Source organism: Pteropus medius, unplaced genomic scaffold (assembly GCF_902729225.1).
Source record: "Pteropus medius unplaced genomic scaffold, Ma_sr-lr_union100, whole genome shotgun sequence".
In the NCBI taxonomy this organism is placed as follows: domain Eukaryota; kingdom Metazoa; phylum Chordata; class Mammalia; order Chiroptera; family Pteropodidae; genus Pteropus; species Pteropus medius.
In genome coordinates, this window is record NW_024349802.1 from 16680465 (window position 1) to 16752553 (window position 72089).

Consider the following 72089-nt stretch of genomic DNA (forward strand, 5'->3'; position numbering starts at 1 on the left):
TCTCAGATTATCCAGGCGCTCCAAATGCAGGCCAGCGCATGCACATTATAAGATGAGGGGCCAAGCACGCCTTTACACTAACCGCACACCATACTTCGGGTTCCAGTTCAGGTTCTACCTGGTACTTTCTTTCTACATCCTGCAGCTTGAACGCGCCAAAAACCTCTGGCTGAACGTTTTGCTTAAAGGCTTATCCTTTTTATATGATATGATTTTTTTTTAGTCCATAATGTCGTTATTTTTCACAATGTTAAGTTAAAAAATGGAAAATATAAGGATATAAAATGACGTATAACAGTATGATCAAACTTTTGAAAAATATAGTTATTACATGTATATACACAAACAAAATATTAAAGAGAATACATAATGGGGATCTTTTAAAAACCTGTGAATACTCCTGATTTTAATTTAATGCTTATTACATGCCTGTGAATACTCCTGATTTTAATTTAATGCTTATTACTGTTCTTGGTGCTATATAGGAATGATCTCATTTAATATTCAAAACAATTATATAAAACAGGTATTGATATTAACCCCCATTTTGTAGGTGATGAAACTGAGGCTTAGAGAAATTTAGGAACTTATCCAAGATACCCTAGTTCACAAAGGGAGAAACTAAAAAACAAATCCCGGAATCTGTCATCCAGAGCCCTCAAGCTTAACTTCCCATTATCTTATCTCATGATTAGAATCTTATATTTGTCCAGAGTTTTGGGATTTTTCAAAACGATTTCTCATATTTACCCATTTGTCCCATGAACATTCAATGAAAGCCTAGAATGTTCTAGACACTGTGCGATATGCAGGTTAAGAAATAAAAGAATAAGATACTATTACTCTCAGGCTATTACTATAAATAATATATAATTATAAACCTGCTATAACTTAGAAAGTACTTTCCCTACAGGGTACCTATGAGACCTGTACCATTACTGCATGGTAGGCAGGACAAGATTATTCACTGTTTACACATAGAAAGAAAAGACTCCTAAGTTAATTGTTTTGTCCAATGTCAAATAGAAAGTATTTACAGAAAATGAACAACGTTTTCATCATTTCACAGTAGCTCTTAATTTTTTTAACGGGCCACATTTTTGTGTGTAAAAAATGCAATGGCAAAAGTCCATTGACTACAATTTAGCCCAAAATGTAGTAATTGGCTTGCTGTTGTTATTACATTTCTGCTTAAGAAGACAAATATTTTCACTGAAGTTTTCCACACTGCTATATTTATCTTGTTCTTGATCATTATGCTCTTTGCATCCAACAATGAGTCCTTACTGTTACTAGTTCATAGCGCACTTTCATAGTGAGCCTCAGTAGGTACCCATCATTATGATCATTTTACAAATAAGGTAATTCTGGTTCAGAAAAGCGAAAAGATTTTTCTAGGGTTCCTAAGCAGTCGTTATTTCCCCCTCCCTTTACTTATTAACATACAGGTTAACATATTTGCTAAAAGCTCTAATAACGTTTCATGATTACCAAGTGGAGGGGTCTCCGGGGTGGAAGTCAGGGGAAAGGCAAATCTCTGTAGCTATGGGCTATTTATAAGTCAGGAGTCTTCAAATCAAGGCCTCTCATGCCTTAAAGTACTTATTGAACCACAACTAGGATAGGAAGAAGAAAGGTTATATTTCATACCAATAGCCTCTAAAAATTTATGTTGATTTCCCTTAGAGCTTTGCAATGGACTCTTCAAATTCAACACTTTGGAAAATGTGCAAAAATCTCAAAAGTGACATGATTTTTCTTCATTTGTCCTGAGTGAACTCATTTGAATCAAGCATCGTCTTTCCTTCAAAAAGTGAAACTCATATTGCCTTATTTAAGAAAAGTCAATAAATCTTATTTTATGGAAATCTCCTCTTTGACTCAAGTATATTTAATGAGATGCGCCACAACTGTTTGTTTCTAAAAAGTACAGAGCTGAATAGAAAGTGACCCCTGACTTTGACCAACTCACTAGATGGTAGACTAATTGGAGAATTCATTCACTTAATTCAGTAAATAGTCTTTAAGTGCTATGACACTGAGAGACTTGCCTAGACGGTGGATGCTCAGTGGTAATTAAAACAGATCTGAGTCTTTATAGTTTATAATTCAGAGGAGCAAAAAAAAAAAAAAAAAAAAAAAGAATGATTAATTAAACAAAATGATAAAATGTGAGAAAGAAAAAAATCCATGAGATGCAGGAACTGACCTTGATATTGTTATAGATTGGCCTCCTGCTCACAGATAGACCTTGATGTTCTCCTGTTTAGCATAATTTCACAGAACATGTTAATGTGAAACCCACTCTGTCACCAAAGACGATACCACTCCAAAAGCATGTCTGAACACAGGCAAACCATGAACATTATTTTAACGACAAAATGCCAGACATCCTCTATCTAGACTGAAATGACTGACTGCTTGCTACTTCTTTACCAATTATGACTCTAGCCTTTGGTTATTCTTCCCTCCTTCAAAATAAGACTTTCTAAGATCAAATCACAGAATTGCTCCCACTTCCTGAGGGAATCCAATCCAAAGCAAAGCCAGTCTTTCCTAAAATTTTCCCAAATTAACCTAACAATCCCCAATCCTATATCCTTTCTGATATCCTTTTACTGAGACACACTATGGCTTCTCATGTGCCTGTAGCCATGCCTGGTTATCTGACTGCTCTCCCAGTTCTCCTAAGACAAAGGCCCTATCCGGAATGTGAACTTTGTGGCTGGGACTCTGAACCATTCCAACAGGTCTCTCTGACAGTAAACATCTGCCTGAACAAGCTTAGTAAGTAAGCTACACCCTCTAGTGGAGAAACCACATGTAATATATCAAACTTCCTTTGAAGAATAGAACCTGAGAGAAAGTCTGGTTCAAAAGGAATGAAATAAAAAGAAGAGAGGAAAAAAAAAAGTGTGTGTTGGGGCAGGATTTCCATGGCTTCTGTACCTGAAAAATCCAGAGGAATCTCTGTATTCAGGCATGGCTAGCTCCAGAGTCTCAAAATATGTTAGAAATTTTTCTCTCCATTTTTTAGATCCATCTCTGCTTTCTTGATGTTGTCTTCATTCTCAGATAGGCTTTGATCACCTCACCCCACCCCATCCTCATCGGGCTGGTAAACCCTGGCAGTTGTAGAGTTATATAATTTCAGTAGAGGAGAGCTTTCCTTTGGCAAAACGTCGAACAAAAGATTTGACGCTTATTAGACTGGCTGGGATAAGACTCCTGAATCAGTTGTTATGGCTACAAGCATGCTTAGCTCTCATTGAAATGGCCTGAATTACAGGGCACTGGCAGGAGGCAGGGATAAGGCAGTCCCACTATATGAACTAAAAGAGGATAAATAATTGTCCTTCAAATGAATATTGAGGCACTATTGTCAGGAGAAATGAATGCAAGGCAAGCATAAACAACAGATGCTTTGGCACTATCTTTTCTGGATGTTATATCTCCCTCCCCTGAGTCTGAGGTGGTCCTCGATCTCAATCTCCAAAGCTCAATCTCCTGCTATTTTTCTGCCTTTACTACAGTTAACTATTTAGCCTATTTGTATCATAATAAATTATGATATACCTGGGAACTGAAACACTTTACTATATCCGTAGAAAGCAAGGCGATTTCACCCAGAGATCTAAGCTTCTTGGAAAACACATTTTCATAACAATACAAAATTATTTGACTTTCCATTCCACAAACTGTGGAAAGTATGGTGTCCTCCCAATTTCAGAGGACCCCAGAGCATTTATGTTCTCGTGGTTACTACTTGCTCCGAATCCCTCATTTTGCAGAGTTCTCCATCAGCCCCTCATTTCACCTTCTGATTCTGATGCCTCACTCACCATCACTCTGATGTATGTTAGACCCTCCTCATATTCCTTCATTCCTCAAGCACTCACAAGGTTATTTGGGCGTAACAAATGTTTTCTGAAGGTTTGTAATAATAGAGGAGAATAATGGCTAATACAGTATAAGAAATATATCAGGATTATTTCGGTTAAGAATGATGAAAATTTAACTGAAACTTAGCTTAGGCCAAACAAGAAATATGTGAATTCATGCAATTAGGAAGAGCCAGGGTGGGTCTTAATTCAGGCACAGCAGAATCCATAGACTTAAGCAACAGGAGTCTTATCTCCATCTCTGCCCTCGTTAGTCTATGAATTTCATTAAATGCTGGTTTTCTCATCTCCCACAAAGATTCCGTTTACATAATAATGGCTGCTACCACCTAAGCCCTATGTCCTTATAGCTCAGGAGCCAAAAGGAAAAGATTAGAGGTGGGAAGGGAAACCCAGGGCCCAGCCAAACACCTCTCTAATCAGTGCGCAACTGCAATCCCCAGATATGGGAAATAGAATGACTTTTTAAGTGATTAAGTGTCTTATAACCCCTCAAAATTAAATTTAAGCATAGAAATGAGGATTAAATCACAACTATATTATTTTGTGTTAAGAAAGTCTATGTCATTTAAAATGTCGTATTTTTTAAAAATATAGCATGATAAGGAATGTGATCAATCTTATAGTTCTGATTTGAAATTTTTAATTGATTTAAACATAGAATTTTAAGTTGAAAGAATAAGAATTTTATTAAGACTAAATATTGGCATTTTGAGAAGTTGTCGTTTGCCATATTTAAATGATTAATTGAATAAAATTATAACACTTATTTGGAAAGGTTTTGTTTGTTAAAAAACAGTTTTTGTTTGTTAAATTTAAGTGCTTAAAAGAAAAAAATTGAGTAAATAAGATTTATCCATTCATTCATTAATTCCTTCTTTCAACAAAATTTAACTGCGTGCCTCTCCCCAATCTGTTTATTTTTGAGGAATTGATTCACCATATGGTTATTTGATTGTCTGCCTCCCCTTACCAAACTGAACATAGAAACCTATTATCGACTTCTGCTCACAATTATTTCCTTGCGCCTAGTTGAATGCCAGGCCCTAGAGCAGATGTTCTCCTGTTTAGCATTCTCTATTCTCTACAAAGCACTCAGGAAATATTAAATGAATGAATAAACCATGCGAGGCTCAAAAAACAACCAGCTTTTGAAAACTGTTTTCTCCCTGTTACTTTTGGAATTTAAGGACCATTCATTTTTGTACCAGTGTTGGGTACATCTAGGGTACACCTAGATGGACCCAGTTCACCAGCATCTTCCATTTCTTTCCTTGCAACGGCTAAATGAGGTTGATTCACTTTTTGCCTACAAGAGGGGCAATTTGTTCACTCAGCCAAATGCAGTAGAGTTACAGGGTATGAGGGAAAAGGTGAGTCCTGCGTGCAGTTGGAACATGCTGTTCGTGAAGGGAAATAAGACTGAAATGGTAGGCTGCAACCAATGCATACTGGGCCTTGGACATCTGGTTAACAAGTTACAAGCATATGCCTTAGGTTTCAAAGTCTAAGGAAAAAGGAGCTATTGACACAATTCTCATGATGCTTTAAGAAGATTAATCAAACTGTCATTTGGAGAAAAATAATTATGAGTGCATAATTTAATAATTAAGAATATAAGTTTTGAAGCCAGATTGCTCAAATTTCACAATGATTCTTTGCAATTTACTAGCTGCATGATGTTTAGCAAAAGACTTAACCTCTTTGAACCTAAGTTGTATTACTTATAAAACGGGGCAAGTGATATTTACCTCACCAAGTTCTTAGGGATTAAATGTAAAGATTTAAAATAATTGGTGAGTGACACTGTAATTAGTTAAAAGAATGAAAACAAAAATGAAAACAAAGCAAACACAATAAAAATAAGAATCGTTGAGGAAGGTAGAAGCTAAAGGCAGGATGATGAGACAGAGAGACAGTTAATAAGTAGTGACACAGAAGCCCATAAGGGAAAGAAAAGTGAGTTGAGAGGGTGTTTGCAATTATTTCAAGTGTAGCTGCAAGCAGTCTGGACTGATTTTGGCACCTTCTGGATGCTTGGGCATCCTGACATTCCACTGTACCAGGATTTCCCAAATTTCACTGAAATGTTCTTTGTAGATATCTCCCAGCATGCCTAGGAGTGGAGACTATTTCCTAATCACCTCTATAGCCTTGGTGTCTAACATATTCCTGGGTTTCATATAGCCTTTTAGGAAATGTTGGCTGATGGTAAATATTTCTTGGCCTTTCTAATGATCATTTTTCCTAAAAAGTAACTTTACTCTCATACTTCTAGAGATCAGGATAAAAGATCTGCATTTGATGTGGTGACAGGGAAAACACATTGTTAATTGTTAAAGACAGCTTGTTGAGTTTCCTAAGTTTCATCCTTAATCTTTTCACTTTTCTTGTAACATAACCTTGATCTTTTGAAGTATGGTCCAAATTAAAAATGAAAAGCGAGGCTTTGTTGCCTAATGCTCACTCAGAGCTCATGTTTATAAAAGCCTCCTATGCAGGTTTTTCTCCTCCTTCTCTTCCTTCTCTTTCTCCTACTCCTCCTCCATTTTTGTTGTTGTTGTTTTGTTTGTTTATTTGTTTCGCCTAATCTACTACCTTGTGCTTGGCTATGAAACTGCAATTCTCTATGCGTATACATATATACGACACCCTTTCACAAAACTTCCTTATTTAACTTGGAAAAAATTAAGATGCTTTGAAAGTGAACTTCAGAAATATCACATGCTGAGATTTCAGCTCTTAAAATTGCAACTATAGTTGAGAAGGAAGATAGGAAAAGAGGCCTCTGAACAATTAAATAATAACAGCTAACCTTTTGTGGAGTTTTTGCTGTGTGCCGGGCACTGGTCTAAGTGGATAACAAACACTACTCACAAAAAACAAATGAGAGCAAGGAAGTGAAAAAAGATGGAAACCCTTGTGTGCTCTTGGTGAGAATGTAAAATGGTACAGCTCCTGTGGAAAAATTAAAGATGTTAGAATTAATCCAGTAATCCCACTTTGGGGTATATATCCAAAAGAATGTAAAGCTAGATCTAGAAGAGATATTTTTACATTCACGTTCAATCAAGCATTACTAGCAATAGTCAAGAGGTGGAAAACATCCCAAATATCCACTGATGGATTAGTGGGATGGATTATTATTCAATCTTAAAAAGGAAGGAAATTCTGACACATGCTACAGCATGAGTGGAACTTGAAGACATTATGCTAAGTGAAAGAAGCCAAAAACAAAAGGACAAATATTGCATGATTCCACTTATGTGGGATACCTAGAGACAGAAAGTAGAATGGGGCTGGACTGGGGAGGGTAAAGATGGGGTTAGAATGGGAATTGTTTAGTGGGCACAGAATTTCAGTTTGGGAAGATGAAAAAGTTCTGGAGGTAGATGATGGTTTAATTGCACAACAGTGTAAATATACTTAATACCAATGAATTGTACATCTAAAAATGGTTAAAATTATAAATTTTATTATGTATACTTTACCATAATTTTAAAAAATCATGTAAAGAATCATTCATGTGCAGACTCAAGACTTTTTACTGGTAGGGCTACCAGCCTTCCTTTTCGATACCTGTACTAATAAAATTTACATACGTCCAAAAATTATAAACAAACGATGTAGTGCGGTAAAGACGGCCAGAAATTTTTTGCTACTCCTACCATTAAGAGTTGGAGTCTTATTCTTTTCCTCTTGACTCTGGGCTGGTTTAGTGGGTTCCTTGATCAACAGAATGTGACAGAAGTTAAGTTCTGGGACTTGCAAGGCTAGATTACAAGTCCTGATCCATAGCTTTCTCCTATATGCTTGGGACAGCTAGCTGCACTCCATACCCAAGTGCTTCCTTCCAGAATCCAGCGTTTTGCTGTGAGAAACGCAAACCAGAGGGAACGGTCACCTGTAGGTACTCTGATGGATAGCTCCAGGGGAGCTCCTAGGACGCTTCCAGCCTGAATTGCCAACCATGTAACATCCATTTGAGCCTGAAGTTAGCTATAGTCTCAGCTGATATCTGACTACAAATGTATAGGAGACCTCAAACTAGAACTGCCCAGCTGAGCCTAGGCAACCCACAGAATCATGACAGATCGTGACAAATTGTGTTAAGCCACTAAATTCTATAGTGGTTCGTTATGTAGGCACCATAACGATGTCCGTTTTCACTGGACAAACCTGAGGTTTAGCGCTGAAGTGTTTGTCGTGGTCTGTCAGTTAAGCGGAGGAACATACACTTGAAGCAGCCCTCCGGTCCTGAAGCCTGAATAGCTGACCGCTAAATATAAAGTTTTTCAGGCAAAACAGCTGTAAATCGCAGAGTCGCAACTAATTCCCCGGTGTTAGACTCCTAGCGCTTCCGGCGCGGCGACGCCGTCACGGAAAGGAAGGACTGTTTCCCCGCCCATTCCGAGATGCCACTCTTAACATGGTCGCAGCGCATCAACGTCTGTGTAACACACCCAACATGGACATGGGGTGCGGGCTCAGCCCCGGATGACAACACTCCGGAAGTGCCCGAACAGCGGCGGAAGCGGAAGCGTCGCGGCGGTGGGGGCCGCGGGAAGCGTCGGTCGCGGTTCTCCCCTCCCTCTCAGCCACAATAACAAACGAAGGGCCGGCGTAGGTAAGGCGGCGGCCGGGTGGCCCGGGGGCGTGAGGCGGGCCGCAGAGCCCGGGTTGTGTGCGGCGGTTTGGAGCGATCGGAACGGGGGCTCCGGGACTCCCGACCTCCTGGGCTTTCGGTCTCGGGCCGCCTTCGGGCCTAGAGCACCCGGAAAGCAGGGATTAGGTTTGTGGTTGGTTCTTGGCCTTCTAGGCCTTGGTTGCAAGGTTTGCCACCTTGTCTGAATCTGGCCCAAGATTCCAACATCCAAAACCCTTTCTGGGTCTCCATTTCTTCAACAAAATGAGGAGATTTGGCTTTAGCAACTTCTGAGAGCCCATCCCACTCCGGGCATCACGAGTTCCACGATTTTAGTGTTAAGTTAGTGTTTAAGCCAGTAAATTGGAGGAGGCCTGTAGTCAGCGTACTGAGAGGATGTCCCTGAGCAGGACCCAACGACTACATCTTTGAGAGGCGGCCAGCCCTGGGATCGGGGGCCCCGAGTTCTAGTCTTGTCCACCCACTCACTCTGACTTCGCCCAGGTCCATTATCCTTTATGTGGCAAGGTTGCTTAGCTGTAAAATAAATGTGGCGGATGCCTCTGATGTCCCTTCTAGCTCTGAAAATCAGATTCACAGCTCCCCTTTCATGGAGCCTTTCCTTAGAGACAGTCCTGAAAAGCATGCCTTTCCTGCATCCTGCATAGCCAGGAGTTGACTGATAAGAGACGTCTACCGTGTTTCTTTCCAGACAGCAAGCCGGCCAAGGGCAACTGAGCACATAGAAGGTTCCTGTGCTTCCTGTGCAGTGGGAAGCTCAATCCTGAAGACTTTGTTTTAGAAACGCGTAGAAAACACCAATATGAAAAATAGGAGACCTTGTTTTTCTTTTGTCTTAAAACTTACTATTAATTTGCTGGTTCACTTTGGGCAAATCTCTTCCTTTCTCTGGACTTGAGATTTTTCATCTGGCAAATGAAGGTTAGGTCACTGGTTCTTAGTCCTCTTTCACATACTCTCAGCACAACTGTAGAATAAAACAATGGCTCTATAAGGCCATGATGTTCTGGGAGAAGAGTGTGGTGTGGAACGTACATATGTAGTCATATAGATTGAAAAATCTGTGCTTATAATTTTTAACTTTCATTTTTGACAATTTCTGGTTTAGGTGATCCCTAAGGCTCCTTCCTTTTCTTTAATATTTGTGATATTGTGATCCTTATGTCCTCTTTAGATAAAGAATATAGACTTTTGTGCATATGTTTGTTAAATGACTGTGTATCTGGAGATATACACTTTATCTTTGGTAAAAGAGATACTAGGGTATAGAATAGGAGAAAAAGGAAATTTGTTTCAGTAAGGTAAAGTGGCATAGTGAAATAAAATTGGACTTGAACTGGAATTGAAGACCAGGATTCTTGCTTCATTTAGCATTGCATTTTCTGACTTTGTGATTCAGGGCAACCCATCTTACCTCTCTGGGCCTCAGTTTCCTTATCTGGAAAATGAAGGGTAGGATTAGATTCTTTGACCTTTTTGGTACTATAATTCTGAGTTTTGTTTTTGTTTTTGTTTTTGTTTTTTTTAATCTAAGCAGCTTGTGGTATGTTATTTCTTTAGGCAAGAGAGGCTGCCTAAGTAGGAGACATAAATGGTCTATGAAGTGAGAAATGGGGTCATATTAAGTGACATGAAAGATTACTTTGAGATGAGCAAGCTGAAGCCACTTGAAACTAAAGAAAGGCATTACAAACCTGAAAGGCAGGGAAGCCCTTGACTAGATAGCATGATGGGGACACTGGGAAGTTCTAAATGGGAGATAAGTGTTTTTGGTGAGGGCATTGAAAAGTAATTTAAGTTGTAATAATTGTAAAGACTGAGTTGTAAGAAACTGGTGGTAGAATCTTTCTCCACTTTGAGACTGTGAGCTTCATGGGAAGAGAGACTTTGTCTCCCCCTAGTCCTTAGAAGTAAGTAAATAAATAATAGAGTGAAGGGATGATTACTTAAAGGATGGATGGGTGTGTGGGTGGATGGATGGACGGACGGACAGATGGATGGATGGACGGACAGACAGACAGTAGCAATCAATAAAAGAAAGAGCTTCTCCATAGATTTGCTATTAATTAGATACAGAATGAGAAATTGATACCGAATTGTGAATACTTTATAAAAGAAGAGGTTCCTAAATTTTCCGATTAGTTATAAGGTAAGTTGGTTTATCTCTGCCCTATAAAGTTTGTAATAAGGGAGAAACACATACCCTGGAGGGTCTGGTGTGATCTGGATAAGGGAGTAATTAGTAGAATAAGTCTGGGATGGAGGAGGATGTTGGAACAGGTATAGGAAGATTTTTAGTCATGACATTTAGGGTGGAAGGGAGTGAATTTATATGGGTCTTTTATAGGTATCAGCGATTGTGAGAATGGTGAACAATAATGTTAAAACCTCTATAATGGAAATAGAGGATCAGAAAGAGAATAACTTGATCTTGTAAGTAAGAAAATGTTGGTGCTTCCTTACAATAGCCGGAGATAGCCATGAGGATTAAAGATTAAAAGATTGGGATCAAAAAAAAAAAAAGTTGAGATCAATTTGGGAACAAACAGAATGAATTGAGTTCGTAGAGGATAGTGTAGATTGGTTTGGGATGGAAGAAGATTTGAACTGGCAGATTAGAAGAAGAGCGTTGTGTCACGGAAGGACCCTGGTTCAAATACTCACAAACAACACAGGGTTACTAAGAATGTACTTGGGCTGCCAGGAGAAAAATGATGCTTCCTGTGGCTAAGGTCTGTTAAACAGATAGCCACAGAATGACTGTAGGATACTCAGAGATGCTGTAGGCTACTGTGTGGGAGCCTATATTAGATGGACCACAAACCCTACTTTGTAAAGGAGGATACAGTCAGTCACAGTTTTATCAGAGCTTGCAGAAGGCCATCTCCAAGCACTGGGGTATAGTTCTGGAATGCAGGGAGACAGCCGAGGTGCAGACGATTAACTTGATGATAGGGTGTGTAGTGTGGATTGGGAGTCTGAATCCCATCCTGAGCGCTGACACTTAATATACGCCCTTGGGCAAGTGACATCCTCTCTGGTACTCTTGTCTATCTGAAAATTGAGAAAGCCAGTCTTGGAAAGAGACTTCTAGCTGAGCTTCAATATGTCTGTGAAGCCCCCGAAATTGTATATATGTATTTCAGCATAGGTGAGTCTGGTTATGTTTGTTTTTCTCTTGGGGAGATGATGTGCAGTTTTCATTATAGTCTCAGATGGGTTTGTGGCTCACAGAAAAATTAAGAACAGTGTGACTAGGTAGTCTCTGAGAGCCCCTTTAACTTTTTAACATTCCAGGGTTCTGTAATTCTGTCAGAATGACATTTCTTTGAGGTTTTGAGTCTAAGCCTCCAGAACTTGCTAACCCTAGAATTATACCTAGTCTGCAGATTGTAGTCTGCGCATATTTACACTCACCTGTTATTAATAGTCGCCTTTCCCTTACCCTCCATGACTCCTCTGCTGGGCCAGCTGCCATGTGGCACCCTTATCTACTGTCGATAACTGGAATTTCCCTCCTTTCCTCTCCCCCTTTTAGCCTACTGCTGCTTTGAACCTTCCCTACTTTGTCCAGTTTCCCAAGTGGCACTTGGTGATATTTTTAGGAGATAGGGGTAGGAGGAAACCAAGATATAGGAGGCTGGTCGTGGCCATCTCCTGTTCTCACTTGCTTTTATTCCTCACCCCACTGAGAAGAGCAGTTCAGAGAGGGAGTGCACATACAAGAGAGACACTGTCCCCACTTGGGACTTTGCATGTCTTGCATAGTTTAAACATTCAAATGTAAGTTGTGCACTGGGGCTACTCAGTGGTTCACACGAAACCACAACATTGCAAAATAAAGGGACAGTAAAAAGTGGAATCATGAGATGAGGGTGTAAATTATTAAGTGGTGTGGATTTGGTAAAGAAAAGGGAAAAGGGCTAAGAAAAAGATTTTTACTTAAAGGATGAAAGGTCAAGAACATGGTATCTGTGAATGGTTTGAGTTGTCAAGATTCTTAAAGGCAAAGCATGTGCTAAAATACGATAGCTAGAGAAGAGTCCTTGGTTGGATTGCTCTGTACTGGTTAATAGTCTTGTTGAGTCATTTACATGCTGCAGGGTAGCTGTTTGTTTGGTGTCCTTATTGGAGTAAAATCTGATTATATTTTTGCCAAGGGTACAGGCTTGTTGCTGAGATCATTGAGTGCTGTGATAGCAAATAGGAGCATGAAATGGTTCTTAGCTACCAGTTGCATATGGAGTAATGGGAAGACTGGTGGATATTTATACATCAGACATTTGAGGATTTGTTATGAGCAAGGATTTAGCACCCAGAGGCAGAAGATTGAGATTCTTTTCCTTTCCCTGGCAGAGACTTGACTAATAAAATACTACACAAGTTGCTATAGTAGAAGCACATGGTAAGTCTCCCAGGGAGCTCAAAGAGGGGGTAAGTAAAAGTTTTCACAAAGACTTAACATTTAAACTAGATTTTCAAGGTAAATTAAGGAAAAAAACAAAACAAAACAACAAATTAGTGGTTTTCTAGGCACACAAAAAAAAGGAAGGGCAGGGAAGGACATTCTAGTCAGTTAATAGCCTGTTAGGAATGAAAGATCAGTGTTTGTGAGAACTGAGGATAGTGGTCCTGCTGGAGTGAGTGTCCTGAGAGCAAGTGGTAGGGATTGAAAGATGAGATCGGAGAGTGGGCTTGAGGCCAGATTTGAAAGATTTTATCCTAGAAACTAGGATTTCTTGCAGGCTGATTTGGTCTTTGTGTTTTAAGAAATGAAATAGTAAAGTAGGCCAATCTAAAATATTCAACCAGTGGAAAAGAATATGAAAAGTAAAAGTCTCTTTTCTGCTTTCCTAAACCTCTGTTCTCACTCTCCAGAGGTTAACCACGTTAATATTTTGTCATAGATAGTCCAGAGATGTCCCATGCAAACACAAACATTTTTGTCCTTTCTTTTATGCGAATTCAAAACCTTGCTCTTTTCACTTAATATGCAATCAGAGGAATGTTTTTAAAAGATAACTCTAACTTCAGTGTGGTATTGGAAACATTTATTCAGCAAATTACCTATTGTGGGCCTACTGTGTGATAGGCTTTGTTCCAGGCCTTGGGGATACAGTGGTGGACATTAGGAAGCCATCGCAGTAGCCCAGATGAGAGTTCATAGAAGCCCGGAAGCCAGTGGGATTGGATGCAAGATCAATATTGTGGTGAAATTGATAAGAATAGCCAATCAAATGACTGTAGGAAGTGAGAGATCTTACCTCACATATGAAGAAATTGATGCTTAGAGAAATTGAATGAATTAGGTAGAAAGAATCAGAGTAAAAATTAGATTCCAAGACTCGTGGTTCCTAGGATTTTTGCTCTTCCTGAATAATGCATTTTTATATTCTCTACTGCTCTTCAGAAAACTGTGTTCTCCTTTGGTGTAATGTTTTTATTAATTTGATTCTGGTCTGTAATAATGTAATAACACTACTTTTGTATTTAAAAAAAAAATGTTTTTCCTAGGTTTTATAAGGTTAATCTCTGCATCCACGTTTGGTGCTTTAGTCTGTTCTCTGCTTGCATTCAGGTACTTTGGACTCAAGTAACCAAGAGGGGACATTTGTTCTTTGATACTGGATATAACGCAGCAATGGGCCCACGAAAGAAAAGTGTTAAAACATGTCTCATGAATAATGAGACCCCTGAGGAAGCAATGTCAGATGAGACGAAGGATTACATGAATCAACTTTCACATGAAGTGCTTTGCCATATTTTTAGGTAAGATTTTGTTGATTGACTTTCATCTACCTAGAATGTATAAGAACCAGTCCTAGAGCTGTGCTGTCCAATGTGGTTGTCACTAGCTAAATGTGACATTTAAATTTAAATTAAATAAACTAAAAATCCAGTCCCTCAGTTGCACTAGCCGTATGTGGCTAGTGGCTATTGTATAGGGCAGCATAGATGGTGAAGATAAAGAATATTTCTTTTGTTGCAGAAAGTTCTATTGGACAGCCTTTCTCTAGATTATGTTAATATTTCACGCTACTTGGAATTCATATCGACTAATAGATTTGTTGACTTTTGTTATTACAGTATTGTGTGTACATAGGCAGCGTTTCTGACTTTTTACTACAACCCACAGTGAGAAACACATTTTTCTCAGTATATACGTATATGTAAGTGACTGAAAAAACCTTTTTTGCAGTAATACTCATTATTACCATATGCAGTACACACATTAAAGTTATTTTGTGATAAGCTTTTCTCAAAGATTTTTTAAATTAGATTTTTATCCAAACTACATTATGACAATAGTTAAAGAAACCAAAAAAAAAAAAAACAAACCAAAATCCAAAAAACGAAACCGTCATTCTAGTTTCCCCTGCTCCCTTCAAATAAACAATTCCTAATATGCTTTATGTCTGGAGTTAGAGACCCAAGTTTGAATCCTGAGTCTCTCATTTACTAGCTGTAGACTAATATTAGTTATAAAGGTGTTGTTATAAGGATTCAGTGAGATAATGCTTTTAAAGCACTTAACACACTGCATGGCTTAAATACTTGGTAAGTGTTAATGGATAGGATTGTGTTTGCCTTTTTTCAAATTGCTACATGGTCTTAATTATCATTGTAGTCACTGTGATCTAGTCCTATGACATGATAATTGCCTGGTGTCTGGATTATTTCCAGTGTTTTCTCTTACACAATTATAACTAAGTTTTCTAAGCATCTGAATTTTCGGTTATTTTAGATTATTTACCTAGGGAATATATAAAGTTCTGAGAAATGTTTTGAATTTTTAAAAATTATCAAATATTTGCAGATGAAAAGTTTTAAAATAGTGAGTAGAACTACTTTGGGGAACCATGGGCACTTTATTTTTCTAATATAAATTTGTATTAGTCTTCATCTTCTGCAGTTTGTTATTCTGTGACATAGTATGGTTTTTCTTAGTTAAATTCTGTCTGGGAATAGAAGGTCCAATTAAAATAACATATATTTTTTTAATATAACAAAATTATACTAAAGTGTCTGTCAGAATAGCTAATTTTATTTTGGAAGAACAGTCTAACCTTACCAGATGTTCAAGAATATTCTAAAATATGCAATAATTAAAAATTTGGTATTGGAGAAGATATCCAGACAGTTGAGTAAAACAGACATATTCCATATGTAGGCTCCATATGTGCACTCAAATATATATATATGTGGGGATCAAGTTTATGATAAACTTGGTATTCACATCAGTGAGAAAAAGCTTTGTAGATTATTCAGTGATGATGTCACAACCTCAAAACCATTTGGAGAAATAAAAACATGTTCTTATCTCTCATATCTGACAAATAAGTTCTAAATGCATCAATGAAATAAACTATAAAAGTATTAAAATTCTAGAAGAAATCATAGGTAAAATTATTTCCAGACATATGTGTTAGACGTTTGTTGAATAATGATAGGACATACTATGAACAATTGGGACCATATTTTAAACTGAGAGTGGATCAAATAACATTTCGCAGTTTAAACAGAATGTCAAATGGAAGGGTTGGGATCCAGAAGGATGTTACCTTGGTTAAAATTTAAAAAACATGCAGCAAATTGGCAGAATGTAAGAACTGTGAACTAAGCTGATACTTGAACTTAGTACGAGATGTTTATTCTAAAAAAGATGTAATTTTTGGCTTCTAAAGTTTTGTCTGAGAACCCATGTTGTACTTCTGTAGTAACTACTTAGCATGTTTTCATGAAACAAAAACTATGGCTTCCTTAAAAGAAACCTAATCTTTGCTGTATGTGCTGTGTTAAACACATCTTCTCTAAAATGTATTTGTTCTGCCTTTTGAACTCTAGCTTACTGATTGTATATGAAGAAAAAGTACATTTCTTTTTCTAAGGGTAAATACGATATAAGATAAGCTTTATGTGATTACTAATTCGTTTGTATTTAAAGGAAGTATAATATTAACTCAGGCACATACTTTGGAAAATCACGATTTGAGAGGGAAAACGTATTAATGGCAAAACTTCATTTAAAACAAATTCAGCATTTTTCATTGTTTGTAAAATGTACAGTTTCTGAAAATTAACCTTACTTATATCTAAATTATTGAGACTGTACATTAAGTTAGCAGTGATGCTTTTTTTTTTTTTTTGGCAGAGAATTTGATTTGATTCTCTTTATTTGAATAGTTTTCAAGGAGAAGGGAAAGAAGCCAGAGGTAGAAAAAAATAGAGTAGAGAAATATTCAGAAATATTCAGCAGGTATTCCTGGACTTCTTTTAGAATTAGCCTAATTTTTAGGAATTAGACTCAGACCCAACTTTGTTGACATCCTGCTTTTCCTCCCTCTTACCTAGCTATTGACTTTTTGCAGGTTCCATTACTTGCAAAATGGAATAATTAGAGCACCTACTTTATCAGTGAGGATTCTAGCAGGAAAGAAGATACTCTCGACTGGAATTTGAGGATAATTTAATGAAGGGACTATTTAGAGAGATGTAGGTAGGGTTAAGGGAATCAATGAGGGATATTGACGAATTCAACGAGGGGCCCAGCAACAAGCAGAAAGCCTTTGCCACGCCTGACATTGGCCAAAGTCAAGAGTCAACACAGCAGAGCCAAGAAAGGAAGAAAAAGGATTGGGGGAGGGCTGTGTGATAAACAAAGAACAACCTACTTTGTAAAATTTTGAAACAATGACTTCTGTACAGGGTCTGTGACATAATACCAGTTCAATAAAGGGTAGTTTTTACGATTTAAAAAAATAATTTAAGTGTGCTGGAGGAGTATTAAGAAAGAGAAGAGAATGAGATTTTCTGAGCTTTCACAATATATAGGTATTACTGGAAATGACAAAAGTAGAGGTTAGGTGAAAAGTTTTCTAACAGGAGATTGGAAAAAAGGAAATTGTAATTCAGATGAGGTATTCTCACTTAATGCTTATGCAATACTTTTATCAGAATGTGTGATTTAAAAGGTAAAAGATCTAGGAAAAAAATTATGTAGTATGAACTTAGTATACATATTTGTTGATGGGTGATATTGAGGGAGCAGACAGGAATATTTTAGTCATTACAGGAGTAGATTCTGTAAAAGCTATGAAATAACATTGGCCATGTTCAAATTGATCAGTTCTGATCTTCCTCATATTTTCTTATTATTTGCCTTAAAATGCACTGATTTTTTTCTTCCTACTTTTTTTTTTATTTTGAGATTTTCTTTGTCTTAAAAACTTAAAAGAAAGACAGGTTCTAGCAAATGCACTGTGGAGAGAACTCAGTACTTGAGTATTTGCTGACTTACATGTTTTTAGTAAAAAGCCATATATGCATGTTAATCTTAAAACCTTGTGAATTCCTCAGGTTTTTATTTCATCTGAGGGGTAGGAAAATGGGGGAAGGAAAAAATAACCCATTAGGGAGAGGAAGTACTTACCCACTTGATAAATATGAGTTTCTTTCTCTCACAAAGGTACCTCCCTCTGCAGGATATCATGTGTATGGAATGTCTTTCCCGGAAGCTAAAGGAAGCAGTGACCCTGTATCTGAGAGTTGTGAGGGTTGTGGATCTCTGTGCAGGGCGATGGTGGGAATACATGCCAAGTGGTGAGTGGATTTACCTGTAAGGTATGGTGGAACCCTACTGGAAACTAACAGTAATGCTCTCTTCAAATGTTATTTGCCTGGAGAGAGGCAGTCGGAATCACCTTGTAGGTAGGGAGGCAGGATTTTATCTGAACTATTGAGGTTGGTTTAGGTTGATAAAATACATTTTGCCTGATGCTTTACTGTTTTAGTGGTCTGTTGTTTTCATATCCTGCTCCCTTAAGGCGCTACATCAGCCTGATCCACAATTACAGGTGGTCTCTTTGGATTCTCACTGTATCTCTATAAAGAAGGTTGAATTTTAACCACATTTTAGTGACAGGCACCATATAATGGACAATAAAAGTATGGGTATTGGCAATGATCAGACTTGGTTTTGAATTTAGACTCTGCCACTTGATAGCTTTTAAACTCTTTCAAGCTCATTTTGTACATTTATTAATAGAGTGATAACCTTTTTCAGTGGGTTGTAGGAATAGATGAGAAAACGTAAAATGGTTAACACTGAATGGTTCAGTCAGTGAAGATTATTATACAAGATACTAATATGAAATGTCAGACCAAGTAATTTCTGAGGTCCCTCCTTACTCTTCAGTTTTGTGAATCTAAAGTTAATGTATCACCTGGACTAGCTTTGTACAAATAGAACAACTTTTGAGAACTTCAGTGTGTAAGGCTTTGTGATTGGGGGCTTCATTTTTATTCGTGAGAGTTAATATTTTTATTTGTCATTCATGAGCAGTCAGTTGGCTTTCTGAGAGCCTACATTAAAAACAAAAAGCCCCAGGTAATAAAGTATCATCTGTATGAGACTGGTCTCCCCAACATCTGCTGTGGAAGTCACCTGCTATGGAGCATGGCCGGCCTCCACTGAGTTTTTTCGTCCTACTTTTTTTTTTTTTTATTTTGAGATTTTCTTTGTCTTAAAAGAAAATCTCACAGATAAGCAGCCCTCTGCCAGCTCAGCATCCTCTCAGTTTGGATCACTTATGTTCTCGTAGCAACTTGCCTCCGTCTTTTTCAAAAGAATGAGTTATTTAAAATGTCCAGTGAGTGATAGTTAAACCCAGGGCAGAGGAATTATTAGGAAATGTATAGACTAAGAGAACCTAGTTTGAGATGGGATTTAGGTTAGAACTGTACACTTCCTGAAGATAAGGGACACATCTCATTTTTTAGTTGCATGCTTTGCAGAGCCCTTGAGATTTTATGGACCAGAAAGTACATTTTAGGGAGGAGAGGAGGGTGATGTTGATCAGATAAGTGGTCCTTCCTCACCTACCAATCAAATAGGTCCAATTTATCTGGATTTAAAGTGTGTTATTCCTAGTCGAAGATTTCTGTGCCTTAAAAGCAGCAACAAGAACAAAAAAGGCAATAATAAATTAAAAGCCTCAACTATAAAATATTAACTCAGAGTAAGTAAGAGTTTCTTACACATGTCCTCTGTTACTAAAGGAATATATTTTCTATTTAGCCATTTGTTCAGCAGTGTCAGCCTTACGAAAATTTAAAAAGGACATTTTTTTTTATTGTTTTAACTTTGGATGAAAATTGCAAGTGCCTACTAAATATTGACAGGCAGAAAGATGAACCTGGCTCTAAATACCTTTGAACTTCTCAGGCTTCACAGATTCCAGTTTTCTAACACTATTGAAGAAGATGCCAGACGTTGAACAGCTATATGGCCTTCACCCTAGATACCTGGAGAGGCGAAGGGTACGGGGCCATGAAGCTTTTAGCATTCCAGGGGTTCTGGAAGCTCTGCAGGCCTGCCCAAACTTAGTGGTGAGTGCATCTGGTTGAACATTTGACATCAACTAATTGATGAAATAAATCAAAGGAATATTAGAACATGTTCTCTCACATGTAAATTTCATTCATATCAGACTTTGAAGTTTCATTACATCCTTAATAATCTCAGGATACAGAAATAGAAACTTTGGATGCTAAAATAAAGCCTTTCTCATGCTTGCTTTGGCATTATTTTCTAGGGTGTGGAGACTTCTCATTTGGAATTAGTAGAATCCATTTGGACATACATGCCACATGTTCATATTTTGGGGAAATTTCGTAATCGTAATGGAGCATTTCCAATTCCTCCTGAAAATAAACTGAAAATTCCCATAGGAGCCAAAATTCAAACTTTACATTTAGTTGGTGAGTACATGTTTCTTGGTCACTTGAAATGCCATGTAACTGAATATTCACTGCAAGGGAATAATGAGAATTTTAGAAATGGCTTTGATGAGCGCAAAAGATAGCTTGCGAGACTTACATAAAAATTTCCCTTTAAAGAGCTTTAGGTGGGGGTTAGACAGTGAGAGAAATATTCCTTCACGACTGATTGATTCCCTTTTTGAAGACAGTTTGAGTAGTTTTGAAAATTGTTAGTTTTTTTGTATTGTGGCTTTTTCTTGAGCCTAAATCCTGCCCTTGTTCTCTAATGTCCACCTTCTGGTCCTAGTTCTACCCTCTGGAGGAGAGTTCGCCAATATAACTTTCTATGATGCTGAAAATGTCCTATATTTGTACTGCCCCATATGGTTCCCACTGTGGCCAGTGAAACAGGAACTGAATATTTTATTTTATGTTAATTTATCACATAGCCACATGGAGCTAGTGCCCCCTTTATTATACAGCTGAGCTCTAGAACATTGCAGAGTAAAAATAATCCTTCATAGCTCTTAATTTACTTGTATCTTCTCCAAACAGAAAATTCCCCTGTGTTCTTTCACCCAGAGCCAATGGAAAAGTCTCCCACTTCCCTTTTTCTGGGGGGCGAGGTGGTGGGGCTGGTCTTTTTCTAAGGGCACTGTATTTGCAATGGTCACAGTGTATAGTTCCCATGTAAATATTCTCGATATTATATCTCAATAATTTCAACCTCAGTAAATGATAAGGGTAGATATTTTCTCAAATTTAATTTGTTGACTTTGGCTTAGATTGCTGGAAGGAATTTAGGGGACTCCTATTACAATAGTGTGACTTTTAATATTTATTTATTAAATAATTTATTTAAAACATGTATTGAGTATCTATGTTCCAAGCATTGTTCCAGATACTTGGGGGATGGTTCTGAAGAACTGGAAGTTACTGAAACTGGGTCAGGGTGCAGGGACACCAGCAGGGATGATAAGGAGTAGGTCTTAAGTCTTGTGCGTACAATTATAGAAGAAGAGTAAAGTTTTCCAGCTACCCTTTCATTTACAAGATCAAGTAGTTGTTCTGATTAGGATCTTGGCTATCTAGTTTGAAATTGGATTTTAGATAATAAAGGGATTCTGTAATATCTGAAGTTTATAAATAGAAGCTCTGTAAAGTCAGAGACTGTTTTTATATCCTTATATTTCCCATGACTCCTGTCTCAGTTCATTGCAAATGTAAGTACTTGGTAAATTGTATTGAAATGCATTAATTCATTTGATTCATTCAACACTTTAACACTGTGGTAGTGATACAAATGTATATAATAAATGAATGAGCATGCTGGGGAAGACAGGCAATTGTGTCCTTTATTTATATAGTATAGATTTGGGGCACAATGTGGATTGAGCATAGGATACAACTGTCTGGATCTGTCTCATCCTTCCTGCCTTTGAGTTTCCTAATCAGAACTACCACCAACGTGGTGGATGCTAAACGTACATTGTGGATTCTGCATTTTGAGTTTCGATCTGTGCCTCACTTCCTCTGCTTTTCTTCCTTTAGTCTCATCCCCAGTTTTACTTCCCATCTGTTGCCATACAATATGTGTGCATAGTTCAGAGCTAAAGTTAACTGCTTTTTTGGGAGGACCAGGTTAAGGAGTTATCTGTACAGTACGAGATTTCTGTAGAATTTAGCTTTTAAAAAACCCGTCATTCAAGGACTCTGTTATTGCTTTCCCTAGTTACTGTTGCTAGCAGGGCTTCTACTGACTCAAGTTTAAAAGTTGTATTCAACTGTTTTTGCCTGTTACTGCTTGTTAAATACCATTACCCTGGATCCTTAGATTTCTCTCAGAGACTTGTATCACTTCTCAGCTTTTCTCTAGCCTCTGGTATTTAGACTCTTGGGCAAGTTTCTTGAACTGCTTCCTTCCATTTAGAATTTATAAGTTCTGCCTATCTTCTTTCTTCTACTATATCTCCTGACTTTTCCTCCCACTCTACATCCTCTTTCTTCCAGACATGGTCCTTTTCAGGTATGATTCCCAACTTTAAACCAGTCCTGGATCAGAAAGATAAAATACCTCTATCAATTTGAAGTATTAAAATAAATAACTGATGAATTTCTCACTTTCTCAGGATTATGCTGACTGGCTCCAACCACATATTTACAAATCCTTAAGATTCATACATTTGTAGAAATAGCTTCAATCTCTGTCTCTCATCCAGAAACAATGATATTTAAAGGCAGTTAGCCTGCCTTTGTGCTGAGAAATTTAGTTTTCCCCCTGGTGGGAAATTAGCAGTCAAATAGTAATTTGACTACATCTTTAATTTTGCTTTCAATAACCTATTTTCATTTTGTATCTGCTGGGCAGCTGTATCCTGAAAAGGCTGTAGAGTTATAAGAAAGACTTATGTGTACACAATATACAGTAACAAAGTACTGGTCTGTTTATAATTTATTTAAATTGTTTTTTACAAGACTATTCTAAGTAAGCCAAACTCGATAGATGTTAATTAAGGTAATTAGTTCTGATGAAAACATCCATGAAGGATAAATTGTCAACTTGAAAAGTGGGCTCTTGAACTTATACACAGAGTAGTGTCTTTTAGTAATTTTCTTGTTCATATGTATGTTTTAGGGGTGAATGTTCCCGAAATTCCTTGTATTCCAATGCTGAGGCACCTTTATATGAAGTGGGTAAGACTCACGAAACCACAGCCGTTCAAGGACTTCCTTTGCATCAGCTTACGGACCTTCGTCATGAGGAACTGTGCAGGTAATGGTACCTAGCTATGGTGGAATTCTGAAAATAGCCTAAATCAAACTCTGTTTGTAAATGAAATTATATTTTGCTGTTACTATTTATGTGTTGTAACTTATTCACCTTGTGAAGATAAATGTACTTTTTGTTTTAAAGACTAAGACATGTGATTTGTGTTTGACCCTTAGCAAAGATTTCAAAAAAAAGGCATCACAGTATCTCTACATATTTCTTATAGGCACTTTAACATTTTATAGGATTGTTATAATTGATTTCTGTCTGCTTTCTTTGTCTTTGCTCTCCTAACTATTCTGGATGTAAATAATTGACCTAATCTACCTTAAAGCATAAAACACCGCTTTTATGGTACTACTTTTCTGTTCAGAAACTTGTGTCTCTGTTTTTCAAGAGTGTCAGGTGGGAACTATTCTGCTTCTGAGTTCATAATAATGAGGGCACCTCTTGGTATCTTTATGGCTGACTCCTTTCCAAAATATACCTTCTTTCATAGTCAGGCCTATCTACGCACTGGCCCCTGTACAACTAAACCGCCTTTCACCTCAGTGTCTTTCCTTATACTATATTACCGTGTCCTTGTCCTGAGTTAGACACTTCCTTCTGCCTCTTTACTTATATACAGCCTTCAAGTTCTACCTCTTTCTACTTCTCTTACTCTTCTTTCTTCTTTTTTTATCTAATGTAGAAGATCTTATTTTTGTACTTGATATGTTCTGTCCTTTTATCTTTTTTATAATTTTAAATGTTAGTTTTATCATCATGTCAATCGCAAGCTCTTTGATGGATCAGACCATATATTTTGTGATCTTCCATAACACCTAAGTATCTCATTACATAGAGATACTTAAATGATCGAGCTATTTACTTGAGTGAAGGATCAAATTTTCAACTTGCCTTTTGCCCCCTTAGTTAATTTGAACTAAAAACTATTGAGACTTCTGGGAATTTACAAAAAATACTAAATACCTTTCCAATGTTATTAATTAACAGGCTAATACTGTCATTTTAATAGGTAGAAATTGCAGAGACCCATAACTTGGCTGTCATCTTCTGACATAGAATTTATAAGTTATTTATTTCAGTTGCTGACTTGAAAATTCATCTGTAAGGCAATTTATATTGTTTCATTGATTTGTTTTGAACTTGTTTTGAAGTTAGTTTGTTTGTTTGTTTCCCCCCAGGACCCACAAACTCCTTGAAATATGTCCCTTTAGTAACAGGCTTAGCCTCTGCCCGAAACTTGGAACATCTGGAAATGGTTCGGGTTCCTTTCCTTGGAGGTCTTATCCAGCACGTAGTTGAAGACAGTTGGAGATCAGGTATTCATTTTTCTTTAGTTACTTAATATTTAAAAAATTAATTTAAAAACATTAAGCATTTACTTCTCTTTTGAGTTTTTTAAAAGAAAATGCTTGTTAGTAATTTGTACTTTCTGTCTGGTATTTCATAGAGAATAACCATGAGCTTGGACTAGTATTCATTTCTTTTTTGTGCAGTGTTAAACCTTCTCAAAGTAAAGTGATAAGCATGCTTTTTGGCTTTTTAATACTTAGTTAATAATATGTTATATTTGGAATCTTTCTGAGAAATGTTAACGGATGTCTAGTGCCCTTTGGTGATAAGAGGTATTTTTTTGGCTTGTATACCTTAGGCCTACAAAAGAATTCAGGTATTAGTAATGTCAATATCTCACATTTGTTTAATACTTTTTAGTATATAAAATGCTTTCATGTTTATCACTTCGATATAGATCTGTTGATCAGATGATGACTTTTAAAAGAAAAAAACATGTTTTATTTTCTAGGTCCCTTAGTTATATTTTAAATGATGTTATGTAATAGAATGTTCTTTCTCCATGTTCATCGTCTTCTCATTGCAACAAAAAAAAAAAAACCAAGAAATTTAGCTAGGTAGATAATTAATAGCTGAAAACTAAAAATCTAACTTTGGATATCCAAAGTATAAATGGAAAATCATCAAGTACCATTAGTAACAAAAAACCACTTTAAATCCCAACAGAAATGCATACATGTGTACACCAGGAGACACGTTGAAGATTGCTCATAGGAACATTCATAATAACCCTAAAATGCAAATAGCTCAAATGCCTCTCAGCATGGAAGATGATGTCACATTCATGCAATGGAATCCCAACAGCAATGAGATTGAACAAACTATAGCTGTGTGCAACAATGTGGATGAATCTCATAAACTAAATGTTTAGTAAAAGAAGCCAGACACAAAAGTGTACATACTGTGTGATTTTATTTATGAAAGTTCAAAACAAATCAATCTTTCGTGAAAATTCATTGAACTATGTACACATTAATAGTTTATGTACTTTTTTGGCTCTATACAAGTTTCAAAAACATGAAACAAAACCAATTGAAGTTAAAGTAGTGCTGGTTGTATTCCTTACAATGGAGGTTCAAACTTTGGCCAGAAAATGCCAGGTTTCCTTCTTTACAAGTCCCTCATGAGCTTCTTTGTGGCTTACTGAAAATTCTTACTTAAATGTCTAAATAATTTGGACTCATTTTGAGATGCCACCAGAATGGCTTTTCAGAATGACAATATTCATTTTCATCTAATTTTTAGGAAACGAATAGTAGTCATAATTCATCTTGAGATATTAACGTGAATGCAAAAACAAACTTACATTTACTTTTAAACATAGTTATCATCTAAAGTGTGTATAAATGTTTAATAAAAATGCTATGGTCAAACAAAATGTTTATTGTTTTGTTCCTTTTCTCCTTTTACTAGGTGGTTTTAGAAATTTGCACACTATTGTTTTGGGAGCTTGCAAAAATGCTCTGGAAGTGGATCTTGGCTACCTCATTATCACTGCTGCTCGTAGGTATGTTTCCTCTTCACTTTTTGTTTTAGAATTGTTTTTTTCCTGTTTTAGAATTGTTTTTTCCTCTTTTACAAAACATTGAGGGAATGTGTGTATAAAATTGGATCATGCCTTATTCAGATTTAAAATTTAAAGGAGCTTTTAAATAGTAGTAGGGTTATTACTTATGTCATAACTAATGACTAACTGAGCTGCACTCCAGACCTTGCAAGCTCTCACAGGGCATGGTCTCAGCAGAGAAAACCAGTCATTTACCTGGAAATGCCTGAGTCCAACAGAAGTCAGCATTGACACTCTGGTGCCTGCATCCCTCTCAGGAAGCATTGTCTCAACCTCTACGATTTTATGACTTGTTTTAATTAGTTGTAAATAATATTTGCTATTCAGAAATCAGTGTCTTAAATCATCTTTTTCAGAGTCCTGACCTTATAGCACCTTTATATTCTTAACACATTTTTATATCACTTTATGTCACATTTACTATTTCCTATGTTACCAAGTCTACCTCTACTTTCACTTTTACAATTTATTTAAATTGAATTAACCATTTTTTCAATTTATTCAAAAACAAAACTCTTTCCATCAGTAGAACATTAAGAATATAAATTAAACCATTTCTAAGTTTAAGTTAGTAGATATTGTTACCTACTGTGGAACTATACTCTTTGTTAAAATGGAACTTAACAGCTAGCATAAAAAAATGTTACAGAAATATCAGACACCAGACACAGATTCCCACTTTGACTTAATCAGATTTAAGGAAGCACTGTGTAATTAATTCAATGTTATTTAATATATCTTTAGTGTACCACCCAAGATGTGCCCATACTTGGCAAAATGCTGCTTTAAAGGAAACATGTCTTTAACGGAGGAGGGAAACTTGTTTACATTTGACACTTCAGAAGATAAAGTTCTTTCAGAGCTTTACATTAAGAAGAACCTTTGATTCTGATGGCTTTCATTTTACTCTGATGTGTATCTCTTTGTTCATAGGTTACATGAAGTTCGGATCCAGCCTTCTCTAACCAAAGATGGTGTCTTCTCTGCCTTAAAGATGGCAGAATTGGAGTTCCCCCAATTTGAAACCCTTCATCTGGGATATGTAGATGAGTTTTTGCTGCAGAGTAAGACTTATTTATTCAGTTTTATTTTCTTGAATTGCTGTAGGGAACTTACTTGACAAACTGAAACCTGAATTGGGATGTGTCATATTTTCCTGAATATAAGACAACTTAAAAATCTTAGTTGCTCTTACTTCTTTAAAAAAAAGAAAATTTTAATTTAAACTTGAAATATCACTGATTTTTTTTTAGTGTTGCCTCTGATTTTAGCATATTATAGAAGATGCGGTGACTAACAGTATACCAAAAAAAGACCCTCATCTACATTTGATATTGCCTCCACTTTGCTGCCCAAGTTTCTCTCCCATTCTGCTTCATTTCTTACACAGAATGTCATCCTTGGTTCCATTTGTTGAATTTGATCTCCCACACTTACTGAAGCTTTTGATGGTCCTCTCAGATGAAGTCCCATTCCCTGCCCATGCTCTTCATTTCCATAATAAGCCCACTGGGGTTCTGGATTTTCCAGATAGTGTGAGCATATAATGGTCCACATTCATTTAATGATGATTGCTGTCGAAAGGCTTGTTCATAGCATTTTCTAGAATGTATTTACAATGGGGAACTCGTTCCTTTGGGTTGAATACATGTCAATTCATTATTCAAACTCTTTTTCCCAAGAACACCAGCATGTTTGTTTTTGGAAGAATGTTTCTTTGCCGTGTAATTTGCAACAAGTCTTTCTTAAACTCTCACCATTGTACCAGAGGGCATTTTTCCTTGGATCTAATTGGCATTGTGGAAGATAATAAGAAGGCTTAATTCTTCTGGTCAGGACAGTCCAGGCCAAACAGCATGACTCTTGTCCTTTTTCATTTCTAATATATGACACAATAACAGTTTTGTTTCCACTTTGTTGCAGTTCACGTTCATAGAGTTGAAGGATGAAAAAAATCAAATCATCTAACCAATTTAACACAGAAATCACTTTTAATCTATATAGCTTTGAAGAAGATAAGTTTTTCACCAACATAACTTTAAAGTGCTAAACTAGTAATTTCATATCAAATCAACGTACAGTAAATCCTCCCATAACGGCCTTGATAAGTTCTTGAAACTGAGGCGAAACAGCATTCATATAACGAAACCAACTTTACCTTAGGCTAATTGATATAAGCAAGATTTTAGTTCCTACAACATCTCATCAGTGTTATAACAAAATGATGTTATTTGAGGACCTTCTGTATTTGATATCAAGCCTTTCTGATTTTGAATGAGGTTGCTAACATTCTCTATAGTTCTACAATGTCTTTGTAATAACAAAATTATTCTCTTGGTAATTGGTGTTCTTTCTATAATCTTGTTTTTTGTTCTTCCCAAAAGCTCAAAACTCGACAAATTTTGTATCTTCAAGATAGCCATGTTTAGGCTCAGGAGAAGATTGTCTTCAACAGTTATCTTTATAACCAGATATTCACCTGTGATGTTTCTTTCCCTTCAACACATGTTTTCAGTAGGAAAATACTTTATCATTTGATTACTATTAGCTTGTACTTCTCAATATAATTTCACTATTAAATTCATATTTAATAGTGTCTTAGTTTTGACCTTTTTATAACCTGTTCTTTTCTTTCCATTTGCTGTTCATTTATCTTTTCCATGTGTGTATTCTTCTGTCTCTTCAAAGACAGCCTGGGATTCTGGATATCAGAATAGGTGCCAGGTGCCTCTAACAGACTAGAGCGGAATGAGAAGTCACTGTTCACACTCTAACTTAATATCATCCTTTTCTGTAATTTAGATTTTGAAGCATCTCTCCAGGAGGTGGGGGTGGCCTTGGTAAAACTTGCATTTTTAGAAAACTTGCATCACCTTTTCATTACAGAGAGTCTAGCAAAACATAAATAGAAAAGTCATCTTTGTTCTCCATACATTTATGGTAAAAGTGACAATGCCAGACTGGGGAAATGAATGTGAAAAGCAGTTACCGTATATTAGGACTATAAGAAAAGTGACCCAGGGTTGAATATTTAGAGAAGAGTTCTTTGTTCACACAGATTTGTTTTTACGAGGAGGCTGAAGAAAATTGCTCAGCTAAATTGTAAAGGTGGGATTAAGGTGAAATCTGCAAGAAATGCCAGTAAATACTAAAAAAGAGGACTGTAGAGGAGAGACCAAGGGCTTTATAGAAAGTGAAATTGGAAGAGTTTGGAATAGGTTGATTGTTTTAAACATGTTCTGAGCTAAAGGTCTAAATCTTTGTAATATGCAGTGCAGCTTTACCAGAGCAACTGTGTTTTCTCTGCACTTCGTGTCAGTGGATTACAAAGACTTTGAGAGACGTTTTTCGAGTTCCTATATCCCCAGCACTATGCTGGACGTTGAAAATGTAACCGTTTTCTAACTAGATATAGTTCTTTTTTTCCTTCAAATTGTTCATAGTCAAATGAGCCATCCTAGTGAGTAAAGGGCAGATAGATGGGAGAAACGGTGATAGGAGATAAGGGATGAGCTGTGATTTCAGTGGCCTAAACTAGAATGGAGGATCTCCTTTTATTTTATCCATCCTGTTAGTCTGTGACAAAACAGGAGGCATTAAAGCCCAGTGGCAGAAGGAGTGGGTGTGTTTTAGTTAGAAGTCCACTTTTCTTGGGATAGATACAGATTTACTAACCAAGGTCATGGGCTCTAAAAATGAAATCTGAATTCTCAAAGTTTACTCTTCTCTACACATGGCCTGTGCCTGACTCCAAAAATATGATCCTTGCATTATGAAAGAGTTACATTTAAAGCTATTACTTTTCTTTTAAAAAATAAAACCAGAACATGAGCATGTGAATACAATATATCCCTTAGTTTTGCTTTAAGAATTTTTTATTTCTTTTCGCCTTTTCTGAACAATTGGAAATATTTTTTTTCTTACTAGTTATTCCTTGAGAAATTCTTATTTTGCAAAATAAATGCTACCATTAGTACAGAATATTTAACCTAAAATTATATATGAATCTGAACCTGATGATGGACAGAAGACAGAGTGGTCATAGAGAGTGGTCATACTGGAAGTTAAGATAAAGAGTTGGCAACACTTTATGACATTTAAGAATCTTTTTTTTTTTTTTAATCGATTTTCTAGGCAGAATGGCTAATGCAGATCTGGTGAAGTATGGTTTGGCTGATGTGGTAGAAAATCCTGGTATCATCACCGATATAGGGATGAAAGCAGTCAATGAAGTATTTTCCTGTATCAAATATCTGGCCATTTACAATTGCCCCCATCTACATAACCCGTACAATTGGATCTCAGGTATTGTAGGCTTAAATACCGCTATATTTTTTTGTCACGATAACCTGTATCTTTGTATTCTGTGTGCGCTATATGAATTGCATTCCTAATATAAAATGTAGATATTTTATATGAATTGTTCATTCAAGTTCTGGGAACCTTTGATAACCAAGTTGGAAGTACATTCAGTGCCTCTTCGAACTGAAATTCTCTGCCTAGGAATTTGCCCTGTCCAGTATATATTTTTTATATATACTTCTTTGGGTCAGACACATAAAACGAAGGTTAGAAACTATTGCCTGGGATCTTATAGTTGTTGTCTTTGAATAACCTTCAAATGGCACATCATCTGAAAGGACAAAGTAGGGGGTGTGTGTGTGTGTGATATGTGTGTGTGTGTATGTGTATTGTGTGTGTGTATCAAGTGATAATATTAAACATTAACTTGTAGTGAAAATTTTCTACTGCCTTAAAATCCTAGGCTATTTCAGACCTCCTCTCCTTACATCATCCCCTGTGTACAGAAGTGCGACTTTTGCACTTGGTATTTTTCTTTATGGGGGGAGTTCATTTTTCTCCCTAAGATAGCAATACTGTTTATTTCTTTAAAGGCTCTTCTTAAATACCTAACTTCACACACCTTTAAATAAATTCAGAACTAGAGAATTTTCATTTGTGACTACTTCTTTAACCATACCAAGCCCCCTCACTGAACCTGCAGAACAGCCTCCTCTGCTGTCTGATTTGTCTCCCAGGGATACTGCAGCTCTCACAAAGCCCGTCTCCCGGCCTCTTTTGGGGCTCTGGGTCCCCTACTGAGCTTACTCATTAGAATGGCCATGTCTCATCCACCAGAAGTGAAATTCTGTCTCTGTCCTCGTGATACCAAGAGGTTTTTGGGTAATACAAACTAGGTTGTAGCAGGCGTAGATCACTTTAAAAAATAAATTTATTGGGTTTTTGATTTGTTTGTTTTCTTAAATACAGAAGAGTATAAAGAAGAACACAAAAAATGGCCTATAATCCCATCACTCAGAACTCCTGTTAACATTTAAAAACTAAAAGTAATATATGCACTTGATAAACAATATCAAACAGTACAGAAAGGTACAAAATGAAAAGTCTCCTCTTCTCAAAGGTAACCACCATTGACAGTTTCTTATATATTCTTCTGGACAAATTATTTTGTGCATATTACAACCTATACATGTATACCATTTAAGAAATGATTTTTATATACAAAAGGATCCTGCTATGTATACACTGTCCTGTAGCTTGTCTTTCGTACTAGGAATATTTTGGAGAGCTTTCCATATTAGCAAGCATATTCAGTTCTGCATTCTTTTAATAGCTGCATAATGTTCTATTAAATGAATGCACTAGTGTCCTGTTGAATAGGTATGTAGGTGGTTGTGTTGGTCACATTTAAATCAAGGTTGACTTGGTTTCAAGTTAATGATTCCCAAGCTATCCAGTTCTCACAATGAAATTAGGTAAGGAAACATCGTAGTCATCAAGTTTTAGAGATCATTAGTGAAAAGTTACTTAAACAATTTAAAAGTCTTTGTGTGACCAGTAGCGAAATTCATCGGTACTGAAGAAAGTGTTACTTAAATTCTCTCTGGCCATTTCATCAACAGACCACTCAAGATGGACTCGATTGGTTGATATCAACTTAGTGCGGTGTCATGCTTTGAAGCTGGACTCCTTTGGCCAGTTTGTTGAATTGTTGCCCAGCCTGGAGTTTATTTCACTGGACCAGATGTTTCGTGAACCACCCAAAGTAAATCATATTTGAGAGAGTGTTTGTTTATTTTGATATTTAAGAAAACAAAACAACCTACATGATATTTTTTCTTTCTAATAATATGCCTTTATAGTATTATAATTGCACTTTTTACTGCCAGCCTCAGTGAAGTCATAAATAGGTTATAATAATATATGGCCTCTTGTTTTTGCAAATAAGTACTAAGGGATTTACAAAGAAGGGAAAGGAAAAAGTAAGTGGAAAGCTGTCTCTGTCAGTTCTATAGACTGAAGGTAAGTTAAGAGCAAAGGTGGAAATTGAGCTAAGAGAAATTATCACTCAGAATAATTAGTTGGGAGATTGAATCTCTAATCAGGAACCCGAATGTAAATAAGAATTAGGAATTTATTTTGGAAACGTTTTACTTCGCTGCTATTCAGTTGTATATTCTGGGAAATCCGAGGTTTCCCAGTTGTACAAAATGTTATTTGAAAAGTGCTTACCATATAAAATTCATACTGTCAGTGTTTCAACTAATTATATTCTGTCTTGTCAGTTCTTAATGGTTATATTCCCACTGCTGAAGCAGTGTAGTATAGTGGGGAAAGCTCGGGACTTGAGGTCAGAATACTGGGTGTCAGAACCCAGCTGCACTACTTCTGGGTCGTGTGCTGTTGGGCAGATCTCGTCCTATCGTGCATCTCACCTTCTGTTAATCAAGAATAATAATTTATCTTGCTTGAAATGTTGTAAGCCTTAAATGAAGTCCCATATGCATATGTAAAAGCATTTAATAAATAAATACTATATAAATAATGCTTATGTAGAGATGAAACGAAGGGGTATTAATACACGTATGGTTTCGTTTTACCTTAGGGCTGTGCTCGAGTTGGCCTGAGTGCAGGCACAGGAATCGGGGTGTCCTCGGCCCTTGTAAGCAACCAGAACTCCAACAATGACAATGATAATAATGCCCAGAATAATGCCAACATCCATGACAACAATCATCATCATCCAGATGACTCAGATGAGGAGAACGATTTCCGGCAAGATCTACAACCAGGAGAGCAGCAGTTTGCAGCCGACGGTAACCCAGACCTTTTGTGAGCTCCAGATGGAAATGGTTTTTTACTTCCGATCATATTTCTCTGACTCTGTTCCCGTCTCCCCCTATCCAATTTTGTTGCTTTACACTTTGGGATTCTAGTTGACAAGGCAAGGGGATGGATGAAATTTGATCGCTTGTTTCAAAGCTAACTTTGTAATGCCTCCTGTCCATAGATTCTATAAGGGACTCGTAGATACTGTGGGAATTAGAGTACAATGAGCCTTAGAGGCCTGGTTTAACTGAGATTTAACTTTCAGGATTTGAGCAAAGGAGCATCTTTTTAACATCTCCCCGACCAATAGATCAGTACATTGAGCTTGAATGTAGACACCATTTTTGGATGTTCTCAGACTGAAAAAAGAAATACCAGTCACATGATAGGCGTTCTCTTGAGCATCTTTCACATTTTACTTTTCATTATTTAGTCTTCACAACCACCAGCAAATTAAGTACATGAACTAATAAATAATAAAGACCTATTGGATTTTGTTTATGTAATCATCCATCCATCCAGTTCGTGAACATCTGCTGCATGCCAACTCATGTGTTTTTAGGCTTCATCTGCCCTTCTGTTGATGAGTGAGGACAGAATGAGATTGTTTTCTTACCAGATTTTCCACTTTCCCAGTTGACCCTTAAGAACTGGAATGGAAATCTCTTCCCTCTTCATTTGGACACAGTAACTCATGGGAGGTAGGGAGCCCTGATGTTTGTAACTGCTTCTGTAATGAAAGTGTACTGTGTACAGAGCATGACTTCCTTTAGGATCACTCCTGAGTGTGCAGGTCTGAATCTAAGAGTTATCAATAGACATTGTCTTCACTTTCACCTCACACGTTCTCTGCATTTTGGTTCGTGGCAGAGTCATCAGTGACTCTTAAAGAGCTAGTGTTCATTTCTCCACATTCATCTTATTTGATATCTCGGCAGCATTTGTCATTATTGCTCACTTCTACCTTCCTGAGATATTTCCTACTCTTGGCATCTCTGAAACCATTTTACTAGTTTTCCTCCTATCTATTGGACATGCTGTCTCAGTTTCCTTTGCTTGCACCACCTCCTCTATTATGTTTGTTTTTGATCTCTCTAAACATTTTCTCTAGATGAAATCATCAGTCTCTTGGCTTCAGTAGCAACTGTATGCTAATGAATTCGAAACCTTAATTTCCAGCCTTGATCTTTCTACTTTTTGAAATATTGCAATTATATCTAGCTTCATACTTTTTATTTTCACTTGATTACTCTTAAGCATTTCAAACCTGTGGCTAAATCTCTCCCCTGATACTCTCACTCCAAAATACAAAAATATAAAAGTACAGAGCCAGGAGGTGCTAGGGGTGAAGGATGGGGAGTGAAGTCACATATTACTTCTTTGCCTTGTTTTGTTCCCAAGTGCCATCATATTCATCACTGGCACCATACGGATCTGGCCTTCAGAAAATGCAGACTGTCCGTGGGAAACTTAAAGCAGCCACAGTACAGAACTTTCAAATCCTATGAATCCAGTTGTGGTTGGAGTTGATGAACTGGACAGATCGTAGACTCTATCAGAAAGTTACATGGCCATAGGCTTCTCAGTATAGATTGGGGAATGCCTTCCATTGTATCATATATTGATGCAGCAGGGACCAAATGTGCAACAACACTGTGTTTGATTTAAGAGAGGATAGCGGAACTCATATCTAACATTTGAAACTTAAGGTTTCAGTTTATGAGAGACTTGCGTGCAGACCAAATACTTGAGGTACAATATTGTCAAATATGATATCTACAAATGCAGTTAAAGGCTGAGAAGCAAAGGAACGAGCTACATAAATGCCAAGATCAAAGAATTAAAAAGCTTCAACAAGAGGAAGACTAAGAACACCAAAGATAGTGGCAGCATTTGTAGAGAAATGAAGATTGGCATAAAACATTAGATTCTACTGGTCTCTCCAAGTTGGCAGTATGTTATTTGTATTTATTATTATATACATACCAAGTTGAGTCTTTTAAATAAAAAATAAGGAACTGGAGAAAGGCTATGTGACTTCTGATCAAAACCAGAAATAGAATTCAAAGAGATATATACAAAAACAAAAAAACAGAAGAGCAAAAAAAAGGAAAGAAAGAGTAGTACAGGGATTCAGAATAAAAAGGTTCAGTGAGAATTAGTGCTAGTTGAAATGACTAACATTGATGTTTCCACTCTTTAGTTGCAGATTTAACAGTATCGTTAAAATTAGTTTGAAATTGTTATTGACATGTTGACTTTCCTGAATGTAGATTTTTAAAACGTATCATGAATGGCCCTCTGCTTCATTCTGGGCAACTCCAGAATGAAGTAGAGCTACCCACTCTTTATTGCCCTGTTGTGTTTAACTTTATCAGCTTACATTAACTTGGCTTGTCTCCTTTTAGAAGAGTCTTTAGTTCTTTCAGGAACTGGATCTTTTTTCTTTTGTTTTGTTTTTTTTTCAGTTCACTCAAATGGTTGCTTGGTTGATTTCTCAGCAGTAGTTACTGAGCATCCTTAGGCACTGAGGATACAGGGTGAACAGGGTGGCTGAGCTATAAGGTGCATAGGGTAGTACTGCTGTTGTCTTGACTCGCACTGCTGCCAGGCTCACAGGCTTAGGTTGTGAGGGGCAGCTGGATCGAGTGCCTTGAATACTGACTTGAGGGATTTGGATTTAATCTTATAAAAAGCTGGCAAAGCCAGGAATTATTTCATTTAGGGTCCTTCTGGAAAAGTGACCATTTTATCTTTAGAATAATAAACTGATAGAAGCTTTAGTACATATAGTAAACTGATTAAAGCTTATCGGTCTGAAATTGTTCACTGTCCTTATCCTCTGGAAAAATATAAGTAAAACCACATTCCCACTCAGTGATTGGCACTGAAAACTGTAGTGAAGACTTCGATGCAAATAAAACATCTGAGTGATATTAAAATACTAAAAATGTACGTGGTGTATTTTTTAATAATCCTTGCCACACACCAGCCAAAAACAATACCATAGCCTCTAGAGAGTAGGAAAAGAAACATACAGTTTGAGCTTACCTGTTCAGGACATTCTGGTTTAGCTGGCAGATACTACAAAACTAACTCATGTATGATTGTAAGGTCTTCCAGTAGTTGGCTTTTACTACCTTCAAACAAATAGCGTCGACGGAGACAGTCGCCCCCTACAGCCGTCCTCGGTAACTTCTTTGGAAGTGAACACGGTATTTGCTCATTCGTGTGCCTTTTTCCTTGCTTTCATCATACAGTGATGGACTTTCTCCAGCAAGCGATCCTTTCTCATCTGTGATTTCTTCTATAGGATGATTGGACACTCCTTATTAATATTGCTATGAAGCATAATTATATGCTCTTCCTCCAGAGTGCGCCTAATAATCATGGCACTGTTGCTTTCTCAGGGATGCCAGTTTTGCCTGCCATTGTGGTTTTTTTAGACTTCTCTTGGTTTGACTTCAACTGTTTTTATTTTTATTTAAGCATTGAATGAGATGGAAGACATGGTGCAGGAAGATGGAGAGGTGGTGGCTGAGAGTGGACATGAGACTCCAGCACATAGTCAGGCAGTTATTCCTGTGGATGTTGATGAGGAACAAGCAGGTAATCATGTGACTTCCCACGTTCATGGTTCTGAAAGCTAGGGCCTGACTCTAATGAAGATAAAACACTGAGGATGACTTGTTTTTTGACATTACAGCTAATGATACATTATATGCTATTTATTATTTAGGCCTATATTATATTGATATTCTCCTTGCTACATGTTTATATATCTTATTATGAAAGCTTATTATTGATTTTTTGTAACCGTAGCAATAGTTCCTCTTTCTATAAGTGACCTGATTAAGTGTTCTGCTTGTCTTCTCCCTTCATTTTGGTGGAGGAGAGGAGCAGTGGACAGGCTGACCTGATTTACTAAATGAACCAAGATCTGGTCTCTGCTGTTGAGTGCCTTCTGGCAGGCTATAGTCAAAGCCCTTAAAGATTACCTAATACAACACTTCGTTTTACAGATGCAGAAACTTAATATATTTTTTAAAAGTTTGAATGTTTTGCTCAGGACCACTCAGCCAGGGATCAAGGAAAATAACTGAAATTAAAACTCAAGTTATCTCAGTCCCGGTCTGTTGACAGGCTACCTTGTATTTGAATTGAAATTATCTTTACCCTTGTTTTGAATGTCTTACAGATGCAGTCGTTTATTCAACAAATAATTATTGAGCGCCTACTGTGTCAGGCATTATACATTGTAACAGGAAAAAGACAGGCAAGGTTCCTTGGAACTTACACTCCTTTGAAAGGAGTGACTGTCAGTCACTCTCCAGAATTGGGTCATGCGAGCTAAAGGTTTACAGTGTGTACTGCCAAGCAGATAAAACATTTGTTATGTAAATATAAATAACCAAACTGTAACATGCGTGCAGCCTTTCAAGAACTTTTCTGCGTCTATGGCCATGCCACCCTGAACAAGCCCGATCCCGTCTGATCTTGTGAAGCTAAGCAGGATTGGGCCTGGTTAGTACTTGGATAGGAGACCACCCAGGAAGACCTAGGCGTAAAAAAAAAAAAAAAAAAAAAAAAAAATTAAGAAAAAAAACTTTTCTGCACTACATCCAATAAGATAGACCTGTACGCAGTTAAAGGATGCAGGGAATTCTTACCAGTTCCATAGGTGTATCTAAGATTCATCTTTATTTCTTTGCCTTCATTTGTGCATTTACAAAATTAGAAACATTGCCTATTTTTTAAATTATTAAGACTGTTATTTTGGTTATTTTAGGATGATTTATGTGACTTTTTCAAACAGTAAAGGTCCTGAAGGAGGATGCCACATATCTATTTTAATTTGCTTTTAGAAATGCACAGTGTTTGTTGGCATATTAATCATGTTTAATGTTTAGATAATGTTTTACAGTTTAAGTGCTTTTACGGTATGTCATCCGGTACTATATTCCATTGAAATGAGTGGTCAGGCAGGCTGCATAGAGCCAAAGCATCTCTGTGAGCACAGATCCCTGGAGCCAGTACTTTGAGAGAGAGCCTTTCTTGGGCAGAAAGTAACTGTTTGGTCTGTGCTTTTTGTTTTAGGACCCAGTGGTCTTCAACGTGTAGTAAAACCAACCCCAATTACTGTTCATGACTCAGAGAGTGATGATGAGGAAGACAGTCTTGAACTCCAGGAAGTCTGGATTCCTAAGAATGATGCTCGGCGTTATTCTGAGCGTGAAGAAAAAAACGGAGAGTCGGCGCAGTCCAGGGAATTGTCAGGTGAGAGATTATTTTGTACTCTGACCTGTTAGAGTCATGTGAACTGACACACTTGACCTTGATAGAATATGTGTCCCTCCTGCACCTTGTGTTGCAGTTAACTCTCCTTACTAAATGTGACAGGAGACCAGAAAGGCAGTAGTCCAGGTGAGAGGGGATTCTGGGTGGTGCTATCCTGGGCGAGTGTAGCACAACAAAAATATTGTGGAATCAGGGCTCAGGGAAGAGAAGACGAGGATTGTGAATGCCACGACTTTAGGCAGTTGTGGCATCAGGGGATCAGGGATTAGCAAGAGGCCTGTGCCTCAGGTAAGGAACAACTGCTGAGTGGAAACAGCATTCCCCAGCGGATAATCTGTCCAGTTGTGTTTAGTGCATGTTGGTGGCTAGTGTGGTGCTTGAGGGAGTTCTTATTGTCCCTTGCCTCCCTTTAAATTTAGTCAATAGCCTTCAGCCATTTGCCTCACCAAGAAACTATAATTCTCTTAACTTTCATGGCTTTTCCTTGTCTTTCCTTCCTTTATGTTTCTCAGAAGCATATGCTTACCACTTTCAATGAAGGATGAGGTTTTTTAAAACTATCCATTCAATTTTCCTTGGGTACCCTACTCCTTAATATGTTTGAGTGTTCAGTATGCACTTAACACTGAACCCGAAATATATGTGTGTGTGTATATATATATATAACACTTTCATGTATGGAAAGCTCAGTTCTTTAGACTTGGAATAATTTACTAACCATTGACTAAATACTCAATTCTTATTTTACTCTTTTTAAGAAATCCATATAGGTTTACACTGTGGTTCAGGGGAGCTTTTATGGAAACTAGAATTTAGGAGAAGTAGTGTGACCAGCTGATTAACCTAACGTTTCCTAGAAAGTCAGTTTCTGAATCTAGAAACTAGACCTTCTGTGAGCCAGACAAAGCCTTATTTGTTTAAGTCTTACTCACTGTGCCCCAGGCACGGTGTCAGGGTGTGGCGTTAGGTGCTGCGAGGGATGGAGAGATGGGAAAGTCATGATCTCTCTCTAGGGAACCTCTAGTCTGGTGGAAGAGTTGGGTCAGAAACATGTGCTATCACAGGGAACGTAACATTACTGTGCTTCGGGTGGGGGTCCAGAAGAGAGTGAACAGAGGTCTAAGGCTGAAGAATTGGTGAGAAGGTCCCGCGGTAGTAAGGCGGGGATCCACTCAGAGAAGAATTGGGCTGGGATATAGAATGTATGTAGAGGGGACAGGAATGGAAAGTTAGTGTGGAATTAGATCATGGTGAGTCTTGAAAGCTGAGCTAACGAGTAGAAACCAGGTGAGCACTAGGGAGCCATAGAGAACTTTCAAGCAGCTGAGTGATGTGGTCACCATTATACCTTAGGAAAATTAGTGTACATTGTTTCCTGTTCCAAATTTACTCTTGCCTTTTGTCCAGAATTTATACTGAAACCTTTTCTTTTCCTCGGGCCATTCTTCTTTTTCTGTAAGCAGTAAGTGGAAAAGGCAAGACTCCACTTCGAAAGAGGTACAACTCCCATCAGATGGGCCAGTCGAAGCAGTTTCCCCTCGAGGAAAGCAGCTGTGAGAAAGGCTGTCAGGTCACCAGTGAGCAGATCAAAGCCGATATGAAAGCAGCTAGGGATATTCCTGAAAAGAAAAAAAACAAGGATGTTTATCCCAGCTGCAGCAGCACCACCGCCAGCACAGTGGGAAACTCCAGCTCACACAGCACTGCTTCTCAAAGCCCTGACTTTGTAAGGACGGTGAACAGCGGCGGCTCTTCCGAGCCTAGCCCTTCAGAAGTGGATGTGTCCAGGCAGTGTGTCTGCTCCCCCGCTGGGTCAGAGGACTCTGAGGCCATGGAGGAGGGAGATGCAGAGAGTTCTGTCTGCCCCAGATGCTGCTGTCACAGGCCCCAGGAATCCCAAAGGAGAACTAGCAGGTGTTCTGATGAGGAACGTCCTTCAACCAGCCGAGCCTGTGTTGTGAATGGCCCGGATGGTACGAGATCCGCCTTTTCCTTTAGGACTCTGCCACGAGGGGGGTCTTCAGGCCCAGCACATGATGAGAGGACTAATGGGAGTGGCTCTGGGGCTACAGGTGAGGACAGGAGGGGGAGCTCCCAGCCTGAGAGCTGTGACGTGCAGTCTAATGAAGACTACCCTCGGAGGCCCCTTACAAGGGCCAGGAGCAGACTGTCCCATGTACCGCTGGTATCTGAGTCAGGTATGACAATGCTGCCAGGACTAGCAACTGCAGGTTAGGACTGAGGAGGGCATTAGCTCATTCCGTAGGTTTTCTTACATAAAGCCAATTTGGCATACTGAGTTCTCTCTGGAGTTCTGTGATCATACAGATTTTGACCCAATTTTTAGCAGTGGTAGCGGGGAGGGATGGGTGGGCAAAACAGCTTGTAAAATATCCGACCCAGAAAAACTCAAGAAATTTCTAAGAAAAATAGAACTCTTTATATTGATTGACCCTAATTACAATACTGATTCTGATGTCTGTCCCAGCAGATAAACTCTGCTCCCATGCCACACTTAGGGAAGTCTTACTCTTAGTGAAGTTTTAAACCTTAGCCAAAGAGAAGGGCTTGAAGTTGCTGGGGCTGGGGGAACACAGCGTATGGGCACACCCCTGCATCTGCCTCCGCAGTACTTAGTAATTTTTCTGAAGTCTAGTTTTGCTTCCAGTTAGGTTTGCCAGGAGACAAGCAGGTAAGTAAGTAGTTTACTGAGAATTATTTTGGTGTAGATGTACTTAAAAATATATATATGTGTATATAATTTCATTAATAATATTTATAATGTGTATGTCAAAGCATTGGGTTGGGTTTCTTAATCATAATTCTGTCTGTATATCTGACCTTCTTTTTAAGTCATTTCTTCTGCCTTTATGACTACCTACAGTGAATAATAATATATTTTAATTTTATCCAAGTCTCCCTCGATTTTCAGCCCCAGAACAGAGTGGATACTTTTTTATGTATTAAATAGATCTGATTGGATCTCATGGAGTTAAACTTACAAAAATAAGCTTTCATAAGATAAATTTGAGAGCTTAATTATATGCTAATCGTAGTAGCATACATTCATTAAAATATCAGTTTGATTTGAAGATTTCAGAACACCAGCTCTGCCATATGATGAAAATAACTTTTCCCAGCTTGAATTTTAAATGTTTTATCATCATTTTTTATACAAAACCTAAGATTTACCATTTTAACTATTGTGAAGTGTTCAGTTTGTTGGCATTAAGTACATTGACAGCCATCACCATCATCCATCTGGGCTTTTTCATCATCCCAAATTGAAACTCTACTCATTAAATAGAAACTCCACATTATGACACCTTTTGCTGCAGGTTTCCATATTCGTAAAATCAGATCTTTGTGTTTACCTTTGATATTTTTATTTATTTTTATGCTGTGGAAGGCCTTCCTACATCAGATAATTGTTCACTTTTCATTCTTTGATTCATTTATTTGTTTATTTTAATTCTTTAATCTGTGGGAATTAACTTGATTTTTTTATTCCAAATTATCACCTAGTTGTCTCAATACTTTGACAACTTATTGTTTAATAACATCCATTATTTTGAAATGCTCTTTTATTATGTATGGTAGACATACTTAAGTTTATCTCTGGGCATTCTCTTCTGTTCCAGTGTTCTGTCCTCTTTCATTGTCAAAATTTCCTTCGCTAGTCATACATTTATCATTTATTTTTATAGTTGTGTTTTATAATCATTTTGGCAAACTCTAAAAACAAATCTTGGTTTTTGTTTGTAATTCTATTACATTGATCAGCCGAAAAGATTATTGTCATTTTGGCAGCACTGAGTCTTCCTATTTAGAGAGTATTTTGTCTCCAGTTATGTCTTATGTCTCTTGGTAAGGTTTTATAGTTGTTACATTTGGGTGTTTTGCTCTGTTTTGTTCTGTTTTTAACATAGATCTTTTATATTAACCATTGGGGGCTTTGATTTCTTTTTTGCCATGTGTTCTGCTGTCCCCTTTACCATTTTCTTCTGTTTCACGACTTGAACTTTTTCTTAGGTTACGTAGTTCCCTAGAATTTTTTAAAAATCTCATTCATGTGGTGCTTTTTACTTTTTAAAGTATATTACATCTGTTGTCTTGTAATTTTACTTTTTCAATTTTGAGAAGACTTCTTTGTATGTGGCTAATGTGTATATAGTAGGTAAATTATTTCCTAAATTTTTTTTCCATACAATATAAATGTCTGTTTACTTTCAATAAGTCTTTCTGGAGAAAGGTCAGAGTGCTGATTGAATGTTATCCAGGGCTCTTTTGGAAAGAAGAAGTTATTTGGGTGGCTTTCAACTTGTTATTTTTAGTCTACCATGTTTTTGATATCTATTGGCCATCCTACTTTAAAAGATTTGAGGAGAAAAATCCAAACTAATAAAGGAACAAACCTGATTGAATGTTATGCGGTTTTTTAAAATCATTTTAAAGAAAACATTTGAGTTTTTCGTTTAGTTTTCAATTTATGGCCTTATATACTGTTAAAACCATGATAGAAGCCAGTATAATTATATGTCTTGTGAATTCCTCTTTTGGGAATATATGCCTGCGGGCTGTTCTTTTTATTCTCATTGTATAATACTTTATAAGATAAATATCACAAAAATAGCATTGGATTGTCCAAGAATAGCATTTTATTTGTATCATATGGTTCTCAAAAATACTAATCTCTTTTCCTGACACCCCCAAGACTGGATTGGTCTGCTTTTCTGTATTTCTGTAGCATCTTCTACACCAATGTTAACCACACTATGTTGTAATTCTGTGTTTTACTGTCTGTCTTTCCAGTAGACTATGAGCTCCATGAGGGCAGGGACAGTGTCTGCTTGTTCGCCATTATATTCCCAGCTTCTAGCACAGTGTCTTACATGGTATGGGGCTCAGTGAATAATTGTGACCTTTATAAGTTGTAGGAACCATCATATGAGGTATGTTGATGTTGGGAGACGTATGAAGTCACTGAGAATTGTCCCTAAACAAGGAGGGAGGCATAAGAACATGACAAATTGTTTTCCTTTCACATTAAGAAACCTTTGTTTTTCAAGGTTATCTACATGTAAAGTGTGACTTAGTTTTATAACTTTACTTAGAAAACATAAACCACCAACTTGGGCACTCTGGAGAGCAGGAAATTTAACTTTGAACCTCATAGTCTAATAAAAGGGGAAGGGAGAGCCATCCAGCAAGATGAGAAGTTTGAAAATTGGGTCAGTCATAAGAGGGGAATGCTAATAGAAGATTCTCATTTGAATACTGTCATAGAAAGAATGGAAACTGACCTGCTTTTTGGATGTTTGTTTTCTGTTTTGCGGTATGGGGAGAGGGAACCAGGACCTGTTAATAGCAAGTGTGTGCATTTTATCTGTTACGCGAAATGTGCTGAATTGAGACGATTCCTCGTCAATGAAGATAACTAGATTTTGCATAAGGTTCCTTCAGGAATACTGTGGAAGGAGGCCTTCACTGTGTGGCCTAGGCCAAGAATTCTCATGTTTTTCTAGAACCCCAGTGGTCTGCTTGGCTTCAGGGTCTTTGGAAGGAGTTTGATGAGTAGAACTCCTGGGTTCCCTTTAAAGCTTCAACCAAAGCAGCTCCTTTTGATTATTTTGCATAGTAAGATTTCACAAAGATTTCAGATGGTGGAGGAAAGGTTGTGGTGTGTAGAAAAACACTTGGACTAGATCCCCAGAGTTCCTATCTGACCCCAAGCCTTTGGGAATTTGCAATATTTGCCTCTCGTTTGCCTGTCTTTCTTAGTAATCTTTCATGTTTGAAGTTAGAGAATCACCAGTGGAATGTTGTGATCTAGTGTTGGTATCTGAAAGAGCAGTATGGTGGGATTTTATTCATGAAGGTCAGTCAGTCTTCATTCAGTGTATGCTCTGCTACAGGATGATTATCAAAAATGAGGACAGTGACTTAGTGTCTTACCTTGGAACATATATGTGCTTAAGTTTTAGAGATGAATTTAGAACTCGTATTTAAAATCACAGTGTTTGATTTCATAATTATAATGTTTTAGAACAGTACTAGTTAAATGAGTTAGGGCCTAACTAACGAGTTTGACAGATCAAAGATTGAAGATGTTCTAGCATAGCGACTCACACCAGATCGCCTAGTTTGGCTCCTAGTTCCACTACTTACATCTTCGGAAGCTATTTTACCTTTCCATGTCTCAGTTCCCTTTTTTGTAAAATAAGGAGAATAATAAATCTATCTCAAAGGGCTATTATAAGGATTAAATTAGTTTAATACAAGTGAAACCCTTAGAAAAATTACCTGATATATAGTAAGCCCTCAGTAAATATTTGCTGCTGTTATTCCACTTATGTATCAGTGATGCATTCATTCATTCAGGGAATGCTGAGTGCCATTCATTAAACGTTCATTTTAGCTCATTGCTAGTGGCTGACGTTGATACAAAAATGAAATAAGACAGTGTCGTTGCCTTCAAGGAGCTCTTAGTTTAAATGGAGAAATAAAACAAGTATACAGGGAATTACAGAACCATATGTAATGTTTGCGGATCCAGGCGATTTGGTAGAGCAGGTGGCATTTGAGATGGTCTTTTCGGGGATGGGTAGTTTTTCAAAAAGTGGTGTCAGGAAAGGTGTTCAGGGCGAAAGGAGCTAGAATGATTAATGGCTTCAGAGGCATTGGCGGTGGGAGATGATTAGGATATGGTATGGAGTAAAATTGAGAACAGGTGGGGCTAAAGCACAGCTCCAAATGTCAGGCATCAACATGCATTTATTAAACAGTAGTCGACAATTTAAAGTAGTTTAGCAGGAAATTGGTGAGTTTAATCCACCAATAGTATTTAGGACGGATTGAGTGACGAGAGATGAGAATGGTAGATTGTTGGAATGACCTAGGAATAAAGAAAGGATATTATGTTTGATGTAGATATGGAGATTGTGGAGGGTGATCTTGTGTTGGAATGGTCAGTTGGGAATAGCAGGCTGACTGGATTCCACTGGGAACCAAGTTGTAGATATGAGAGTTCCCTTGGTAGAGTTTATACACATACAATTGAATGTTCTCTTGAAGGAAAGAAAACAAGGTTAAAATTCGCGTTTTCCTCTTGCTTTTTCTAGAGGTTGCCAAAACAAAGCCACGTCATGCCATGAAGCGGAAGCGGACAGCAGATAAGTCCACCAGTACCAGTGATCCTGTGATTGAGGATGACCATGTGCAGGTGAAGGAAACAGCCCTCCTTTACCCTTCAGTCTGGTTAAGGTCTTGAATAATGTAGAGGAACTAAAGTTTCCGCCTTTATATAGTATCTTTGCCCTACAGAGAAAAAGTTGGTAACAGTGGCTTCTCAACTTGTGCCAGTGAAAACATTTAAGCTTAAAAAAGATATACAGAAAGGGATATCTAACTTAAAATTTTTTCTTCTTGTAGGTCCTTGTATTAAAATCCAAAAATCTTGTTGGAGTCACTATGACCAACTGTGGCATCACAGATCTGGTGCTAAAGGACTGTCCCAAGATGATGTTCATTCACGGTGTGTATTTAGGCCCCGTGACATACAGGAGCATCGTGAACAAGTTTAAAAAATTAAGGACTCATAAATACTTCAGTAACATTACTATGTTATTTTTTTTTTGAAGAAATCATTATGTCGGGTTATTTCTAATTCTGTCCCTGCTCTGTAGTTTTCAAGTGATTACTCCATAGTTTTCATGAGGGACCATGCAGAGACTAGGTTTTTTTTTTTTTTTTTAAATAGCCTCCCCTCTAGTTTCCTCCAGTTGATAATTGTACCTGACGTGATAGAGTAGATTCACCACACGGATGGCTTTGCAGTCAAGTAAACCTCAGCTTGAACCTGGCCTCTGCCATGTGCCAATTGTGTGATGTTGGACAAGTTTGTGTGTAAATGTTTTTGCAGGGAGTGGTGACTGGGCCTTAAAAGTGTTTACCCGCTTTGGATTTGTTGTGATTAAACACAACCTCAGTTCATGGCATGTTATTCTTAGTCCAAGGCCCACTTTTCCTCTTAGTTTCATTTGTCCCTCATTGCTAGTCCCATCGGCTCCCACCACCTATACTCTTGTATTTAACATAAGTCCTTCCAGTGCATCTTTCATGTATTTACTTATATACATATCTATCCCTGAACAAATAGTAGGGTAACATTTTGTGTGAGCTTTTAAAATCTTAGCTGCATAGTATGTCCTGTAGATGATTTGTTTATTTTACCATTTTCACTCAGAATTATATTTTTAATACCTATCCATGTAAAATGATGAAGATTTGACCCGTTTCTTGCCTTGGGCAAGTTATATATTCTCTGTGTTCATTAGTTTTTCAGTCTATAAAATGTACATAATTATGCTTACCTTATAAAGCATTTGTGAAGGTTAAATGCAGTGATTGATGTGTGGATGTGTGTGTGTACATACACATATACACATACAGTAGAGGGTCTGATCTCTAGTAAGAGGCTAATTTTAAATTTATTATATTAGTATTGCAGAAAGATATTTAGGGGCTTTCTTTTCTTTGCACTTCTGCCATACCGATAGTGAACAAAACAAGAAAATCCTTACCAAACGCTTTGTCGTACATTAGGAGAATCTCAGAAAGGAGTGAGAAAACTGAGATTTAAAGGAGACTGGCTGGATCATTGGTATATTTACACAAACACATGTGGGTGAGCCATTCATTAAAAGGAAAGGATTAAATAACAGAACAAAACAAAACAGAATTAAACACTTACCCTCTCCTGAATTCTAGAAAACACCAAACCTGGGGTCCCAGACCCCATGTTCACCCTTAGGAAGTGTACTTTACTCCATTCCAACCAACGAGGTCTTAAAACATCTAATAAATGACTTACCTCCTATTGGAGTTTTCTCCTGGAACAGAACAGGGGCCCTTCAAAAGCTCAGAGATCGTAACAGCAGGTAGTGCAGACAAGCTTCAGGCAGCACTGTAAAAGCTTTCTGTCTGCGCTCTGCTCTCTGAGTTCTGGGGTTTAACTCAACCTTTGGATTCTGCTGGTTAACTTCTCATTTCTCCTTCTACTCTGAGCTCTTTGGGAATCAGGCTGGTTTTCACGTCTGCACTCGACTCTTAATGATTCTTCTCATATCTTCTCTGACCTAGTGATGGATCACATGGCATCAGGCCCAGCCTTTTGCCCTTAAACTAAATGATCTGGGACAGAGGACCTTGAATAAGTAGTGTGGTCCCTAGACGCCAGCTGATTAAGTTAATGGTGGAAGAGATGACTAAATGAGATTAGAATTGACCTTAGCCCTGTCCGTTTTATAGCAGAGAACTATTGAATCCTTTTCACCATGTAGTCCTCTCTTTCCTCCTTTCCTGTCCCCATCACAGCTTCCCCTTTCTCTTGTCATGTCACAGAAGGAGAAAATGAGTCTGAAAGCCAGGGGACTTGATTAGTGTTAAAACATCAAGGTTAGTTACAAGGCAAGATGGCTTAGAAAGATGAAGACTTTTTGGGTCAGAGATGTCACAGAACATGTCTTTACGAAGAAAAGAGGAAGAAGATATTTTTCTGAACTTGGTGTACTGTTGCGGCGTTTAATATATCACAATTACTTTGTCACCTGCATTTCATATGTTCAACAGGAAAACTGTTTAATCACGTTTCATACCAGCACTTTCACCAGAACTTTCTGCAGCGATGGAACTGTTTGGTCTGTGTCTGTCTGCACTGTTTAATGTGGTAACCACTGGCTGCATGTGACTGTTGAACATTTGAGCTGGGGCTAATTGCTTGAGGAACTGAATTGTTAATTTTATTACATTCTAGTTAAATTAACCTTAAATAGCTGCAAGTGGCTAGTGGCTACCATGTTGAACTGTACAACTTTAGACCAAAGTATCCAAATATTTCAGGGTATTTTGATTTTTTTTTTTAAGGTTCTGCCTTTATACGCATGATAGAAATTAAAATCGATTCTGCTTATTTCCTTTGGGTGAATATAAGATAATATATGTGAATTATTCCAGGTTTATTTAACCATTACCCATAGAATGGTATAACTTAATAGTTACCATCCTTTATTCTTTTCAATAAATATTTCCTAAACAATACCTGTGTTTAGGCAAGTCATTCTGTGGGACGTGGATTTTTTGCCAGTAAAATCTCGGATAGGAAAAGGTATTTTAACATCCCTTTTAGCATGTGGGTGACCACCTTCTTTCGAACAGGACAGAATCACATTTTCAAATTATTTTGATAACTGTCAGTTGTACTTTATGATAGTATGTAACTTTTGTTAAAGATGTTTATTACATCTGCAGTATTTAATGCTAATAAAAGTTGTGCCAGTCCTCCAAAGATGATTCCAGATAAGCTATGTGTTGCTCTTTTATTTTGTATAAATTATTTGTAGAGTTGACCGTTGTTTTCATTTTGTAGCTACCAGGTGCAGGGTACTGAAACATTTAAAAGTGGAAAATGCACCAATCGTAAACAGATTCGACTATGCACAATGCAAAAAACTGAACATGGATCAGGTACTAGACCAGATACTGCGGATGCCTCCTGAGAGAAACCGCATCATATACCTACGCCCAATGCAGCAGGTACCGAGCTTGGCCCCTTCCTGATGATAGACGTATATTTTTTTCTTAGTCTTTAACCTTTTTGAACTTGGCATTTATTCATTTGCTCAACCTATAGTGATGATTCTTCAGATTGTACAGAGTTCTTTTAACCAAATTAGACTGCCTTTGCCAGTCTTCATTAGTGCTTCTCTGCTAGGTTTTTGTGGGGTTTCAGCAAGTTAGATGATGAGCACAATTGTTATTCAGCACGTTTTTCACACGTATTAGAAGTTGTCTGGTTAAGAGCATGGACTGGTTTCAGACTGCCTGATTCAAAATCTGGTTCACTGACCTATGGCATATTAACTTCTGTGTCTTAGTTTCTTCATCTGTAAAATTAGAAGAGACAGAAAAGTATAGCTGTTGTGATGGTTAAATTAACACATGTGAAGTGATAGAACAGTTGCTGGCATGTAGTTAGCAATCATGATAGCTGCCATTATCATTTTCATAATTAAGAGTAAACATTTTATTACTTATATGAACAGAGATTTTAGCTGAACCTCTTCTGTTAATCATTTCACAATATTTGCATGCCAAACCAACATGCTATACACCTTAAATTTATACAGTGATGTATGTCAATAATTTCTCAGTAAAACTGGAGGAAAAAAAGAGTAAACATTGTATGTAAGACTCTGTGCTTAATGCCAAAAGAAAGTTTAAAAGAAATATTAAACAACATTAGCAGTCAGCATTTGACCTTGGCCCCAAAAGAATCATTTTGACAAATTGTTGAGTGCCTATAATGGATTGAGGCTGAAAAATACACAGCACATCATCCTTCCCTCAAGAAGTTTGTCTTTCCGAGAAGGAGGTAGACGTGAAAGCCACTGAGATGGCAGAGTGGGATTGCATAAGTAGAGGTAGGAGGAGAGTATGAGAAGAAAGCAATGTGAACAACGGCTCTGAGGGGGCGAGGAGCTGGAATCGGCAGTGGTCCAGTTTGAACAGGTGCATGGTACTACACATCAGTAGTTCTAGGATGCAGTCACTGAACCTATGAAAAGCATACTCAGAAGTGGATTCCTGGGATCAGTTAACCTGATTCTAGGTTCTCCATTTTAGTGGGCATTTATATAACAGTGAAATGTAAATCACTGAACTTGCTAGACAGGAGAATTTGCTAAGCCTCACTCCCAGCATGGCAAGCTGTGTTCAGGACTGAATGTGACTGTTTGCTTTTCAGATCAGATTTTCAAATGAGCCAAAGATTTTAAAACGTAGGTCCCCAGGAAAGATCGTTCAAGCTCTAAGGCATTCTTTTCCCTGGTCCAAGCCCTCTCTTTGAACATCTTCCACAGGTGGACACGCTAACACTGGAGCAGAAGCTGTTCAGTGGTCCCTACCCCTATCACATCTGCATCATCCACGAGTTCAGTAACCCTCCTAACGTACGGAACAAGGTGCGCATCCGCAGCTGGATGGACACTGTAGCCAACATCAACCAGTAAGTGCCCTGTGGCCCGGAAGGCTGCCTCAGTCATTTCTCCTTGCGTGAGCTTCCAGGAACAAATTGTAATTATTCTTTATTTTAAATGTCATCTGGGCTTTTCAGGCACTGAAACATAAGAAATAGAACATAAGTGAAAAACTTGAGGGAATAAGGACTTAAAACTAAAAAGTTTACATGTATATTTGTAACTTTTACTTTCAAATGTCAAGAAGAATTCCAAGAACTGGTGTACATGTACATTTGACATTGTTTCTTCACCCTTAGGGCACGGACAAGATACAGTTAAAAACTGCAGTGCTTTACATCATCAGAGAATTGGACTTTTTATGCATTTGTTATATAAACATTATATACACAAGACATTTGATTAGAGAGTGGCTTTCTTTTTTTACCTGGTATGATTTTGAAGATAATGAAAGAAGTAAATTTGACCTGACTAGATATACTCTCTAGTTCGAGGGTATTCTTCTTCTATTAGGTACTTACTAGTTCGAAATATTCATTAGAATCTAGGCCAGACATAGTTTTGCTAGTTCCTTTCTACCCCGCAACCCAACATTATTTCCAGTTTGTAATTTTATTTTCTTGTTTCCAGAGAGCTCATTAAGTATGAATTCTTCCCAGAAGCCAGGCGAAGTGAAGAAGACTTAAAGAAATACCCCAAGTACCCCTGGGGCAGAGAGATCTATACTTTAGAAGGTGAGCAGTTACAAATGGTTGAAATCCAAGTAGCTGTAACTAACTAGATACAGAGACATGTCTTGGGGAAGATAGAAATGGGAGCCCTACAATTCACCAAAATAATGGATGTTTTGAATATCTGCAGGTAGCAGGAACCAGATATAAATCCTATTCTTCCTGTATGAGTCTTTACGATCCCTAAAATAATCAGAAGCAGTGTTGAAACACAAAAAGTAGAAGAAAATTGAAACTTGCTATAGTCTGAGAGTTAGAAGTGACTTGAGGGCACCTTTGCTTTGTCTGCATATATAGGCAGAGGATGACCAAGATCACGTGACCAAATAATGGCAGAGCTAGAATTGGAATCTATAGCTCCTAGTGCAGTGCTTTTTCAGCCATGAAGGATGAAATCACATGTTATAGTCTTACAAAATACTGTGTGTTTGGCCCTGTCATTACTTTCACATGAGTAGCACTGTTCCTCATCTTTCAGGTGTTGTGGATGGTGCACCGTATTCAATGATTTCTGACTTTCCTTGGTTGAGATCACTTCGGGCAGCAGAACCCAACAGCTTCGCCAGATACGATTTTGAAGATGACGAAGAAAGTAATTATGACCTGACTTAATTTGTATTCTCTAGTTTGAGTATATCCTCTATGTTAGATACGTATATCTTGTTTGAGAGTTAGGAGCAGTGCAGCTTTTAAATCACTTCCCATATAAAGGTTTTTATTTACTTTCTGTTATTGTTTGGTTCTTCTCTGCAGAAAACATTTCTACATTTGTACGATAGACAGTCACTTGACCTACCAGGGATATGTGAAGGTTGGTGGGAAGGATTCCTTCAGACAGATTTTCCTACCTAGATTTTATTACCTAAATGTTTATAAATTTGTTACTTCTTATTGTCAACTATATTGTTTCAGATTTGTTCCAGTTATACCAGTTCTTTTTTGCTACTTATGAGCAGCTTTTTGTTGGATAGCATGTATGAATTTATGATTTAGGTGTAGATACCTGGGGAGAAACTTGAAGGTAATTTTGAATATAGTTCTAAGTTAGCACACTTGAATATCCATTTGTAGGATATTTTTTAAAAACTATTTTATGAGGGGCTGCCGGTCAAGATGGCGGAATAGGTAAACACTGTGCTTGCCTCCTTCCATGACCATATGAGAATTACAGATAATCTTCAGAATAGCCATCATTGAGAATTGCCTGAGGTCCAGCTGAACAGAAGTCTAATAACTAAGGACATACAGAAGAAGCCACCTCGAGACTGGTGGGAGAGGTGGAGACATTAAACAGGCTGGTCCCACACCCACATGTAGCTGTTAAAAATCGGGAAGGATATCTCGGTTTTGGAGGTCCCCCCTGAAGAGGAAGGAATCCCAGCCCAGTGCCAGAAAGGGAAGTCCTCATAACATCTTACTGTGAAAACCAGCAGGGATTGTAGATGAGTGAGACAGAGGGCGGCTGGAGTTCCAGGCATTCCTCTTAAAGGTCCTGGGCACAGACTTAATGACTGGCTCACTTGCTCTGAGCTTGAGGGCTGGAGGGGCAGTTCGCTTGCAGACAGAAGTGCTGGCAGACACCCTTCTTCCTTTGTTGAGGCCTCCCCCTTCCCAGTGTGCAGTTGCAGGCACCACATCTGAGTCTCCTTCAACCTGCCTAACACCGTTTGCCTCACTCTCAGGGAACCACCATAGTCACAGCCTGTCTTCCAGCTAATCAGCCTGGAGGTCAGTCCCTCCCATTTATGTGTTGTCAGCAATCAAGGCTCTGCTACAAATAGGAGAGCACACGCAACCCACACAAGGGACACACACCTGGAACGCCCAGCTCAGGAGACCAGGGTGACTGCGTCACTGAGCCCCACAGGACACTTACTACATAAGGCCACTCTACTAAGACCAGGAGATAATAGCAGAGTTATACCTAATACATAATAACAAACACAGAGGCAACCAAAATGAGGAGTAAAAAGAACATGTCTCAAGTGGAAGAATAGAACACGGCTCCAGAAAAAGAACCGAACAAAATCGAGACAAGCAGTCTACCAGATGCAGAGTTTGAAACACTAATTAAAAGGATGCTCAGTGATCTCAGCGGAACTTCAGCAAAGAAATAGGAAACATAAAAGTGGAGGTAGAGGAAAGAACCAGTCAGAAATGAAGACAGTAACTGAAATGAAGAATACATTATAGGAGTCAACAGTAAATTAGATGAAGCGGAGGATTGAATCAGTGATTTAGAAAATAAAGATAGCAGAATACAATTGGAACAGCAAAAAGAAAAAATCCAAAATGAGGATAGTTTAAGGGGCCTCTGGGACAACATCAAGCACACCAACATTTGCATCATAGGGGTGCCAGAAGAAGAGAGAACAAGGAATTGCAAACCTATTTGAAGAAATAATGATCGATAACTTCCCCAACCTGGTGAAGGAAATAGACATACAAGCCCTGGAAACACAGTCCCAGACAAGGTGAATCCAGAGGCCCACACCAAGACACAGCATAATTAAAATTCCAGAGGTTAAAGACAGAGAATCTTAAAAGGAGCACAAGAAAAGCCATTAGTTACCTGCAGGGAGATTTCCCATAAGACTGTCAGCTAATTTCTCAACAGAAACTTTCTGGGACAGAATAGATTAGCACAAAATATTCAAAGTGATGAAAAGCAAGGACCTACAATCAAGATTACTCTATCCAGCAAAGCTGTCATTTAGACTCTTAAGGACAGATGAAGAGCTTCTCAGACAAGAAGAAGCTAAAGGAGTTCATCACCACCAGACCAATATACAAGAAATGTTAAAGGGACTATTTTTAAGAAGAAAAAATTAAAAATATAAATAATAAAATGGCAATAACTATATGTGTCAAAGTGTAAATGGATTAACTGCTCCAGTCAAAAGACCTAGAGTGATTGAATAGATAAGAAAACAAGACCCATTCATGTGCTGCCTACAAGAGACTCACTTCAGATCAAAAGACACAGACCAAAAGTAAAAGGATGGAAAAGATAATTCATGCAAATGGAAATGAAAAAAAGAAAAAGCTAAAGTAACAATACTTACACCAGACAAAATGAGTTTAAAACAAAGGCTGTATTGTTACAAAGAAGGACCCAGTAATCCCACTTCTGGGTATTTATCTGAAGAAAACCAGAACACTTAATTTGAGAAGACATATATGCATCCATATATTCACTGCAGCACTATTTATAATCGCCAAGAGATGGAAGCAGCCTACGTGCCTATCAGTCGATGAATGGATAAAGACAAAGTAGTGTATATATATATGGTGGAATATTAGCCATGAAAAGGAATGAAATCTTGCCTTCTATGGTGATGTGGATGGACCTAAATAGAGGATGTTATGCTGGGGGAAATGAGTCAGACAGAGAGGGACAAATAGAATATGATTTCACTTATATGTGGAATCTAAAAAACAAAATAAATGAACAAACAAAAACAAGCTCATAGATACAGAGAACATTTTGGTGGTTGCCGGAGAGGTGGGGGTTGGAGGAATGGATGTAAAAGGGGAAGGGATTAAGATGTACAAATTGATAGTTACAAAATAGTCATGGGGACGTAAAGTATAGGATAGGGAATATAATCAGTAATATTGTAATTATGTATGATGTCAGGTGGGTACTAGGTTTATTGGGGTAATCACTTTGTAAATTATATAAATGTCCCATCACTATGCGGTATACCTGAAACTAGTATTGTGTATCAATACTAGTGTATTGTGTAATTGTGTAATGTGTAATTAAGAAGTAAAAAATTACTTTAAAAATATAAGGAAATGGATTTCAAAAACCACATGTACATATATGTAATTGATCTCTGGTGTATTTTCATCTCAGGCCATTAACCACATATGCTGTCTTAGGCATCACACATGGTATGTAACTAAACCAATGGGGACCCCTTCCATGAGCTATACGTATATCAGTGGCATTACATTATAGTACTTAGGCATGTCTCATGGACCAGCTTACTCAGAGCGACTTATCAAATGGTTCTGATAATCATACGTTACCCCTTTTCTTTCTGATTTGCAAGGCACCATCTATGCTCCTCGAAGGAAAGGGCAGCTGTCCGCAGACATCTGTATGGAAACGATAGGAGAAGAAATTTCAGAGATGCGTCAGATGAAGAAGGGCGTGTTCCAGCGAGTAGTGGCAATTTTTATCCACTATTGTGATGTCAACGGAGAGCCAGTCGAAGATGACTACATTTGACTGGTCCTTCCTGCTTTCCAGCTATTCCAGCAGAAAGTGGCTGGGGCCATCCAGTTGCCAGAGAGCGCCACAGGGACCCGGGGTGTGCGGTTGCAGGCCCTGGCTCCGTTTGGTATATGGGAGATGTATAAGGAACGTTGACGTTGTATACAAAAATTTGTACATAAAGGAACTATACAGACACTTCCTAAGTACCAACTTTATATCATATGTTTATACAAGTTAATTTAAAAATTCATTTTAATGAAGGCAGATAATTGGAAAGAGTTCATTTTTCCTGACGTAGTTCATAAAGTGTCACTTTTTGGCTGAGCCCCATTTACTATATTCTTAATAATCACTGTCATCCCCTTAAATCTGTGCCTTTTTCTTCTTGAGCGAAGCAGTTTTGAGTAAATCTGTTGAAGAGTCTTTGTGTCTTGTGTGCTTTTTTTGTGTTACTATTAAAACACAAACTAAACCCTATAGTCGGAGGTGGCTATATGTTTCTGTACAAAATTGTGGTTCTTTATTTTCTTGGTATTATAGTTGCCATACTTCTTAAAATCAAATAAAGACTCATGAGTTAAAAACAAAACAAAACTGAGTTTGAAGGGGAAATGGAGAAGTTTCCAAAGCATTTCTAGTTATTTATTTCCATATTCAATTGTGTATATGCTTTATCTTGAATATAAAAATAAAAATTTATTAAAAACTTCTTGCCTTGGACCTGAATCCCTCTTTTCAAAAAGTAGCAAACACTACACAGAAAAGGAGTGTGTGGAGTTAGGTCTAAGATCCCAGTGCCGTCTACTTTCTGATCTTTCCTTTTTTTAAAGTTCTGTGGCTGCGAGATGGTCATGTCGCAGAACTCTACACAACAGAACACTGGATACAGCAGAATTTCCCAGGCTGTCTGCTCATCGGAAGATGGCCTTTGTTTTTTCCCAAGGAGAGAAACTGCCCGGATACGGCAGCGAGCTATGCAGTGTTTAGAGTATTGGGTCAAGAGCAAAAAAGAGCTTTAGAGAGCCACACCTGTATTTGAGGGACAGCTCTGCCACTTGCTAGCTTAGTGACTTCAAGAAATTGCTTAAACTGAAGGTCTGGGGAAAAATCTTAAGAACTCTTTTCAAATAGAGCCAGTGCTGCAAAGCTACATTTCAGTCAACAACAGACTACATAACAGTAGTCCTGTAAGATTATAATGAAGCTGAAACATTTCTGTCACCTAGTGATGTCAGCCTTCTGATAAAGTCTTAGCTCAACATTACTGTAGGGTAAGCCCTAACAATTTTTTTTTCCTTTTTTGTAATGGAAGTGTGTGATGGCAGAGGCATCCATCTCAAAGAAGGCTATCTCAAACATTGCCTGCTACAGGACTAGATAAAGGAGCCAGGCCTCAATACCCCACTCTACCCTTGGGCACCCACTCTAAGCTCCTTGTTTTATCTTGGTTTCAGTAACCCTTTGGGCTATTTTTGATATCTGTTCTCAGGCTTAATTCCTGTTCTTATGTTTTAAATTCAATAAAGAATGAGCCCTGGAAACCCTAGCCCCCCACCCTCGTCCCCAATAAAGCAGAATCCCAGACCTGTGTTTGCTCTTTACGCTCAAGCTGGCTGTATGGCCCCAAGTGTGCTGTGTAGTTTTCAGGTCTTGTAATAAACCTTATCTTCAAATTTGCCTGCTGGGTATTGCTGAAAGGTGTCTTGCAATCATAAACACCATTAAGGACAGTCCAACCAAAATGTTAGTTACTGATAGGCTGAAACCAGCACAAAACAATTACGTTTGTGGTGATGCTGGTATAATTGAACCTACTGTGCTGTCAGTCATATAAAAGTATAGCTTGCACAATCACAGTAGTGGCTATACCACCTGCGTTTGTGTACGTGCACTCTGATGTTCGCCCAAGGATGAAATTGCCTGACAACGCATTTCCCAGAACATATCCCTCTTGTTAAGCAGTACGTGACTGCGTAATCATGGTTTGTATGCGGGATAAGGGCCCTTCGAACTTATCTAGTCCAACCCCTTCATTTACGGGAATTAATTGAGGCCTAGAGAGTGAAAAGCTCACCGATGGTCAAGGACTGATTAAAGCTAGGCAGGACAAGAATCCAAGTGCCTAATTCCCATGGGACTGCCTCTGTCTCATTTAATGTCCATAGAAATGCAAGGACACCAGCAACGTTTCCTAACACTAAAATAGTGTGAATGATAATCGGTATCTTTCTTCAAAGTTCTCTCTTCTCCAAGACTTAAAATTCTTCCTATTACATGAAGAAGAATGTTAGGTACTACATTGGGTCATCTCTATTCCCTTGTTTTCAACTCAGCTAACTTGCCTTTTAACTAAAAGTGTATGTTCCACTCTCCAGGTTAGAACCGTGATCAGTAAAAAGGCAAGAAACAAATTATAGAACATTCTAGATATTTCAAAATAATATAGAACCCCCAACCCTCAGCAAAAACTATCCAAATCTGGTTTTTCACTGTAACCCCAACCAAATGATCAAATAATTGATGTAATAATAAGATCAGCCACCAGAGGTCGCTGCTTTCTAAACTTGTCTCACCGTCTCAAGAAATGCCAGTAGAACAAGTAGAAGTACAGCAGGGGGCGCTAAAATCATCTTAAATATGCCCAGAGTGGTGAACTAAAAAAAGAATTTAGAAGATACCTGGTATAGTAGGCATTTGGTAAATGTCTATGGAGTGAACGGTTGGATAGTGATTGCCCTACAGCAGGAGTCAGCACACTTCTTCTGGAAAGGACCAGATAGTAAATATTTTAGGCTCCATGGTGACAACTACTCATCTCTGCCGTTGTGACGTGAAGGCAACCACAGACAAATGGGCATGGCTGTGTTACAACAAAACTTTATTCACAGACATGAATTTCACATAATTTTCACATGTCACAAAACACCTTTTAATTCGTTTTCCAATCACTTAAAAAAGTAGAAACCATCCTTATTTTACAGACTGGAGGGGTTGCCTATACCAAGGAGAACGGAGTTGTCCTGTGCATCCACTCGATTATGTGTCACCATCACGTGTAGCAGCATCTGGCGCATTTTTAAAAGGCCTTAAGAAATGTTTCATGGAAGGATTGCTGAACTAATGTCACTTTTAGAGAATCAAGTCTCATAATGCTGCCAGGTGATCTCTCTAAATAAGAGCCGGCACCACAGCTGTCATAGAGACTTGGCATTTGGACTCAGAAACCTGGATTCTGACTCCCTCAAATGACTTCTGGGGACCTGGAGATGGTCACCAGCCCAACCCTGGAGCTTCAGTTTCCTCATCTGTAAATGGTTAATAGAGAATAATATACGCACCCCATGGGGCAGTTGTGAAGGTTCATCAAGCGCCGTCAGTAAACTGGAAACTGTGATGCACGTGGAGGTAGTATTGCTCCCACTATAATTCCCTTTCCATAACCTTCTATTCCTTAAACCGTATACCAGGATGGCAGAAAGCAGAACTGGTGAGGTCATCAAGAGGACACAATGATACTATGAAAGCATTTTTAGAAGCATTTACCAACTGTTTTCCGTACATTCTCATGACTAACACTTTTAAATATGTTTGATCAATATGTCCCTGACTTTACTGTCAGGGAAATTAGGGTGTAGCAGGTTAAATGTCCTGCTCAAAAACACAAATCTAGGAAATGGTGGAAGCAGGAAGCCGGCAGTCTGACTCCAAAGCCTATAAAACTTCAGCGAAGTGTCCCAGCCCCTCAAAGGGAGGGAGGAAGCCGGGAGCCAGTGGCAGGCCCGCCTTCCCCACAAGGAAGCTGCCAGGTCAGAGTTGCTGCTGCTGCTTAAACTTGAAACCACTTCAGCTGACCTTCATGTGGTTAGCACAGTCCTAGAAAAAGGAGGCTGCTGGTTTTCTGATACTTCGAACTCCCCACTCAGACATGGGGTGTAGCTAGAACGTAGAAGAGACAACACTGCAAACTCCTCAATGCCTATGGTATGAAACGCATGCACGGCAGTTAAAAAGAATGAAGAAGAATCATGCGTTGGTGGGAAATGATGTTGCAGGTGTACAGTTGAAAAAGGCAACTTGCAGATTATTGTATACAGCCTCATCTTCTTTCTATAGAGGAACAAAATGAAACTGTATATTTTTATATGCGCATTCATACACACACACACACACATAAATACACAGAACATGTTCTTGAATTATATAAGTCAGATGATAAGAGCAATTACTTCTTGGGAGGGGGAGTGGGATGGAGTTGGAGTCAAGGAGTATTTTGCTGTATCTATATTATTAGACCTTTTTATAATGAGAATGGATTGCAGAAATACATTATTTGTATAACCCATCATTTATGTAGTCCAAAAAATATATAATTTGTGTATTTAGAAATCAAATATATTTAAGAAAGAGGAGGAAGAAAGCGCTCTGTTAGAATGGAGCCACCTGAAGCGTGTTCAGTCCTGACTTCTGTCCCTTGTACACTCTGTGTCCTTGGGCAAATAACTTTCCCCGACAGAGTCTGTTTCCTTTTCTATAAAACGAAGTCAGTAGTCTCCCTACCCATCCTCACCCCGCTCCACCCCAAGCCACGCTGCTGTGAAAGGCTCAGAGGTCTTGCTGTCCACACACAGAGAAACTTCAAAATGCCTGCAGTGGTGAGCGGATGGGGCCAACAGGAGCATGTCCACGTCGTATGCAGGTTCCATCTAAAAAATGTGGGAAGTCAAGTGCCTTCTACTGGGGAGCAGCAGCCCCAGTGATGTCTGCAGTATACAAGACTAAAGCTCTCCTTTGGCTCACACGTCTGATCCTCAGGGTCCATTGCTGGTCATTCAGTGACTCCAGGCTGCTGAATCCTGAAAAGGCTGCAGAAGATCAGTGTGGAAGGGCCTTTTCTGCTGATCAATCAACTGCCTGTACCGTTCCATTGTTTAAAGATGGAAATTGAGGCTCAGAGAGTAGAAAGGAAACAATAGAGCAAGCGAGTGGCAGTTTCCCACTGGAATAGGCATGTCCCCAGTTCCTCTCCCAGTCCCAAGGGAGAGGAAGGGCAATGCTTACTTAGGCAACAAGAGATGAGGGAGGGGCCACGCTTGGCTTGTTCACTGCTCTCTCCTAGTACAGGGTCCAACACAGGAGTAAATAAATCCCGAAAATGAACAGTGTTGCATGCGTTTACAATCGGGGGCTTTAGCATCAGACATTCTGTGTCCGTATTTAAGTCTACACTTCCCAGGTCTGTTTCCTTGGGCTAGGCAGCAATTCTGTCAGCTGAGGTTTGCCCGCCTGTAAGCAGAGGTCATTTTGGAACCTGTAAGGATTTCATGAGGATTAAATGAGATGATCCATGTAGAGCACTTACTGCAGTGCCTAGCAGAAAGGAGCTCATTAAATGTTAGCTTCTCTTCTTACTGCTGTATCATCATCATCATCATCCTCCTCCTCCTCCTCATCATCTTCACTAAGATATGTTCTGGGTGAACTAAAAAAAAAAGGGGTAAAGGGAAAGGAGAAACCTAATCTGAACTGAATATAATAATAATTAAAAATATAAGTAGTTTCACTTCCCTTATCTCTACATTTCTCAGGAGTATGGACTGCAACTGGTCATTGAATCACATCAACTGATAACATTTGGAAGTTCATCCCTGGTAAATTTTCTTTCAACTGTTTCTACCTTAAGGAGTCCCTCGTGGGAGGTGGGGTGCCCCTACTGCTCTCCAAGACTCACTCGTCACCCTTTTAAACATGAAAGCACTGGGCAAGCTCTGAGCGTTGGCTTCTGGTTAGAATTTAATAACCTTGTTTTGTTGTCATTTATTTATCTCCATGGCTGCCTTCTATTTATGGCGAGTAAGGCTGACTTTCTATTTGAAGTACAATATAATGTTTCTTCCTAAAATAAATTTATGTAAGTGAAAATGTGAATTGACTTAAATAAAAATGTTACGTAAATAACAGTATTGGCAGGACACATATTTGGTCGAAATCCTAACGGTGGCCCTTGGATGATGCATGTTGAAATGCTCGTGACAATCCTACCAGCTCAGAGATTGTCTCCATTTTGTAGATGGGGCAGGTGATTCTAGTGCTGGGTAAGGCCCAAAGTGACACAGTGTCCCAGACACAAGTCTTCAGATCTAGCCCTGATTCGTTTAAATTCAAACCAAATATTCGACCTCAGTGTTCTAGATTGGATGGAAAAGAGGTTGCGAATTATAGCTAGAAGAGGTCAATGCATCAAATTTCCCCCATCATCCCAAACCAGCTGCTACAGCAAGGACTTTGACCAGGGCAAAGCTGGGTAATGGAGAAAAAGACTAAACCCATACTGATCTCTTACCAAAGAGAAACACAACACCAAAGAGAAGAGTAAGTAGGCAGAAGAACACCAAGAAGACATTACTTTTGTTCTTACGTGAAGACAATGTTAAGGGCAATTTAGTTATAGCCACTCCCGGCCCCTCCCTGTATCCCCTCCGCCACCCACCCCCATGCCCGCCGCTCCTCTCCAGCAAGACAGCAATTTTCTCAGGAAAGCAAGTTAGCAGCATGATGAGGACATGTTGGTGAGATGAGAAGGTGTAATCTCAGAAAGAACTGATTTTTCAACAAACACATACTTGGATGTTAGCTGAATAAGTTGGTTTGTATCTCTTTTGCTTTCTAGCTGCTGATCGTGAGCTGAATGGGAAGTTTCAGAGCTTCTACCTGGACAGTCCTGCAGCCTGGAGAGTCAAGTTGAGAAGAAGCACAGGTGAACCTCCTTTATCCCAGGCATGGGACGGTCTGGTTTCAGCATCCATCACGCCAGTGATTGTGAGGCCAATCTGGCCGACGTGGCCGGGCGTACGCCCCTCCTCCTCAGGAGCGGCTCTTCTTGACACTGAAGGCTTCCTGGAAGAGGGTGGCCTTCTCAGGGGGGAGGGCGAGATATAGGTCTCCTCCTTCCTTGGACAAGGTCTCAGTTTTCTCCTTCTGAGTCTTTCACATACATGCTATATTATCTGGATGCCCAGAAGCCAGAGATTGAAGTAATGCCAGGCTAGCTGCTGTCCAGAGAGAGCACGTCTGGTCCCATCCTGGAAACCACCAATGTGGGCGTTTGGCGCATCAGCCGCATCCCCCCGGCCCTGGTCCAAAAAGGCAGCAAAGTTTGCCTGTGAGGCCCGCTCTGCAAAGGAGGCCACCTTCTTAACAACGGCAATAGTTGCTGTCCTTTCTCTGGTCCAGGTTGCTGGTGACCTCTACAGACATCAATCACGGGCTGGCCCACAGAAGCATGTCCAAGAATCCGGAAGACGTGGACCCATGATATAGGGAGATCCCCCTATGTTGTAGTTTCTGGATCCCTGTTGAATCCAATTTGCCTTTTAATATGATAGATCTGCCATTGAGAAATAATATTTTACATAAGCAGATATGTTTGCTGAGCTCCTGGGAAGAGAAGCACTTCATAGGCAATAAATCCTTCTGTATTTATATATGAGTGTATGCGTGCATATATTAAATAGTAGATTCTATCGACCTTGGGGACATTAAACAAAGTTTACCAGCTGCCTCAAAGCACTAACCTGATTTCCCCTCACTGCAATATGGTTCCTATGGCCTCTGTCTTAGTCCTTCCCTAAGAAGCTCTGTTTGCTTCGAGGAGAACAGAGACCACATTCAGACAGCGTGTGGAGAACCCTGGGCCCCCGAATTCACTCATCTTTGCTTTTTCCATGAAAAAATGCCGTTAGTGGGGTGACTAACCAGCCTCGTTTGCCTGAGACGCATGAGTTTCCTGTGATGTGGGACTTTTGGTGCTAAACCCATAGGACTAGTCATATGTAGAGTCTGACCATCCTTCTCACCATATCTGGGGACAGAGAGAAGAAAAAGAGGTAATGGGTTCTGCCCTCGTGAATGGAATAGGTGATAAGGAGGCAATCGTGGCTTCTCAGGAAGGAAAGAAGGGTCAACGGAACAAGCGGAAGGGCGAAGAGAACTGGTGAGGTTAGAAATTTCTGGCACGTCTTTGTCCTGTAGGTTGTGTGACATATGCATCCCACCACCGCCCAGAGTCTATTTCCTAGGCTTCCCCATAAGGACTAGCAATCAATCCTTTCAATAGGGTTTTTATCAGCAGCCAAAAGAAAAACAACTGAAAAAATTTATCCTTAGAAGCTCAACTTGAGGGGATAATCACCCCCAAGATAAAGTAATTTGGTGATAGCTTCGACATCAAGGAAGCATCTTTTTAGGGGCTTGGGGGGAAAGGATGTGCTGGTAAGAGATGCAGAAAAATGGTAGCGCCAGGAGCTTCCCAGGCAGGGGAGTGATGAAGTGACCCGAGAAAGTTGGTCTGAGGTTCTGTCTTTGCTCAGGAGTGGCCTGCCCTGCCTGCAGCCAGGCCCCACCTCAGCACAGGCCCCTGCAAGCCCCTGAAAGGCGTCTGATGGCAGCAACCCAGTTACCCTTCCCCATCATCGTGGGAGGAAAGTGAATCAAGATCCAGTCCAAGTGACCTCAAAGCCGGCGTGCCAATGAGAAAATGTCACCTTTAAACACACGCACGTATCAGACTGGCTATAAAGATGCTTTTTGGTAAATGGATCCGAAACCAAAACCTAAGCAGAGTTTCTAAAGTCTATACCTAAGAAAAAAGAAAAGAAAAATGTTCATGTCTATAAACTGAAAAAAAATATTGATGCTTCACTTCCTTGCTTCTGGATGGACCCCTTGGCGTTGATATCAACCTAATCTCATTAAAGAGCCTTGATTAATTCACCCATCAAAGCACATCCAGAAGCAGATGGCAGAATAAAGAGAAAACTGGAGCTGTTTAGTTTAGAAAGAAGAATCAAAAGGTGAGTAGGTGGCAGATCATTGTCTTCTAATATCTAAAGGCTCTCACGGGGAAGAGGGGGCCAACGGCACGGCCGCAGATGGGAGCTGGAGCAATGACAGATGTGTGTTCCAGCAAAGGAAAGAACTTCCTTATGACTAAAGCTTCCCCACGACAGCAGGAACTGCATTAGGAGGTAGTGAGCTCCTGTCTCTGGATGTGTGTGAGCAGAGACTGACCAACTTCCAGGGATGCTGTGGAGGACGCGGCTCTTGCGTTGGGCACGAGGCTGGATCTGACGATGCCTGAAGTTTCTTCTCAGCTCTGAGAGCCTCCACACTCTGGCCTCGGGTCCTGTCCGACACCGGTCTCCGTGTACCTTCCCAGGGCCCTGGGCCCCACTGTCTCGCGCCTCCCTGGTGGTGACGAGGGTCAGGAGAGGGGCAGGTGTCCCGTTCAGGCAGACACGCATGGGAATGAATGGCTTAGTTGTGAACGGCATCCTCAATCAGAAGCACGATTCCAAGGATTCCGGGTCATTGTGTATGGGCAGTTTCTCGAGTTCCAGGTGATGTCCGCTGTGAAGAACTGTGTACCTAGGGAGAAAAGAAAGGAAGCATAAGAATTCAACAGACATCCTTCATATACACCAAAGAGAGCGCTCCGGCCCTTCCTGATTTCCGGTCTACTGCATGCTTCTGAGAGCGTGCTGAGGTGGGGCTGGATGGGTGATACCTCATTGACAGGAAAGTCCAAAGAAACGCATCCAAATTGCTCATTTTAAAGGTGAGGAACTGAAGGCCTGGAGGGAACAGCAGGAGCAGGGTTGTGCCGACAGCGAGTGACGGAGCTGGGACTAGAACTCTGATTTCTTTTCCGCCAGCAAGGCCTGAGGCTCTCTTGTCACTCAACAGAATGGACCCTATGAAGCACCTCAAGCTACCCCTGCATATGCTATGTTCCCTCTACTAGGGTGATCCCAAGTTCAGCAACATCAAGGGGCTGAGGGAGATTACTGAACCACCCAGAGTCTGAAAGACAGTATAACTGGATTTGTTCCTTTGATTCCTTTTGGCGACATTTGGAACAGTAAAACTATTAGATGAATCAAACAGCAAGTTGACTCTGAGCAGCACAGTGAAACTGACTATTTGACAAGTGTTTATTCTTTTTCTGCAATATTGCACAGTTGTACTCAATATGTTAAATGCATTCAAATCAGTCTTGGTTGCAAGTGGATCTTGTCATCAGTAACCCAGATTCTGGCATCTGGCAGTCATTCTAATAAAATTTTCAGAGAGTCTAGAAGCATCATCACCACTCACTTCCCTGAGGCTGGTGTGAGCACATACAGTAACACAAGTGTGCACACACACGTGCGCGCGCGCACACACACACACACACACTAGTCCATTATTTGGCATCGCATGTTGACAAGGTGGTGGTTTGTCATGAATTACATTAATGCTTTGCTTTGAATTGTAATAATTTATTGCTGACTTGTATTGATTGGTCAGTGTAGACTAAGATTGTACTAAACCTTTTCCAGGAAATACCTTATTTAATCTTCACAACAGCCCTATGATAGTAGTATGTTCATTTTTCAGTTAAGAGATAGCAGTATGTTCATTTTTCAGTTAAGCAAAATGACACATAACTTTAGTGACTTGCCCAAGGAAAAACAGGTAACATGTGAAGATACAGCCAATCAAACAGCCCATCTGATGCCCAACACCTACGTGCATACCTGGTCCTCACACAGCTCACGGACAAGGTGTACGTTTAGAATAGTGGGTCTCAACAGGGACACTGAGGAGGCATTTCTGGTGGTCTTGGCAGGAACGGTGTTATTGGCATCTAGTGGGTAGAGACTAGGGATGCTGCTAAACATTGTCCAATATGCAGCACAGTCTCCCATGACAAAGAACAGTCTGGCCCAAAATGTCAATTGTGCCAAGACTGAGAGACCTCGAGGAGCCAAATTGATATTTCTGATCGCGTAAGATGCACTGCCATGAAATGCAGGCCTATCTCTATAGTAGCTTTTCACACATCCCTCCTAAGTGTCTACTTCTCCTGTGCTAATGAGTGAGTTGTTCAGGAAGAGGTGTGGACTGGAGCGGATATTCCGGGTGGAAGTTCTCTTTATCCAGAGGGCAGTTGAAAGGCGGCAGCTCTTGTTAGAGCTGGGGGTGAGCGGACAAACACGTTTTCTAGTTATACCATTTGGGTGGGTTCTGTCACCACGGTATGGTAGAGATACACGCAGAAAGAAAAAACTAGTCTGAGATTTCCTTGGCGGGACTCTAGTAGAAGACAGTGTGTCTCTAATGGAGTGTGGCCTGCAGAGATATTCCCTGGGCTTAAGTATTCCTAAGTCTCCATGAGATACTTTTTAATCTGGTATTCTCACTTTGATAGTAAATAAATAATGTGAGCAGACTTGAGATCCTCTGGATGCCCACCTTACAAACTCACATTGCCTTGTGAACTCCGGTCACATTCAGGTCCACCCTGGTACTGCAGCGACAGTGGCTAACTTTACAAAGTGTTTCTCTAACTAGGGTCCATGAACCCCCAGAAGTCTATGGGCATATTCATGGGGATCTGCACATCCTCAATTGGAGGAATACTGGGAAAAAGAAAGCACATGTTACTGCAGGCAAACAGAATAGCAGTAAAGTCCTGACTCTACCATTTACTAGTTGTGTGACCTGGTCAAATAAATGGACTCCGCCAACCTCTCAGCTTTGTTGTGACAATAAAGTTAACATCTGTAAGGGGCTTAGCAAACAGCTCGAGAGAGAGTGGGTGTGGGAATCTCACTGTTAAAGAAACCAAGGTTCAGAAAGTGTAACTTTACCAAGGTTGAAGAATTAGTTACGTATGAAATAGTTAAGAATACAGGCTCTTGAGGCAGAATGCCTGGGTTGAAAGCCTGGCTGTGGCACAGACTAGCTCCATGATGACTCCAGATATTCTGGGTAGTTGTGGGCATTACGTGACATAATGCACGTAAAATGCTTAGAATAGTACCAGCCAACTAGTATCAGCTCTCCATAAATGTCTGTTAGTACCGTTGCTATTTAATGATTGAGGTATGATTTGAAACCAGTACTTTATTGCTGAATCAGTGCGGAAATCCAGGCCTTAGAAATTGATTAGATGTTTGTTCACTTAGCAGTTGATCATCAGGCTGAAAGAAACCTTCAAGATGGCTTTACAGAGAAAGAAACAGGCCCAGAGAGAGGCTGTCTTCTGTCCGGAGTGGCCCAAGTTTTCCAGCTTTTTTTGGTGTTAAGATCTTACTTGCAGTCTTACAGCTGCACTGGTGGAAAGCAGAGTCCAGATGTGTGAGTGTACCTGGGCAATGTCAAGTCCAAATGAAAACTGTCTGCTGTTTCCCAAGCAACAGCAAGGCAGGAGGCAGCTCCTTTCAAGCTGGGTTGCCTCCCCTTTTGCTTTAATTTACTCAAACATGACGGGAGCCCCATTAGGTTTGGTAATTACCTGAGTCTACAATTCATTCACTGAGCAATTAGCATCGCACTTAAAGCAGCCTGCATGCAGCAATTAGCGGCATAATAATAGCCACCACACTTCTCCTACTTGCCCCGCCCCCCGCCTGTTCAGCCTGGCATTATAAGGAAATAATTAGATTGTATTTCATACAACCCTAGCCCTTCACCGCAACGCAGTGCTCACACAGGGGCCCTTATAGGAAAGTGTTTTAATTATTAAAATATAAGGTGCATGGGTTTAAAGAGATTCAACCTTAAGGCAGAGTTTTACGGAAGCTGGAGCCCCATCGCCTGGAAACAAGAATCTCACACTTGGTGTTTTCTGGATGTTCAGGGAAGAAAGAGCCTTTCAAATCCTAGGCATTTATACATTCAGGCACTTACTTGTTTAAAAACATATTTTGAGTGCCTGCCACAGTCCAGGCACTGTGCCATGTCCTGGGGCTGTCAGGACAGTGAGAAAGACCTCCGCAGCCCCTGTCCTCATGGGCCTCACAGTGTACCGTGGGAGACCCACCGTTAGATGCGAAAGCACAGCCATGAGAAGTGTTAGGGAGGAGAGGCGTTTGGTGGTGCTGTGAGAGCATGTCACGGGGGATGTGGCCGAGGTTAGTGTGTCAAGGTAGTGTGACTGAGGAAGTGACGGAGATGAGAACTGAAAAATGGGTAGAGGTTAACCACGCAAAGAAGAGGAGGATGCAGGCAAAAAGGTAGCAAGTGCAAAGACCCCTGTTGTGGGGGAGAGGGGTGCTGTGGGAGCAGAACCAGGGGCACCCCAGTCTAAGATGAGGGTTAAGACTCAGCGAGGCTCACCATGCTAAGGACTGGAGGGGGTTAGAGTGGGGACTCAGAGGCAAATTAGGTGTATTAGCTTCCTATTGCTGCTGGAACAAATGATCACAAGCTTACTGGCTTAAAAGAGCACAAATGTATCATCTTAATACAGCTGTAGAGGTGAAAAGTTCAAAAGGGGTTTCAAGGGGCTGAAGTCAAGGTGTTGGGCTGAGCTGCACTCTTTCTGGAGTCTCTAGGGGAGAATCCCATTCCTTTTCTTTCCCAGCTTCTAGAGGCTGCACACATTCCTTGGTCTATGGCCTCAGTGCTCTGACCTCTGACCTCCATCATCACATCTCCTCTGACTCTAAGCCTCTGGCCTCTCTATTATAAGGATGCTTGTGATTACAGTGGGCCCACCTGGATAATCCAGGATCACCTCCCCATCTCAAGATGAATCGCTTAATCACAGCTACAAAGTCTCTTTTGCCATCTAAGGTAATAAAGTCACCGATTTTGGGAATAGGGATGCGGACCTCTTTAGATAGCCATTAGTTTGCATGCTACAGGTGATTTTCAAGGTATCCAGAGATGTCGGTGGCTCAGAGATGTAGGATGGTAGTGGTGGAGGTGTTGGGAAGTAGTCAGATTCAGGATATATTTAGAAGGCAGACCTGACGGGACCTGTCGATGGATTGCACACAGGGGCAGTGAGGTCAGGAGAGGCACGGCACGGGCTAGGAAAAGGCGCAGAGCCGGGGAAGAGCACGGAGTGGCACACTTTGAAAGATAACGACTGCTCTGAGTATATGCTACGTGGCGGGCCCCTCCTGATGAGATTAGTATCCTTACAAGAAGAGGAAGAGACCACAGTAGAGTGTTTGCATGGCCCAACTCCAGCTCCACCAGGAGAAGATACAACGAGAAGGTGTCTGTTTCCAAGACAGGAAGAAGATTCTCACCAGGAAGTGAATGTGCCGGCACCTTGATCTTGAACTTCCCGGCCTCTAAAACTGTGAGAAATAAATGTCTATTGCTTAACCTTCCTCTCCCCCATCTATGGTATTTTGTTATGGCAGCCCAAGCAAGCAAGGGGTCTCAAGGAGTCAAAGAAAGAATGTGTATGAGAGGAGAAAAAACACAGTTTGGGTTGTGAGGATATAACTTTTTGCCCTTAAGCTATTAATTTAGGAGAAGCTGAGCCACCAAGAGAAAATCAGCAGAGAGGTGTGTGTATGTGTGTGTTTAGGTGAGTCTTTTGCTAGCAACACTTCACTTATCCCAGGGTCAGGCACCTGGTGTCCTTAACTATCCGGAAATGCACGGAGGTGTTTTTGTTTGTTTGTTTGTTCTTTTTCAGGGTCTCTGAATCACGAGAGGAGTCATCAGGAAGGTGTGGACTTTTCTTGTGGCCTTCCTCAGTTTTTCACTCCGAGGTATTTAAACTTAGTTTGCATAGAGCTGTACAAAGCTTGGTTCTTCAAAACCCAGCAGAGCAGAGACTGGAAACCAGATGAGAGAACTAAAAGGGAGACAAGCCATGCTGGTGGTAGACGCGGTGATTACAGAAAAAGTGACAGTCGATGTGCGCAAAGAGAAAAGAAAGTCGGCAAAAATCAACACAGCTAACTCCACAGGGGCTATTGAATGAAGAGGAAAATATTTCAAACATCTCTCAAGGGCATTACTGTAGGATAACAAATAATGGAAGTTCAAAATAATAACTTTGAACAAAGGTACTCAGAATCTGATTTGGTACTGGGGGAATCCAAATAAAGCCTGTAGTTCAGTTAATAGTATCGGGTTAAATGCTAATTTTCCAGCTGCGATAAATGTGCCGCTGTTATGCATGAAGCTTGCATCAGGGAAGCTGCGTGAAAACTTTGCAGGGTGCTCTGTGCTGTTCTTCCATAGATGGAAATGTGTTTCAAAATAAAAGATTTTTTAAAAATTTAAAAGGCTTAAAACAACAACAACAACAACAACAACACCGGGATTCCATCACAATAGTTTGTCTGAAAGAGATGAAGAAATTCACCAGTTATACCAGTGAGATACGAGATAAACTGGGTCCTGGGATAACCCGGATGAGAGCACCACTGAGGACCGCGACTACGCCGGCTAAACTTAGCTCCACCCAGAGGACTTGGGAAGAAGCCCAAAACGAAATTTAAAAATTAACGAATAGAAAATAAAGTAAAGCTCCCAAATTATAGGAATCCTTGGCTTTCAGATCAATAGCAAGCAAGGTCCAGAAGGAACTCTGGGCTTGGTGGGTCTCTGCCAACAACTCTAGGTGATGTATCCATTGGACTCAACCTGGCCCAGTGAGGACAGGAGAACACGCAGGATCCAAGGACATTTTGTGGGAAGATGCAAGTTGGCAGATATAGACAGACTCATAACACAGTGGCAGACTTACAGGACACGCTCAGAGTTAGACGGAGACTGGTCTATTGCAGAAGAGCAGGAAGAAGCTGGAGACAGAGGAACAGCCACTTTTAGTTGAAACAGAAAACAGCCACAGATGAAGGAGAGCCAAGCAGAAGCGGAGAAAGGAAAAAGAAAGAAAACGCAGAGGTTAGTGGACAGGAGACCTTAGCCCAAATGAGCATTCTAGCAGCCTCAAAGTTCGTAATGGTGGGGAGGGGTAGGGTGGGAGCATAATTATTGCACGACATGGTTATACCACACTGTATGTCTAAAAAGACATTAGATGTATATGTTGAGTCATCACTAACCCCCTAAAACACGGTGTGATTGTCCACGTCTTACAGATAACAAAACAGGCTTAGAGATGTCAAGTTGTATTCAAATTCTAGCAAATGACAGAATGTGAATCCAAACTCAGATGTGTCTCATTTCAAATCTTACAGTCTTCAGTTTTCAGGAACCAAAGAATTCTAACCAATAAAATGAACATTATAATTTATTTATATTGATTAAATATATACTTAAATAGAAAAATAAAAAACACTTTTACAGCTAATATCTCATTTGAGTCTCAACAACCTGGCAGGTTCATACCACAGATCACTATCTTAATTTACCAATAAAAGAAGAGGCACAGAGAAGAAAGTTACCTGTCCAATGACACCCAACGAGTTAGCAGCTAAGTCAGAGCGTAAACCAAGTGTTCTGAGTTAACCATTCATGGGGTCACGGCCAAGGTTCAAACAGGAAGCCACCCTCCTTCTCCTCTTCTTTGTCGCTAGCCAGGCCCCATCCTGCATTCCTTACATGAACTATCCTATATAATATTCTCATATATAATAGCCCCACATACAATATCCCATATAGTATTCAGTCAGCTTTGTGGGGTAGGTATTATTAACACCATTTTCTAATGAGGATCCTGAAGCTTAGATGCAGTATGACAGGGATAAGCTAGTGTGTAAGAAGGAATACCATCACTCGACCCCAGGGCCCTCTGACTCAGAAGCACACACCTTTAAATTCTGAACGAGCCTTCCTTTTAAAAGCCTTAGCTTCCTGTGCACCTCCCCCTCCCCCGCCCAAA

The 72089-nt window shown here is 39.2% G+C and overlaps 1 protein-coding gene across 4 annotated transcripts; it reads left to right on the forward strand.

Moving 5' to 3' along the window:
• The first annotated feature begins 8381 nt into the window (after positions 1–8381).
• FBXO38 (F-box protein 38) lies at positions 8382–56156 on the forward strand. 4 transcript variants are annotated; one of them, XM_039836484.1, is made up of 22 exons: positions 8382–8529; positions 14147–14337; positions 18035–18168; positions 19793–19956; positions 20163–20328; positions 22964–23101; positions 24286–24423; positions 25871–25964; positions 26958–27088; positions 30159–30329; positions 31949–32091; positions 32932–33142; positions 36645–36764; positions 38253–38432; positions 39917–40651; positions 45575–45675; positions 45885–45987; positions 48880–49046; positions 50372–50517; positions 51119–51222; positions 51698–51811; positions 55281–55870. In XM_039836484.1, the coding sequence occupies exons 2-22, from the start codon at positions 14210–14212 to the stop codon at positions 55457–55459; spliced, it is 3567 nt and encodes a 1188-aa protein (XP_039692418.1). In that variant the 5' UTR covers positions 8382–8529; positions 14147–14209; the 3' UTR covers positions 55460–55870. The 4 variants fall into 4 exon arrangements, with proteins under 4 accessions (XP_039692418.1, XP_039692419.1, XP_039692420.1 ...); XM_039836485.1 differs by having other exon boundaries at positions 39917–40525; XM_039836486.1 differs by having other exon boundaries at positions 8442–8529; positions 39917–40426; positions 55281–56156.
• Positions 56157–72089: the final 15933 nt, after the last annotated feature.

Coding starts and splice junctions, on each gene's coding strand:
- FBXO38 (XM_039836484.1), top strand. CDS start 14,210: ATGGGCCCACGAAAGAAAAGTGTTAAAACATGTCTCATGAATAATGAG. Junction 45,676..45,884: donor TTGAGGATGACCATGTGCAG/GTGAAGGAAACA, acceptor TTCTTCTTGTAG/GTCCTTGTATTAAAATCCAA. Junction 51,223..51,697: donor AGAGATCTATACTTTAGAAG/GTGAGCAGTTAC, acceptor CTCATCTTTCAG/GTGTTGTGGATGGTGCACCG.